Raw genomic sequence first — 54,583 nt, 5'->3', positions numbered from 1 at the left:
GGAAACCTGTTTCCAACGGGCGGGTTTCCAGAAAGGCGCCGGGAGCGACCTCGCCAGCCGGGCGCCGCACTTTGCCTCCAGCCGCGGGGTCGGCGGGAGGTGCCCGCTGTGACTCCGCCCCGAGCCGGGTCTCGCTCTCCAGCCCGCGCCCGCGGCGCCCAGACTGCCGGGCGGGCGGGCGGGCGAGCCCCAGCCCGCATGCTCCGTGGCCCCGGCCGGCGGGCGGCTCGTCCGCGCTGGCCGCGCGCCCGGGGGCTGCAGAGGCGGCCGTCCCGGCACCTGGCGGAGCCGCGCGGGCGCCCGAGGCCCCCCTCCCGGTCGCCACCTGGGCCGGCGCGGAGCGGGCTCCGGGCTCTCCATGCAGTCAGCCCAGGGGCTGCGGAGCCCGCCCAAAGGCGCCCGCGATGGCGGCGGAAGAGGAGGCTGCGGCGAGAGGTGAGGTTGCGGGCCCGCGCCGCCAGGTGGGGACGCGTGGGGGCCAGCGGGGCGCCGCCAGGTGGGCGCTCTCTGCTGGAAGCTCCCTCTCCGGCCAGCCATTGCCTCCTGCTGGCTACGGAGCCAAGGTCGTCCCTTGGGGCACAAGTGCGGGGCGGCGCCCCGCGTGCCCTCCCAGGGAGCGGGCGGCGGGGAGTGACGCCGCGCTCGGTGCCGGCTTTCGGTTCGCCCGCAGCCCGGTTTCTTCGCCCCGGGCCGGACCTTTCGGCGAAGGTGAGTTGGCGAGGGACCCTCCGCCCGGGGACGGCGAGCCGCCGCACCCGCCGGCCCCGGGGCGCCCACCTCGCCGTCTGCCGGGGCTGCTGCGCGGACTTGGTAGATTCATCTTTCTTTTGCATAAAAGTTGTTGTCGTTAGGCACTGAAGGAGCTCGGGTTCTGCGAGCCCGTCCCCTCGGAACTGGAAATACTTCCATTTCCCGCCTCACAACCTGCTCCTCCTCGGGGCGGGGAGGTGGGCAGGTGGGCGCGCGGGGGCCGGCTCTGCGCGTTTCCCACGGCCCGGCCCAAGCGGGACGCGGCTCCTGGCCTTTCCCTTCACCGCCTTAGGGAGCCGTCGGGGGAGTTAGTTCATACTTCTGTGGAGGTTTTGTGGATCGAGTTGGAAGCGCTGCTGTGTCTTTTTCCTCTCTCTAGTATTCACGGGCAGCATTGTCTGGGCTCTTCCCTGGGACTGCTCTCAATTGTGGGACGATTATAAAATATCTGTTGAAGACAAAGGGAAGCAGAAATAACTAAAGGAAGACTAGCAGAGAGAAGTTCAGGGAAGCAGTTGATTAAATCTCCACTTTCCTTTTGGAACATGGTGGTGAGTTTAGATTGCCTGAAATACAGCAGTGAGGTGTCTTTGAAAACCTAATAAAGTTGTGGGAATTTGGATCATGGGGAGATTGCCAGAATTCTTTCATTTGAATATTTGAAGTCTCTCTGGATGACACAAAGACGCGAGTAAGCACTGTTTTGAAAAGAGTGCAGTTTGTATAGTGTTGAGCTGGGGCATCCTCTCTGCTCTTGGCTGTGACTGAGCTCTGCCCTTTACAGTGTCACTCAGGTTATTTACCCTTGGCCTTAATTTCTTCATCTGCAAATGGGGATATCCCCATTTCGGGATATATTTATATAACTATATCCCCAATGGGGATAATTATATCCCCTGTTGTATAGGGTTGTTAAAATATTAATGCATTTAAATACATATAAAGTGCTTAGCCCAATACTTGGAAAATAGTGCTCCATAAATGTTAGCTTAATATAGTTAGCTTAATATATACAGGGTGTCTCAAAAAAATGTATACACATTGAATGATTATAAAGTCAGTGTTTATTAACATATAGTTAATTTTCAAAATTTAAAAGAATCTACAGAAATGAGTGTGCATACCTTTTTGGGGGACACCATATATTTACAGCTCCAGTTTGCTTTGTGAAATTAATTCATCTTATCTGGTCGGTTAAGAAAGTGTTGTCCCACACAAGTTAAAATTAGCTAAATTGAAATAATATTTGAGCTTTACTGAAAAAACTAAACCTGAAAATGTGCCTACTGATTCAAAAGGTAGCTTTCACCAGATATGTCTTATGGACTTAGACAAGATTTTGGACAAGTAGTTGGTTGCTATTTATCTGAATACCAAATATGAACTTGGGAATGATCAAAATTAATCCTTCTTAGGCAAAAGTAGCAGTTTCAGTGGGGGCTGGGAGGGCCAGTATTTTTATTGGGGTCCTATTATACACCAGGCATTTCATAAGAAATACCTTCCTTAGTCTCACAGCAGCCCTGTGATGTAGGTGGCATTATCATCCCCATTTCATGGGTGAGATGAGACAACTGAGGCTGGCCCACAGTTACAGAGCCAGAAAGTGTCAAAAGTGGAGTTCAAGCCTGTGGCCACTGCCCATGCCTCTTTCCTTTCTTTCCTGTCTCACTGGGTGGTGCTAATGAGCCACGTGCTCGCTTCCAGACACCCTTTAGCTAAAGAGGGTGAAAAAAATGTTGCAAGTTCCCCGGTCCCTGGAAGGAAAAACAAAACAAGACAGGTCTCTATATCAGAATCCAAGGCCATGTTTTCCTTACACACAATCCCTGCATTTTCCTTTTTCCTAGGCAGTTTGACATTAAGACCCTCATTAAAATAAAAATCTGAAATTGGCATTGGGGAAGAAACCCTTTTAAAATTGGCCACCAGAAATCAGCTGTTGCTGAACATAATTGCCTGCTCACTTTTTTCTGACAGGCTTATGGTAAACACCAAGATTAAGCAAGCTGCCAAGTGACTGGAGCCCTGGTAAATAATTCCAGAATCCGTGGAGTTCCGGAGAAGGCAGTCTTGGGGAAGCAGAACACTTTCCAGACTGAGATGGTCTTGGGTCAGGGCATCTGTGGGGCCGTTTTCTGTCCTTCCCTTCCCATCCCATCCCATGTTCTTACCTGTGATGTTATTGCACCCAGCTCTTGTGAGGTTTCATTCTGCCATTATAGTTGCTTAAGTTCATTTATGTGACTCAGAAATTAAGAGTCATGTTCCAGTCAGCTTTGCATAAGCTCCTGTTCCTGGGCTGACTCCTTAGGCAAAGTTTCAGCCAGGATTGTATTACTCAAGATAAACCAGGAAGGGCTAAAATGGCTTTTCACATGTTTCCAGGGGAGGGGAGGGGAGAGAGAGAATAGGAGAGAAGGGGGAGGAGAGGGGTGGAGTAAAGAGAGAGGAGGAGAGAGTGAGGGCAGGAGATGGAGAGAAAGGAGTGGAGAGCCAGAGGAGAATGGAGGGGGAAGAGAGAGGGAGGAGGGAAGGGGTAGGAAAATGAGAGTGTAAGAAAAGGAGCACTGGGGAAAAGAAGGGGGGAAGGGGAAGAGGGATGAGGGGGGAGGGAGGTGAGAGAAGGGAGGGACTGCCACCCCATCAAAGTTTGACTCCAGGAACAAAAATCAGATTGCATGTTTAAAATATATAGGGAAAGCTGAATTATTAGCACTTTAGCAAGTACAGTGATTTCACTTCTTTCCTTGTGGAAAGACTCACTGGTTCTAAAGTGCAAGATTTCTTACTGTGCTGTGAACAGCGGTTATAATGTCCTTTCGAAATCTCTCCCTTTACATAATCTTTGGGAAGTTATAAATCAGGTAATAACATTTCATTCTGGTAGCCCTCATTTCAGCTTTGCCGTTTAGTTGAAGACCTCCAGTTTTCCACCGTGAGAACTGACTTACTCGGGTGCCTGGGATCTGGGTCATTAGTCAACATCTGCACTGTCATCAGCATTGTCAGGGCTCAGTGAGCCAGGTGCCCTACAAGAGACAAGTGTACCTGAGACATCTCGGGGCAGTGATTTCCTGTCTTGGTTTTTGCAAGTCTGCTAACTGGCATGGCTCCCTTAAAAATCCCAGCCCTTCTGCACTCCTTGCCTTGCCCAGGGCCTCCCTCCTTCCCAGTGGCTGCACGCAGTGAGAACTTCGAAGAACCTACAATTTAAACTCCTGGTGCAGCTGGGACCACAGGTGAAAGGTGTTTTCTGTGGTAGCAACTAGTATTTCTGGATATTTACTGATGATTAGTGAAACAGTTATGCACCTGTTTCATGCCCCCCATGCCCTGTTTTCTTCTTTTATTTGGATGAAATTACATTTACTGGTCCCTAACACATTACTATTTATATTATATCACTTTAGGCTGTAATATTTTATTTATCCCATACCCAGTTCTTTTTCAGTTACAGTTTACATTCAATATTATTTTGTATTAGTTTCAGGTGTACAGCATAGAGGTTAGACAATTATATGCTTTACAAAGTGTCCCCCCTGATATTTCCAGTACCCACCTGGCACCAAACCACACCCCGGATTTTTAAACTTAAAATATTTTTTAACTTCTTAAAAGATTTAAGTCAGTCCAGTAATATAATATCAAAATTCTCATTTGAAAATAGTTGTATCAGTTGGCATGATAGGACATTTATCATTTATCTAAGTAAATTATTGGTATTTAGTTTCTCTAGTCTTTAATCTTATGGTTTAAATCTCTAGATAACATATTCACGGAGAGATAAAAACAAAGAATTTGCCTTATTGGATGTTTGTAATTGAGGGTCAAGATTATTGTCATAAAACAGTTATTTTAAATACATTCAACATGTTTTACTTAAAATATTAATTTTCTTAAGTAGGTAAGAAATGACTACCATACACATTCCAAACATATCTCAGGGAAAGTGAACCATTACCCACTTGCTTTCTCTTCCAAAACCTCTCCACTTATGTGCCCTATACTTGGTTTTGTAAGGGAATCTGCCTTTCCCCATATGGTTTAAACTTTCCCATCTCCAGGCTGTTGGCAACCTGCAGTGCCCCTGCCCTCCTTCCAGACAGGCCTGTAGAAGTCCATCTTAGTCTTGAAGGCTGTCACCCTTTTTCTCTGCTTGTGGAGGAGGGGAGGGGAGGGGAGGGGAGGAGGGGGGCAGATCTGGTGTAGGAACATCAATCAGCCTGAACTTTGGAACCAGGCCACTGGGAGTGTGATTGCCAGTTTGATTATTTACTAACTATTCGACCTTGGCCAAATTATTTGTCTTCTCTGAGCCCCAATTTCCTTGTCTATAAAATGGGAGTAAGAAAATACCTAACTTGGAGGGTTAAGTTGGAATTAAATGAGATGATTACAAACTATTTAGTGAAATTTGATCTTCAACAAATGATTTTCCCCCTTCTGTGAAACCTTCCCAGAACTTCTTTCCGCCTTGGAAATGATTCTCCCCTCCTGTTCTCACACGTGTGTGCTAGCGACTGCCTATTATGGTAACACCTGTGCGGCTTGCCACACGTTATTTAAGGTGGGCTTCTTAGCTCCACCCTTGTTCCTAGAAGATTGCATGTTTCTAGAAGAGCAGGGTTGGTTCATATCTTTACAGTCTCCAACTCCTTGCCCCTATTAAGTACCTAATAAAGGTATGTTGATTTTAAATGAATGATGGCTGGTTTGAGGTGTGGACAGGGCTGGTTCGTTCATGAAGTATCCATTAAATGCATACTTACTACTGTACTAGGCGAACAGAGATGGAGAAACAGATAAAGCAAGAAAACTGTTAAAGAGCTTATAAAATGTATTAGGCTGGGTGAAAAGCAGCCAAAATATTTGCATTACAAGGTAGAACCTATTAAAATCTATAGTTTAACTTCTGGGAGTTACCTGCTGGAGCCTTCCCAGCTGGAGTTGGGAGAAATTATTTCTAGTTCATGAGAGAGGGACTCAAAGAAGGCTTTCAGAGAAGGTGCCAACTTTAGCATTGATGGATAGATAACTCTTGGGGAGGCAGCGAAGAGGATTTCTTTCAGGGCAGAGGTTAGGCATGGAAATGGAAGATCATCAGTGGTGTCCTTGGAAGAACTGATGTGTTGTTTTGGTTCTGGCTAGGAAAAGTGGAAAAGGATTGACTGCTGAAGTTGCTTTGTTAGTGCTGGGAGGCTTCCCCTCCCACCTCTGTGATGCTACACAGTTGACAGAAGTCTGGATTTTGTCTGCTCTCTGAAAGGAAAGATACAGGCATCTTCTTTTTGGTCCTTGGTCAGCAACAGAGCTTTTGCATCACCTTGAAAGGCTAATTGTGGCATATTTCTGATCAGAAGGAAAAAAACTGGTCCTGGTTGCTGCCAGGTGATTGGCTATTAAATCTTATCCTTCACTCCAAGTTGATCTGGACCTATTCTTTCTCTCTTTCATCTTCTTCCCTGAAAATGTAGCTGTTTATATCTTTAAATCTATTCTGCACTCTTGCTTCGGACAAGCATCATAAGCCTATTTCATTTATTCCCATTACATTCTGTTAGGAAGTCTAATAGATGTTAGACTTCCAACATCTATTCAACAAAATGACCTGTGTTGTTCCTCTGTCCTTGTCACTGATGTACCCTCCATGTGGACACATGTTCCAGGTGTGCTCTCAGACCTGCCTGTGCACCTCTGTGGGACAAAGCTGGAAAATACTCCCAGCCTTGACTTCCAATACAAACACCTAGTGAAGGTGCATAAACCCAAAGGATTCAGTGCCCTAAATGTGAAAAGAGCACTCATGGAAACACTTATGTGTGATAACATCAGAAGATGCTCTTCTTATTTTGATCCGATACAGAGAATCTCTGGCTTAGAAGTTACTTAAAAGTGAAGGCTCTGTGTACATCAAAATACCTCTTCACTTTTTTTCTTGGGAGAGGAGAACATAAGGTTAGATTATAGTTGAGCCTAGATAGTACCAAAGCCATGCATGTTTTACAGAAATACAGATTTTAAAGGATAGATCAGTATACAATAGGATTGAAATTGAACACTTTATAAAATAGATATCAATAGATGTTCAAATGAATAAAAGATTATGAAGATTAATAATTATTTTCTCAGCCTGGCCGGCATGGCTCAGTGGTTGAATGTTGACCCATGAACCAGGAGGTCATGGTTTGATTCCTGGTCAGGGAATCAATGCCTGGTTGCGGGCTGGATCCCCAGTGGGGGGCATGCAGGAGGCAGCCCATCAATGACTCTCTCTCATCATTGATGTTTCTATCTCTCTTTCTTCCTCTCTCTGAAATCAGTAAGAACATATTAAAAAAATTATTTTGTCAGAGTCCTAGAGAAAAGTTTAATTGAAATATTGAACACAGTCTCCAGCTCTACTTTTATTTCTCTCCTCAGCTGCCTGGTTGGAGAATTGGATTTCCTTTCTGAGTTAGGTGGTACCCAGAGGTAGGCTATGCTTACATTACCATGGCTACAAACACTATTGCATTCTAGTTAGGCTCTCTCTTTGACAGTGACTCACCCAGGCAACAGTGACCTAGAAAAGAGAGACCAAACCCAGTTGTCCATGCATCCTGGTGCTGGTGGCTTCTTGAAGACAATCCTCCTTTTCTTTAGTTTTCAACTTGAGTTCAACTAGCACTTTTGGCTTACTGTTTTTTTCCGATAATAATGATAGCTACCCAGTCTGGGACACGTGGTCATAAGCAAAGCAGCTTGACCTTAGAGGGATGGTCAGATTCAAAGCCCAAATTGTAGAAGGCCTCTAGGGCAAGTTATTTATCAAGAGGTTGAAAAATAATTTTTTATTAGCTATTTGGGAAGAGCCTGAAAGCAGATTTAGATTCTGATCATTATTGTAATGATGGCATGTTATGCCTAGATAGTATAAAGTCATAATTGTCACTTTGGGTTTTATTACTTTTAAAACTCATATTATATCTCAGTTTGTAGAACTTTCACATTTGCCTTGCAGTGTCAGTGTGCCCCACTTCACTTTTTAAACAGTCTTTTCTTCTATCTAGAATAATTGCTATTCAGTGAAGAGATACAAACATGTTTTTTATGAACACTGATGAATTTTTTATCTCAAAATTAAACAGAAGGTCTCTCATTTTGTTGACACCTTAGATGTTAGGAACCATTGTACCTTTTATAGGTTCTGTGTTGAATTTGGCATATCCAGCTATGCCTGACGAATGTTAATCTTGATATTTGCCTACATCGCGTGTTCTGTTTACTCACTAGCGGCAATACTAGTATTGGGTCATGAGTAACGTCGGTGTAGACCATCCAAATCTAAATGTGATTTTGTGCTTTTTGGGGAAACCTGATGTTGAAATCACTACACCCTGCATTCTTTTTATGCATGAGGATCAGTCAGGGCCGGAACAAGTTAGAGACTTACCTGTTTCAACATGGAACTGGAATTCTGATGTAGTGCTGCTTCTTGCTCCGGCCCATCCTTGGATTAGGTTGTAATGCCCATGGGACACTGGCCTTCTGTGAATATTCCTCATCAGGGAAGCATTCTTCAGTTCTTCTATCTCTGGTTACATTCCGCATCACCACTGCTTTCCCATGACTCTGACTTCCTTATAGTCATCGTGGGTGTTTCCACTTCCCCTTTGCCCATTTCAGAGGCTTAGGATGGATCATTCTCACCATTTGGTTCTGCTACATAGTTAGTAATCCTTAACCTTTACTGAGTATTTACAATGAGCAGGTGTCTCAATGCTTTACATGGTGTAATTCACCGAATCCTCAGAAACTCTATCAAGTAGATGCTATTATTTTTTCACATTTCAGGTGAGGAAATTGAGACACAGAGCGTTTAAGTACATTGCCCAAGGTAAAGGTTGCAGAGTAAGTAGCAGAACCAGGATTTGAACTCAGGCAGACTACCCTCCAGAGCTTTTATGCTTTTAATTTTTCCTTAATGCTTGCTCTTAGGCATTTGGATGTGGTGCCTTTCTGTGAAGTGCTGTTGTTTACAGTTGAACTTCTGCAGGGAGGGAGTTTGGCATACTGGCCTACTTTAGGCTTTGAGAGACTGAGCTCCTTCGCCTAATGATTGTGTGATCTTTGGCATGTCTGTCAGTCAGAGTTCAACCGGGAGAGCAGAACCAGTAGGAGATCTGTATACTAAGAGATTTATTGTGAGGAATTGACTTATGCAAGTGTGGAGACAGGCCCGGCAATACTGGAATCCACAGGGCAGGCTGTCTGGAAACCCAGGCTGGCACTCTTGGGCATAGGCTGAAGAGTCTGTCCACTGGTGGAGTTTCTTCTTCAGGGAAGCCTCTGCTCTGTTTTTAAGGCCTGTCAATTAATTAGCTCAGGTCCACCCAGATTATCTAGGATATTATCTAGACTCTCCCTTATTAAGGTCAACTGATTGTGGACTTTAATCACATCTACAAAATACCGGCACAACACCAGTTAGATTAGTGTTTGACTGAGTGAGGACTGTAGCTGAGCCACAGCAAAAAGACCATCACAGCAAGTACTTCATTCTCTGACCTGTTTCCTCATATGCTAAGCCACCACCATAGGGTCGTTGTGAATATTGTATAAAATAAGGTATGTAAAGGGTATAGTGCTGGCATGTGAGGATTCAGTAAAAGATTGTTTTATTGGTGGCAGTGGTGGTGGGCCACAGCAGTAGTGGCCGTGGCCTCATTCACAGGAGTGACTTAACTGCCGTTGTTGCCACTCTCCTTCCTGGTCATTCTGGTTTACAGCAGTGGTTGGCTTCCTAACTGGTATTCTTGCCTGAAGTCTCTTCTCTTCCATCTTCATTTTTTCCTCAAGGCTATAATGGAAACTTAAAATGCCTCACTACTCTCCAACTTTGAAATAAATGTCTTAAATTTAGACATACTATGTTTATAGCTTTCCTCATTGTATCAGAGAAGTACTGCAATTCCCTCCCCAAAAAGTGCCCCCACACCCTCGCTTGCTAAATGCTAGTGAGAGGGCTCCTTTCTCCAGTGGCATTGATAAAAACCAGATACTTTTTAGGATTTTCACTAAATATTTTATAGGAATTTTTATCTTTAAGGGCAAAACTAGTTGTTGTTTTTTTCCCCAGATCCAAGCAGATATTTAAAAGGCAATACTTAATTATAGTTGAATCAAGTAATGAATAAATCAACGAAGAAAATCTTCCCGTTTCCCACCCCATCAGATGAGAAGCAGTGTGTGCACACATGAGTGAACTTGAGAACTGTTATTGTCTATAGGGATATCCTCCTTGGCATTGACTCACTCAGGCATGTGAGTGGGCCATATAACCTCAACACTTCAACATTATCTACTAGATTTTATTCACTGATATGAGTAAATTATACCATTTCCCAATAATTTGGCTCTTCCCCTCCATTTCACTGCGCCACCAGCAGTGCTCAAGCCGTTGGTTAATACCTGGAACTCCAGAATGCACAGGTGGCTCTCTTAGATTTTAAGTTCCATGAAGGAGCAGCCTCTGTGGTCACTGTCGTATCCCCAGCCCCTGTAGCACAGTGTCTGCTTCATAATGGCCTGAAGAACAAGTACCGATGGAGTGATGTGCGGGACATTATAGGACCACAGTTGGTAAGTTTCACTCACCAGGTGACTGTCTCAATAGGGGAATAGACTGGCTCTTTTCCTACCATCTCCTTTCTACCTAATTGTGCTGCGAACTGGAGAACTAGCTGGTTTTTGAGTTCATTCTGAAGTTTCGAAGTCATAAACTTCCTATCTTTCTATGTCCAGCTTCTCTCATTGACATCCGTACAGTTGGTTTGTGTTCCACCCCGAATGCCATGCCCTCGAGAGCAGACATGGAGCGCCTTGGTCTAGACTGTGCAGGAGGTCCCGGCACCTGCTCATTCTAAGGCCATCGTTAGCACATGTCTGGTGGGAGTGATATGAGCAAACCTCATCTTACCTCATTCATACTCTGAGATACATGTGGCTTTGCACTGGGCAAGCCTGGGAAATACCTGGTCCCTCCTTACTTAGTAGGAAGAATGTGTCATATAGGTAACCAGATCCCTTCTGGCTCATTTAAGGCCATGAGGCCCAGCAGCCATTATTGCAGGGAGCACAGCTTAATCCCTGACGCTCTCTGACAATCCTTGCTTTGTCCATAGTCTTACTACTTTCTGCAGCCCAAACCAGTTCAGTTTTCCCATGTGCTGAGTGGTTGAGTCCCTTCTAACCATTCTTGTCTCATCCCTTGGGTCAACCTTTTGCTTTCCTCATGTAACTCGGTGTCTTAGGCATCTACAGTGGCTCATCGACAGTGGACTCATTTTTGCTGGACTATAGTTACTTACCATCACTAAATTTTTGGTTTTCAAATACATTATTTTATTTGATTCCCAACACAAACAAATGGGGTTTGCAAGAAATTACTTTCATCTTAAAGAAACAGTCTTGGATGTGTTAAGTGACTTGTCCAAAAAAACACAACAATTTGCAGTGGGTAGACCAGACTAAAAGGATTTTTCTGGGCAGGAACTCTCAAAAGTTAAGAAGCAAAGGCCACTTTCATATTTTAAGAAAGTAACTTAAATGCTTATGTTGAACGAATTGTTTTTAACAGTTACTCGGAGGATAATTTAAATTTTATGTAAATTTTAGCATATAGCTCACTACTGGCAATGAAAGTAGGTAATGGGAGAAGACTTTTTAAGTTGTATGAAAAATGTATTTTTCCACCGCGCTGGCATGGCTCAGCGGTTGAGCGTCGACTTATGATCCAGGAGATTTCTGTTCAATTCCCGGTCAGAGCACATGCCCTGGTTGGGGGCTCGATCCCCAGTGGGAGGCGTGCAGGAGGCAGCTGTTCAATGATTCATCATTGATGTTTCTATCTCTCCCTCTCACTTCCTCTCTCTGAAATCAGTAAAGAAATATTTAAGGGAAAAAAAGAAAAATGTATTTTTCCATCCTTGCATTGCACTTCTGTGAATGTGTGTGCAGGTGTGTATGTTGTATATGTTTCAAACATAATTTCAAACTCTAAATTTGAACCCCTTTGCAATTATGAACCTAAATCAGGTAGCTACTTGGTCTCCCCTCCTTCTGACTGCTAAACAGCTGCTTATTTCTCATGGTTTATTTCTGCCCTTGAGGAGTTGATACTAAATGGTAGACCTTTAAAATATTGGAGGTCGATTACCATCGCCAGGGAGATGCACACCCAGTGGAGCAAGATTTGATGCTAATCTCATCTAAAATGAAACCACAGACTTCCTTTGCAGAAACAGTCACAGTATCCTTTTCCAATCTGAATTCGGAATTACTTCACTGAGTGTTAAATAACATATATTACATTCGTCATTGGGAAGTGACCCAATTTGGCAACGAAAGACAGTATCAAAATATGAAATTATAACCTCCAAAATGAGTTATATAAAAGCAGAGCTAAGTTTCAATTTCTAACACATGGTCTCATCTTCTAAATAAGTATTATGTGGAGGCTGAAAGTAAACTGGAAGGTTAAAAAATAAAATCTTTATACACCTGAAACTAGTAAAGTGTTATATACCAGTTTTACCTCAAAAATGAAATCTTTACTCTTTAAATTATGAGTCACCTTCTAACAAACAAATCCACTCCATGAAGGTTGGATTGTTTCCAAAGAACAGATCCTTTCATCCAGAACTAGTTAGTTCCACTAACCCATATTTTCCTTTTATTTACAGAAAGCTCTGTTTTGAACACACTTGTACTGACATAGCCAGACTTGAGGGAACATAGCTAATTATGGGGCAATACTTCACTGGTTAGTGAACATAAAGACCTTTAGAGCCTCAGATTTTGATTTTGTGAAAATATTATTCTGTCTGCCTGCAGATAGTCCATTTTACATTTTAAAGGTTAATAAGGAAATAGGATTGAAACATGTGGAGATCATGCCCCCTAAAATGAGAGGCAGAAAAGAAAATCTTCATTTTATTTCTGTTTTGAACTTCTGTCGGGGAAAGAGTGTCCTTGCATGAATGTGTGCTGGAGGGGTCGGAGGGGTCTGGTATTTTATATGCCAGAGTGTGCTGTGGTTCAATGCTAGTGAATTTTTCCTATTGAATTGCTATCAATAAGAAATTCCCATTTTTCTGTGGAGACAGATGGTGTTCTGCCATTCAAAATCTATTAGATAGAATGGAGTCTAGGAGTTGAGACCAGAATGAATCTCATGCGGTATTTGGTGATTCCAGATAGGTCCCATTTAGAAGTCTTTGGATATCATTAATAGAAAGTTAATTCCTAAGTAGCCACCAGTCATTGGTAAAATTATTCTTACTGCTTTATTGTGCGACCTATTATCCCTACAGAAGACTGTAAAAATTTTGTGTGCTGTTTAAAGAATAAAAACAAAACAGTTATCTGTGAACTTTCAGCCAGGCTAAGAAGTAGAGCATGAACTCATTATTTATCCCTGTGTATCCCTCATGGTTTTTTTTATCCCTCTGAGGGTTTTTTTAAAGTATGTTTTTATTGATTTCAGAAAGAGGAAGGGAGAGAGAGAAACATCAATGATGAGAGAGACATTGATCGGCTGCCTCCTGCACACCTGGCAACCTGGGCCCTCAACCTGGGCATGTGCACTGACCGGGAATCAAACAGCCACCTCCTGGTTCATAGGTCGACACTCAACCACTGAGCCACGCTGGCTGGGTGAGAATTCTGACTTTTGCGTTAACTGTTCCCTTGCTTTTCTGTATAGTGTGGAAATCTATGTAGATATTGCTAAAAAAACATTGATCAGTTTTACCAATTTAACTTAAAAACAATTTTATAACATGCTGTGCTTTTGGCTGTGACTTTACTGCCCACCATTATTTTGAGATTCATTCATGTTAATATCAGTACTTCATTCATTTTTATTGCTGTTAGTCTTCTATTCAGCGGATAACAATTTATCCATCTGTTGCTGGAAATTAATTTCCAGTTTTTTCAGGTTCTAATTTTTGTTGTTCAATGATAAGCAGTCCTGTTAATGCATTTCTTATAAATGTCTTCTAAGATGCAGTAAGAGTTTCTCCATGTACCTAGCAATGGAATTCTGAAAAATGTTGTTTGCATGTGTTCAGCTTTCTTAGGTAATGCAAAATGGTTTCCAAAGTGGTTGTAGCGACTTACATTCCCACCCACAAAGCATGAGCGTTCCATTCCTCCACACCCTCACATTTGGTATCATCAGTCTTGAATTGTAGCTATTGGATGGGTATGTAGTAGTATCACTATAGTTTACTTTGGATTTTCCTGAATTAGTAATGAGATTGGGTATATTTTCATTTGTGTGTTGAGAGTTGTAATTTCTTTTTTGAAGTGCACATTAAAAACTTCTTTTGAGGTTTCTATTGGGTTGCTGGCCTTTTTAGTGCAAAGGCATTGTTTGTATGGTCTAGATATTAGCCTTTTGTTGTTTACACATGTAACAAATATCTAACTACTAGTTTCATTCTCTTTACAGTGCCTTTTGATCAACATTAACTTAATTTTAAGGAGGTCGAATCGATCAATCTTTTCCTCTATTGCTTTAACTTTTTATGTTTTGGGAAATTCTCTCTACACCAATAACAGACATATTCTCACTCCTTTAGAGTCTTTTCTATTATATTTTTGCCCTTCACATTTAGGGCTTCCATTCAACTGGAATTGGTTTTTATATTTGGTATAAGGTAGGGGGGTCAGTTTTATTCTTTTCCATAGAGAAAACCAGTGGGACAAGAACCATTTATTAAAAAGCTGGTTTCTTCACATTGATCTGGAATTTCACCTCTGACATTTAGCAGATTTCCATATACATATGTCTAGGATCTATATTTACCTTTGGTCTGTCCATTCCCCATTGGATATTGCCAATACCATACTGTCTTATAATGTCTTGATATCTAATAAGGAAAGTCCTCCAATGTTTTCCTTGCCTTGTCATGACCCATTGTACTTCCATATGCATTTTATATTCAGCTTGTGGAGTTCCACCAGGAAAAAAAATGCTCACTTTGACAGGAATTGCACATCTATTTTAGGAGAATTGACATCTTTATGATATTGAGGCCTCCAATCCATAAACATGGATTTGGATCCATTGATTGGGATCTTTTAAAATATTTTACATAATATTTTTATAACTTTCTCCGTAAAGATCTTATAGATTATGTACCTTTTTATATATATCTTTTTATTAAAGATTTATTCTTTAGGTACTCTGTATTTTTTGAGGTTATTATAAATTGTATCTTTTTTAAATGTCATTTTGCTATTTCTTGTTACTGGTGAACAGAAAGCAGTTGATTTTACATACAGCCAACTTGTTCTACTCTCTGATTTTAATAATTTACCTCTTGGTTATTTGGGTTTTCTATATACTCAATAATGTCATTTCCCAATAATAGCAAAATAAATTATTTTCTTCCTTTCCAATTTTTATATTTTTTCTTCCCTTATTCCACTGGCGGGTGTTCTGAAATAGTACTGAAAGGGGGTAATGGTAAAAGGTGTTCTTATTTCTGATTGCAAAGAGAATGCTTTCAAAATTTCTTCAAGAATATCTCTGTGTTGATATAATCATATTTTCCGATTAATTTGTTATTGTGGTAAATTATATCCATTGATTTACTAATATTAAGCCAGACTTGCATTTCTGGGATAAAATTATCTTGGTCATGATGGGCTATTCTTTTTATACATGTATGAATTTTGTTTGCTGATATTTTGTTAAGATTTTCGTATCAATGTTCATGAGTGAGATAGGTCCATAGTTTTCATTTATTGAACTGCCATTGTCAGGTTTTAATATCAAAATTATATAAAAAAGAGTTGGGGGCCAAGGCATTCTATACTTTTTCTATACATTGGAATAGTTTGTGCAAGAAAGAATGTAGGAATATTCAGCTTTTTATTTTTATTTTTAAAATTGATTTTTAGTGAGAGGAGAGGAAGAAACCTCGATTTGCCCATTATTTGTGCATTCATTGGTTGTTTCTTGTATGTGCCCTGACTGGAGATCAAACTCACAACCTTAGCTTATTAAGAAGAGGCTCTAACCAACTGAGCCATTTATTTTTGCTTCTGTTTTGTTAGTTAAAATTCTCTGGGAATTTTTTCATTATTTTCAAATCTTTAGAATAATATTGTTCATGAAATTTTATTATCTTTTAAATGTCTAAAGCATCTAAAATTGTGACTCATGTTTATTCCTATCTTTATTCGTTTATGCCCTCTTGCTTTTTCTCGTGAAAAACCTTGCCATATGTTGAGCTTTTTTTGACCTATACTCACTTGTATTCTATTTATTATTATAGTATTCTAATGATTTCCTTTCTTCTAATTATTTGAATTTGTTTTACTCATCTGTTTCTTATTTCTTAAATTATTAGCTCATTAAGTTTCAACCTTTTTTTTTTGGTTAAACATTTCCTCTAAATAGTGCTTTCACTGTGTCTAAACATTTTCATATGTGATATTTTTATTATTTAGTTCCAAATATTTTATAATTTTGCATTGAATTCTTTCTTGTACCATGAGTTATTTGTGTATTTCTTTATTTCCTAAGGTACAGGGTTTTTTCTAGTTATCTTTTTATTACTGCTATCTAATAATTACACTATAGTCAGAAAATGTTTTAAAATATGTACATAAGTCTTTTGAAATTGTTGAGATTTACTTTGTTTTCGGTGCAATATATTGTTGATTTTTATAAATGCTTCATGGGACTCTAAAACAACGCTGGATTTTGAAGTTGCCAGGCATAATGGTCTCTATATGTTTATTATATCAAGCTTGTGCATTGTGTGGATTAGATCTTCTATCTCATTATTTCTGAATGCTCAAGCTCTCAGTTACTGATAGAGGTATGTTAAAACTCTCTTGCTATTGTAGATGGATTGCACTCTCCTTATAAATATTGCTTATATATTTTCAATCTATATTACAAGGTACAAATGAGTTTAAACTTTCTACATGCATTTTAGTATGAGAAGGAGGCTCACATTTGGGCTATAGATTATGTTTAGTTTAGTGATTCTGATTTTTATATTTCATAAAACATGTAAGAAACCACACTTAAGACAAAAAGGATTTTACTGTCATATTTATTAATTCAGAGTTTAACATGTTCTTGTTCCTTGACGTTGTTAAGTCATTTCTGGGATGCTTCAAAAGAAATGATCAGAAGATAAGAAGCTTTTGTACCACAGTACATATTTGTGATGGTGAAAAAATAAAAACATAAATCCTATCAATAGAAGACTCATTAAGAAGCTGTGCACATCTACATGATGGTATATTATGCAGCCATTAGAAGAATTTGTAAAGAATTTGTCATAATACTGTAAAATTATCACAGTGATTGGTAAATAAAAGCAAAATATATATGATGATTTCAACTAATGATAACTATTTGGAAATTCTGAAAGGAAATATCTCTAAATAGTAACCATTGGTTTGTGAAAATTGGTATCCCCCTTCCTTTCTACTTTTTTTGTGTGTTTTCCACAGTATTCACTTTTTTAACAATTAGATTGGAAAAAAACACTTTAAAATATGGACTAACAAATACATTTCTAACTAATATTTGAATGTACATAGTTATTCTTTCTAAGTTATTTGTTATTTAGTCGATATTTTTAAGATAGAAAAACAATTTCAGACGTGTGATACGGATATATATATATACATATGTATATATGTATATATATACATATGTATATATATATATACATATATATATATATATATAAAGTAAAAGTTAGTTTAAAATTAGATATCTTACTGTGCTTGATCTTTTTATCTCTCACAGGTGAAGTGTTGATAGAAGACAACCAGTTCATTGCTCCCATGGTTTCCAATCATATGAGCTCATGGATGAAACCAACAGCTATTGGATCCTTCAATCCACACATGACAGAGTTTCCAAGAAAACGAAAAGGAAGTGATTCAGATCCATCCCAGTAAGTGAATTTATTCCTTTTGGCCCATTAAATCTTTGACTCTAGGCAAAAAAGGAAAAAGATTACCTTTTAAATGATTATGTTTAATTACATGGTAATGCTTGGATAGGGGCAATTATTTATCCATCCAGCTGCCACCTCTGTCTAGACTGACCTGGTACTTTTCTGTCCAGCTCTGAAGGTTGATAGGCATCCAGGAGGGTCAACGAGTCTGAAAGACATAGCAACCTAAGGTTAATTTGCTTTATGTTTATGGTCGCAGCGAGAGATTTGTCTTCCTCATTGAAATACTAAACCATGAGAACGTCTCCCCGCATGTTTGGCTTAAAATAACAATGACCAGTTTGCTTCTCACCTTACTCATCATTGATATAATAACTAACCCTTGGTTACCTGTGGCCAGTTTAATCATATAAAACTCTTAACTTTCCATATTTATTAAGCCAAATAGATAATAAAATCAGCATTGAGAATACTTACTGTCTCCTTGTTGTTGCCTAATGCAACTTGCAGCCCCAACTATCCTTTAATGACCTCTCCAAGCTGGGTTTATATGGTGAAAATAATAGGATAGAATAAGTATAACAATCTAGAGCGATTCATTTTAGGCTGGGACTTTAAATAAAGGTGAAACCTGATGATAGTTCTCCATTCTGAGTAGGGACAAGATGAAGACATAATGAAACATCCTAGCTCTTTTTATCTTGGTTCTTCCCAATATACTTTATAATTTAGCTTCAGTTTGAAAGACAGCAGAATCAGTTATTCAAATGTAAGAACCAACGCACTTCCCAAGCCACATATCAATGACTTGAAGATTATCTACTGTTTTCGCTTGTCTATAGTCTTCTTCACGAGTGTGAATGACCATAAGTATCTGCAAATGACCAAGTGGCAGTCTATCTAGTACAGTTTGATGTTTTATGTTTTAAATCATTGGTAGTGCCTGCTTACCCTGAGCTAGAAGTGACTGTAGCCCTTTTTATTCATTTTTCTTTAGAAGCATGAGCACTTTCTTAGCATCTAAATAAGATTGTGGCTGTTGAAGTGAGAGCATGTCACGTAGGCAGCATGGTCGGGGCGCTACAGTGGTGTGGGGAATAAACGGGGTCAGTGGTAGGACAAATATTAGTTAGAACCATGCAACGTACTGACAGATAATGATGTTTTCTGGCAGAAAACAACACTCAAGATTATTTAGCCATTGCCCAGATTTTAGAAAGTGGAGAAACTAGGACTCAGAAATGTCAAGTGGCTTGCCCAGCATTCTACATGGTGGCCTGCCAGGTGGTTGGTGTGGCACCGCCTTCATTCTACTCTGTCTGGACAGGGTAGGGTGCTTCTGGCACTTGAAGACAGTCATGCTGACCGTTTCCCAGAAGATCTGGGTAGTGAAGGCCTCTTTCCTTCCAGATCAGGAATTATGACAGAAAAAATGGTGGAAGAGCTTTCTCAGAATCCCTTTTACTACCTCCTTTCAACAAGGATAGAAGCAGCAACATCCAGTGGCAGCGACAAGTCCTGTGCTATCATTTAACATAATTCCTGCCTGAAGAGGGCAGGGGGAAGAAACCCCTTGCCGAATTGCTCCTTGTCTCTCCCAGTTTGTCTTCTTTCTGCCCCAATCCTTCTTTCATCCATTTTCCATTGCAATGAAATGATGGATGTCAAAGTACTTTATGGATTTTACAAAGTACTAATTCTGTAGCATCTTTCCTAGAGACTCAGGCATGAAAACCAGTCAGTCGATATGAAGTTGATTTTATTGATGGAGCCTCAGAGCATTGGATAATTATAAACAAAGAAGAATGTATAAGAATGTTCACCCTTTCTTCACTGTTGGTTTTGAATGGAGAGCCAGTTCTTTTAAAGGTTATTGATGAAGATTCCATAGAATGTATTCATTAAACATTTATTGAGTACCTACTGTGTGACACCTAGTAGGCTAGGAGGGAAAGATACAGATAAGACACAAGAAACTTGTACAAATGGGAAAGATACAAATAGTTATTACATATCATAGAGATCCTGGGTATTATGGCAACAAAGAAAGTTGGGGATTTAAATAATACTGGGATCAGGAATGAAGGACAGCTTCCTGGAGATGTTGAGATAAGCTACATTTTAAATGAATAATGGAAATGAGCGATTCAGAGCAGGAGTAGAGAAGATGTTTTAGGTAGAAGGAATAGCTGCATCGAAGCACAAGGTAGAAAAGCACATTGCTGATAGAGAAACAAGTAGAGTAGTGGAGGGCGCACATGGAGAAGGGTGAGCTATGTGATGTGAGGGATAAGCGTGGACTAGGTCCTGAAGCTCTGCTGAACAGAAGAATCTGGAAATTATCTTGACTGCAGTAAGAAAGCTGGAAGGAGTTTAAGCATAAGAACTTTTCTTCCAATTACATTTCTTAAAATTGCTTGCCTTCATACTTTAAAAACTTTTTTATTGTAGTAAAATATATGACATAAAATTTGCCTTTTTAACCATTTAAGTGTACAATTCAGTGGCATTAGTCATACTTAATGTTGCATAACCGTCATCATCTCATTCTGAAACTCGGTGTAATAATTCTCCATACCCACTCCCCCCAGCCCCTGGTAACCTCTGGCCTACTTTCTAGTTCTCTGAATTTGCCTATTCGAGACATTTAATGTAAGTGGAATTATACAGTATTTGTCCTTTTGTGACTGGCTTATTTCACTTAGCCTAATGTTTTCACGTTTCATCTGTTGTAGCATGTATCAGAACTTCATTCTTTTTAATGGTTGAATGACATTCCACTGTTTGTTTTATATCATGTTTAGTCTCTCCATTCACCTGCTGGTGGACATTTGGGTTGTTTCCACCTTTTGGCCATTGTGAATAGTGCTGCTGTGGACAGTGGTGTGCAAGTGTCTGAGTCCCTGCTTTCGATTCTTTGGGGTGGTATACACCTAGGAGTAGAACTCTGGGTCAGATGGTAACTCTGTGCTTAGTTTTTGAGGAACCACCAAACTCTTTTCCACAGTGGCTATTACCATTTTACATTCCCACCAGCAGTGTGCAAGGGGATATATTCTGGGGGTACACAGGCCTAAACACAATAAAGGGAGAAGGGGAATCTGACCCAAAATGTGAGAAGACCTGGCCATAAAGTGGGAGTAGTAGCTCGGAAACCAAAGGAAGAAAGTTTCAGAAAGAAGGTAGCAAAAGTGGCAAATCTGGAGAATGTTTTATTCCAATTTTATTTGTCTGTGGTTGATCCAGGGAGCAGGCCCACATTTCATTCAAAATGCAATACAAGCAGTTTCCAGGGAAAGCTTGCACTGTTTCAATGATAATGTGATATTCATTATGCCATTATAAAATTTTTGGTTAAGCCATCAGGTATTTTAAAAAGAATAACTTTATTTCTATTACAATTACATTCTTAATATTGGCATGGGACAATTTTTAACTAGGGCACCAATTATTGTCAGTTAACATAGTTTTTGTTACCCTGGCAGGGATGATGTGCTTGTTAGCTCATCTAACAAGCTCATGTTAGGAGAACAGCTCATGGAGACAGTAAAAATCATTTCAGGTCATTAGGAGCTCAGGATAGCATTGATAACTAAAGACTTAATAGGAATTAAGTTGATTGGACTTAATCTCACATTTATTCCTCTCAAGGATTATAGAAAAGCTGTTTCATGTAGTTGGATAGGTTTTTTGTAGAATGGAAGATGGTGAAAAGTAAAAATGAAGTCCTTCAGGTGTGTCGAACTGTTGAGATGGTCCATGGTGGGTTGAAAAGGTCACATATGGAAACTGTTAGCCAAAGCCAAAGGTGATGTCGAGAAAATGGATTCATGAATATTAGGTTTTTCTCATGTTAGTTGTGAGAAGTAGTGATGATCAGCTACCTGTTACCTTTCTTTACTATCTGTTTGGATAACATTTTGGCTTATGTAGCTTTAAATTTTTCTTAGAGTAGCTGTTTATTAAAAACTGTTATTTTCTTTCAGCACTGGAGAAAAGCTGATTCATGTTGTAAACAAATCTGAATTACTGATGAGAAACGTCTGATTATTAGGAAACCACTTTCATAAACTTTTTGTCAATTGTTTCAATATCAACAAAATTTTTTTTTTATATCTGGTAACATGGCCGGATCTCAGCTTTGCTTTTTCTCCATTAATTGTGTTTTATTGATATAATTCTACCAAACACTGACACGATTAGAAGTGGCAGTAACAGTATACAGAATTAAGAGCCAGAGTCCTGATAATTTAACAAGCAGAAATTAGCCTTTTGGGTAAATAGGTCTTTCCTTAATAAAATCCCAATGGCTATTTCTCCTTCCTCTGAGTTTTCTAAATTCCACCATTATCATTCGTTGTTCTCACCTCCCTCTGAACCCTAGCTCTGAGAGGGAGCACCCCTTCTTCTGCTGTGCATTCCTAGAATCAGGCATCTCTGTCTGTTGCTACTATCTATTCTGATGGGTGATATTGGTAGAAAGAAGAGGTGACCATTCTAGCAAGAAGGTAACTATAACATTCTTTCAATCATAGAATTTTAATCTAAAAAATTGCTCACGAAATGCCAAAGTATGAGCAGATAACTAAGTTTTATGCAGACATACATGTAATCTGCATTCCATCCAGTTTACCCAAAAGTACATATTTTGTTCCAGGAGTGGCATTGCCCAGAGCGAATGGTTGGGGAACGGGGGGAAGGAGGCTCGCTCCCTCTGTCTCCATCAGTGCTTCTCCCCACTTCTATGTAGAAAAATTACATTTTCCTTTGTGTAATTTAAACTGACTATAAAGGCAGGTCTCCTACTTGCCTTCTTTCCCATCAGGTTGTCTCCCCTAATTTCTTCTTATATAGAAATTATGGAGTTGTCATGACCCGAGTGTTGGAGGGGAAACAGACAAATGTTTACAGTTAAATGTGAAAAGTTAAATAGCCTGATTCTGAGAACCTAAGATACACATCCCCCTACATGTTATCTGTGAAAAATGTCTTACCAGTGGCACTTTCCTGTTAAATTGGCAGCATTTTCCTCTCCTTATAATGCATTAAATAATAGTGCATCTTACAATTGATGGTGGCTTAGACTTGATGAAATATAGTAGTGGCATAAAAGGTCAGAGGTGGCTCTGAGAGGGAAGTGATTAATTGTGCAGTAGTCAAAGAAAGCTTCCCAGAAGAATAATACCTGAGCTGGGTTTTGAAGGAGTAGGATTTTTCCAAGAATATAGAAGGGGAGGACTTTCTAAGCCTAGTAAAGAGCAAGACAGAGGGGATATGAGATGACGTGGCATGTTTGAGGACTAGCAAGTTGTTTGGCGTTGCTGCTGTGTAACATTTGGAGCTGTAGGGAAAAGACATGGGGAGGCGAAACTGGAGGCGACGGGACGAGCCAGGGGATGGAGAAATTTGGGGTGTTATTAGAGAGTTTGGCCATTCCTCTTGGGCAGTGGAAATGCATTTTGGCAGTTTTATGCAATGGGATTAGATGTTTTGACTTATTATAGAGCAATAATTCTGGAAGTAGTGGGTAGGATACACTAGAAGGGGAAGACACTAGAAGAAGGAACATGAGTTTAAAAGGCTTTTTGGGTTAGTACAACGAGCTATCATGAGGGACAGGGTGGGTGGAGAAAAGGCATATTTAAGAAATATTTTAAAAACTGGAATCTACAGGAGTTTGTGGTTATTTGGTGCTTCATGATGAAGAAAAGTCTAGAATGAGTCTAGTGGCTTCACCAACCAAGATAAACCCTATAGAAAGAAGAGTAAATCAGGGCTAGTGGAGGAAGGAGAATTAAAATGGGGTAAATTGCAGAGAATGCATTCAGTTTAGGATTTCTTGAGTTTTAGGATATTTGGGAATCAGTAAGGTGCATAATTCTAGTTCCAAAAGTCAGGAACTGGGTAAAGTATAGGGATTTAATGGTAAGTAAGTAGCTTATGCGTAGTTGTGAGGCCTTTTGAGGGAATGAGATCTCTTAGGGTGAAGCTATAGGGTGAGGAAAGAGTGGTGCCAAATAGGAAATCTTGGGAGACACCAGTGTTTAAGGATAGAGGAAGAGCAGAGTAAAGAGACTAAGGGGACTGAGCCAAGCAGGAGAGGTCGCAGGAGCCAGGGAAGAAAGGAATGTCAGCAGTGTCAAATCCAAGGGATTGCACAAGGTAAGGATGACCCTTGCTAGACAGTTTCAGTGGAGCGGGGATTGTGGAAGGTTCACTTTTAATAGATGGAGAAGTGCCTGGGAGATGAGAGAGTGCGTGGAGACTGCGCACTTTCAGGAAGCTGTCCTAGCAGACGGTAGCAAGGAGGCAAGCCTGGAACTAGGGAAGGGAGGGAAGAGAGGAGCACATTTGTAGACCCATGAGAAGGAGCTATGAGAGAATGAGGTTAAGACGCTGGTAGTTTAAGCAAATACCACAGAGGCGTGAGCTTTGAATAGAAGGCCCCCATCTCTTCTCTAAGGCTGGAGGAAGCAAGAATACCGCCCACTGGCGCTCGGACAGACGCCTGAGTTCGTGAGGGTTTCAGGAAATAAGGGAGGGTAAGGAGGGACCAAGGGCGGTGGGTGCCGTGAAAGCACCCTGAGCTTTACAAGCGCTCTGCCTGTCCCCAGCAGCTCCTTCCCGGTCCCTGGTCCCTGGTCCCTGGCAGCACCTGCAGGCCGCGGGTGGGAAGGCAGCGCGGGCCTCCCTCCGCGCCGCTCCGGCAGTGCCTCGGTCACGGCGGGCTGCTGAGAGTGAAATGGTAAAGGAGCTTCTTTTTCCTTCTTAGAGAAGCTCACAGCCAAACCGAAAAGCGGAGGAGAGATAAAATGAATAACCTGATTGAAGAGCTGTCTGCAATGATCCCCCAGTGCAAGCCCATGGCCCGGAAGCTGGACAAACTGACCGTTTTAAGAATGGCCGTTCAGCACTTGAAGTCTTTAAAGGGTGAGTTTGACGATGGCCTGCCACCTGGCTGTGTGACATCCTCCCTGTCGTCGAGGTTTTTGATTGGCTTGGCTTGTTGTCATTGGTATTGAGATGCTATACAAAGGTGTCTTTCAGCTTTAGGGGCATTGATGTGATGCTGGTTCATATTCTGTATGCGGAGGGAATGCTGATTTGGATGTCAGGAAACTTGGTTCAACTGAAAGGTTTATCTTAAGCTTACTGTGTGTGAATTTGAGAAGTCTTTACGTTTCTACTTGTTTTCCCATGTATAATATGAAGATAGTAATGCCTGCCATGTAAAACTCTCAGTATTTTAGAAGTTCTGAAATGTAGGGTTAATTATTATAATTTTAAGTTATTGGCAGATTTTCATTCTTAGAAAATCTCCTCAAATTCAGCCAGTTTCCATTAAAACTTCATTCAGATTTATAAGTAGTAGTACCTTAAAACGCATCACACCTTACTCTTCTAAGGGATTCTCACATGTATTAGACATTGGATGAAGGTGGTCCATAGCTCTTGCTCCTTGGGTATGCATGGTCATTTCTGACCTGAGCAGTTCCCCAACTTGAGCTTGAATTTTAACTCAAAGTGTGTGTGTGTGTGTGTGTGTGTGTGTGTGTGTGTGTGTGTGTGTGTGTGCGCGCGTGTAGTCAAAATCACATCTGGTTTGGGAGTAACCCCAGTCCAACGTGGGAGGCAGTATGGTGGAAATAGAATTGAGTTTTAGATACGGGAATGTTAATGACATAAATTGATATTAAGAAGACCTGGCAGAGGAGTGAGCTGCCGGCCACAGAGGAGACTCTGAAAACTCAGAATTGTAAAGATCTAAAAGATTATAGTAAAATTATGAGCCCCCAAAAAGTATAAAAAAAGAATAAGCAAAGGATGACCAAGGGTCTTATTTAGATCTCTGTCCTCCTACATTGCATGCCAGGAAAGGAAGAATCTGTGTCAGGGAAAAGGAAGTTAGATGGTCAGAATAGAGGGACTCGGCCAAGTCGAGCTAAAGCGGCTTCGACGAGAGCAGTGTTAACCTGGACTGCCAGTGCAGATTGGAGCCCAGACTAAGAGGATCTTTTTTCGTAAGGAACAAAAACATGCTGGCAAATCCGTTCGCATTAAAAGAGGTAGGGGAGGGGGAAGCATATACAAATTAGGAAGTAAAATCACAGACAGCTATTAAAGGCCCGTTTAATAGTAACTTCTGCAAGTTGTAAAAATAGATACTTTAAATCATCTTCCTTAGATCTCCACATATGGTAGAAAAATGGCATGTGCTCTCCAACCTGCTGACTCCGTGTGGATCTGGAGAGGAGGCAGTGGGGGAAAGGAAGCGCATCCCTTGATCCCTTCAGCACCCAGCAGAGCAGCTCAAGTTTCCAATACTGCCTGGCAGGCTTCCTGTGGGGAGCGTGATTGGTGGTCTTATTTTCATAAGTCTATTGTGAAATGAGATAAATACCATTCTCTTTTACTTACTACTAGGTCTTGCGTCAGTTGCATGCAGTATTGCCCTTAAATCTTTTAGCAGTGAACATTGGCAGGCTCAACTGAGGTCACTTGGTTGCAAAGCTAAAATTACCCAATAATTTTCACATTTGCAATGTCCTGAGAGAGGAAGACCTAAGGGAGAAGCCATGAGTCAATCAGCTAATTCAACCAGCATGGACTGAACCATCTACAAGGCTCCTGTTCTATGCTGGGGATATAAAATTGAATGAGGCAAGATCTCTGCACTCAAGGGGTTCACAGCTGGTTGAGGGAGATGGACCCAGGAAGAGATCAGTAAAACCTCTGGGATACATGTTACAGTGGAGATATGAGTGAGAGGAGAGTAGGGAGGAGACACTGTCTACACCCAGAGAGAATTTCTTGGAACAGGGCATAGATTTTGCCATTGGCCTTTCTGAGCCAAAGTGAAGATGTCAAGTGCTCATCACACGTCCTGAGCAGACCCTGTAGTGAGTGCTGCCACCAGTGAGAGGACTTAAAGCAGTTGTCTGCATTCCAGTGCACTTGACAGAGTGTACCCCCAACTCACCCCGAGACGTCGGATCATCAGAGGGCTGCGTGTGGTGAAATGATTTTTGTGTTTTTTTGCCTTTACTACACTCTGCAGCAGTGCTTCTCAAACTATCTGGGTGAAGGGCAAGAGTTCCCCACCCCTATCCCTTGTAAAAATATAATACAGTTGGTTACTGGAAAAATTTTCATGGGTGGGATGCCACTTGGTTACATTTCTATAATAGTGTCTTAATGCTTATTAATTTCTGTACTCCTCTCATGACAGTTGACTGATGGCATTGGTCTGCAGACCACAGCTGGAGTAGCCCTGCTTGCAGCACGTGCTTTTGGAGAACCTGTGCGCGTTCTGTGTATATGCTCGTAATACCCGGGACAGTAGTGCGTGCCTGTGGGTCCTGGGTTCAAATCCTGGCTCCCTGACTTAATAGCTATGTGACTTAACATTCTGATACTCAACTTCCATATCTGTAAAATAGGCATAATGCATTGGCCTAATAGGGTTGTTGTTAAGGGTAAAGAACAATGCATATAAAAGGTGAGCACAGTGTTTGCTAATGATGGAGGTGGTGGTAAGAGGAGAAATAGTTGTCATTCTGATCATTATTATCAATGTAATGATTATTATTATAATGATCATTATTGTCATTGATTTTTTTTTTTAACCTGATGAGCACTGTAACAAAAGTGGCTTGTTTCCTTGTTTTTGCCATCAGAAGTCAGTCGGATTTGTTACCCATCCGCCCGTGGCGGGCGTACAGCATGTCAGAGCGTGCAGTTACTGGCTCGCCTCCCCTGGCTCCAGCTCTGCGCTTACTGCCCTCTTTTCTCCTTAGTGTGTCCTCACTCACTCCCCTAGTCGGGGCCCATCCTGCCTGGTTTACACTCTCAGCGTTTCCCTGGCATGCTTCTCCCAACCTTGCTTCGGACCAGACCTGGAAATGTCACTGCCTTGCTCAGGTTGACACTGCTGTACCCTGGCATAGCACGCAGTCTGAGTCTTTTAGCCCTTTCTCAGTGCTTGCTGCTGTGTAGCAGTAACAACAAGAAATCATTTAGGGAATTCTTTGAGGCCTATCTAGAAGGTAGATTCCAAAAGAGATTTTCTTTTGCTTATGCCAGACTCTTAGAGGTGCTACCAGTCTGAAAAAACTTTACCAAATTATACCATGAGGTGTGATTTTTTATTTTCTGGCTTCGTTTTTACCCCCACCACTTAGGTAATTGGTGGGTTTGGGCTGTAAACCTGTCCAAGAGTCAATTTGTGGTTAAAATTTCTCTTGCAAAAGCAACTTTCCTTGCAGTCCTCAGGAGGAGGGGTTGAAGTTAAGGAGGCTGGGAAGTATAAAGGAGGGAAAATTGATTTACCTCTGAATCACTCTTGCCCAGAGTTATCTGAGAATAGTGCACCTTAGCTTGGTGGACTGTCTCATGCACCCCCTTCTGGCCATGTGTCAAAGTTGGTGGATGCCCTCAAGGCATCCTGTTGGGGTTTTTTTGTTTGTTTGTTTTTTTAAAATATGTTTTTATTTATTTTATTTTTAAATATGTCTTTATTGATTTCAGAGAGAGAGGAAGGGAGAGAGAGAGAGAAAAAGAAAGAGAGAGACAGAGAGAGAGAGAGAAATATCAATGATGAGAGAGTCGTCATTGATTAGCTGCCTCCTGCACTCCCTCACTGGGGATCAATCCCGCAACCCAGGCATGTGCCCTGACCTGGAACTGAACCATGATCTCCTGGATCATAGGTTGACGCTCAACTGCTGAGTCATAGGTTGACGCTCAACTGCTAAGTCATGCCAGCTGGACAGAATATGTTTTTATTGATTTCAGAGAGAAGAAGGGAGGGAGAGAGAGAAACATTGATTGGCTGCCTCCTGCATGCCCCCTACTAGGGATTGAGCCCACAACCCTGGCATGTACCCTGACTGGAAAATGAACCAGCAACCTCCTGGTGCCTGGGACCGTGCTCAACCAACTGAGCCACAGTGGCTGGGCAAGCCATCCTGGTTTTGACCTGATAATAACTTATCTGCTCTTCAGTTGCTTTAGAGACTTTCATTTTATTGCAGTAAGCTCTGTGCTAAGGGTGTAAAATGAATTGTTTTATTTATATTGTCTATATTTCTGTGTATTATCAGAAATCTCCATGTGATCTGTAAGGGGTTGCATGCAAAATCCTATGAATCCATGCAATTTATGTAGAATTCCAAAATCTCATTCAAGGAATTCATATGATCAGTTTTCATAAGCTATTATAAAAAATAACTAGATTTTTAAATATTGTTATGTATTATAATGTTATAGATGCTATATTGTATTGATTGTTTTTAATATACAGCTCTTACTATCTGCACAGTTGAATCTATAAAGGAATAAGTAGTTCTAAGAATTTACAATCTAAAAGCAGGAATTTTTTACCCCAAATAGCCACAGCAATCTTGAGAAAGAACAAAGTTGGAGGGATCACAATACCAGATATCAAGTTATACTACAAAGCCACCGTAATCAAAACAGCCTGGTATTGGCACAAGAACAGACATGTAGATCAGTGGAACAGAACAGAGAACCCAGAAATCGACGCAAGCCATTATGGTCAGTTAATATTTGACAGAGGAGGCAAGAACATACAATGGAGTAAAGACAGTCTCTTCAATAAATGGTGTTGGGAAAATTGGGCAGGTACATGCAAAAAAATGAAACTAGACCACCAATTTACACCATGCACAGAAGTAAATTCAAAATGGATAAAAGACTTAAATGTAAGACGTGAAACCATAAAAATCCTAGAGGAAAACATAGGCGGCAAAATCTCAGACATCTCTCGTAGCAACATGTTTGCCGATACATTTCCTAGGGCAAGAGAAACAAAAGAGAAAATAAACAAATGGGACTGCATCAAAATACAAAGCTTCTGCACAGCAAAAGAAACCATCAACAAAACGAAAAGGGAGCCCACTGTATGGGAGAACATATTTGCCAACAACACATCTGATAAAAGGTTAATATCCAAAATATATAAGGAACTCATACAACTTAACAAAAGGAAGACAAACAATCCAATTAAAAAATGGGCAAAGGACCTGAATAGACACTTCTCCAAAGAGGACATACAGATGGCTAAGGGATATGAAAAAATGCTCAAGGTCACTAATCATCAGAGAGATGCAAGTTAAAACCACAATGAGGTATCACCTCACACCTGTCAGAATGGCTCCATCAACAAAGCAGCAAACGACACGTGCTGGCGAGGCTGTGGAGAAAGGGGAGCCCTAGTGCACTGCTGGTGGGAATGCAGACTGGGGCAGCCACTGTGGTAAGCAGTGTGGAGTTTCCTCAAAAAATTAAAAATGGATCTGCCTTTTGACCCAGTGATCCCACTCCTAGGAATATATCCTAAGGAACCCAAAACACTAATCACAAAGAACTTAGTCCCCCCCCCCCCCCATGTTCATAGCAGCACAATTTACAATAGCCAGGATCTGGAAACAGCCCAAGTGCCCATCAGTAGATGAGTGGATAAAAAAGCTGTGGCAATAAATAAATAAATAAGCAAGCTGTGGCACATTCACACCATGAAATACTATGCAGCTGTAAAGAAGAAGAATCTTTTATCCTTTGGTACAGCATGGAGGGAACTAAAAAGTTTTATGCTAAGTGAAATAAGCCAGTCAGAGAAAGACAAGTACCACATGATCACACTTATATGTGGAATATAATAAACAAAATAAACTGATGAACAAAATGGATCCAGAGACATAGAAGCATGGAACAGACTGAGGGATCTCAGAGGGAAGGTGGGGAGGAGGGAGTGGGTGGCGAGAGATTAATCAAGGAATCTATATGTTTGTAAGCATAACCCATGGACACAGACACTGGTCTGGGGAAGGCCTGGGGGTGGGATGGATGCAGGGTAGAGGGGATCAGTGGGGGTAAAAGGGGACATCTGTAATATTTTCAACAATAAAGATAAAGAAACTTAAGAAAGAAAGAAAATAAACATATGTTGACAGTAAAAAAATAAAAATAAAAGCAGGAATTTTTAGTCTAGTAATAACAAAGAAAGAAAAGGAATACAGAAGAGGTCTTAGAATGTGCTAAAAGGGAAAATACCATCACCATCCTCACCAGTGACAGCATTGCTAATGTTTATTGAGCACCTACTACATTTCCAACCCTACTCTTATTTTCAGTAACTTTTTGACTTGTTTATTTTTAGGTATGACAAATTCTTTTGCAGGAGATATTTATCGACCTTCGTTTATTCAGGATAATGAGCTCAGACAGTTAATCCTTAAGGTGAGTAAAGAAATATATTTGTATAAGTTGTATTTGCCCTTTCATTTTTAGTTAAATGGGAGGCAGATTTTCTTCAGTTTGCTTTCTGTTATAAACAAACATACAGGACTCTATAGTACACTGAATTTCCTTTAAAATAAAGTTTAACTTACGCAAGTAACCATATCTTATTAGTTTGGGCTAAGGAAAGTAGAGAGGGAAGCTAGGCACACTCTAAAATATGAGTAAGGCTTGTCTTTAATGCTAAGCTCCTTCGTCTAACACACTCAGCTCCCATATGGTAGGATCTATTCCTCACTATTACCTCCTTCAGAGCCATCTGTCTTATATCGTGTTCTTTCAGGATCCTGTTCTCTGCCCATTAGCCACTCACTGCTTACTTAATGAGTTTTTAGGCAATGCTTTGGCATGGGTTTTCAGGTTTACCCGTCTAGAGGTTTATTTGACATGGAAAATATGACCATGCCATTGGCTCATCCTGCCCCCAGGAGGTAAGAAGTATCTTGATCTTATGCTATGACTACTGGGCTTTAAGCCATAGTATGATTACACAGAAGATTTTTCATATATTTTTTTTATCCGTTTTTCTTTTAACTTTTCTCCTTTTAGAAGCCCTTTTATTTGAACAGCTGAATTTAAGTATAATATTCCTAACAGGAATATAAAGGATTTTTTTCAGATAACAAAAATATTTTTAAAGACAGTGAAATGTACTATATGCTTTGGAAGCTTTCTTGCCAAAAAATATTTGGCAAGAAAGCTTTCAAAATTTTTATTTTTTTAACTGTAACTTAATATAACCCTGGTTCTGCCCCTGTAGAACATGTTTGCCTAATTCACCCCATGCTTGTTTCCAGTTGGTGAACATCAGTTTAAGAAATGTCATGTGGGAGCGCCAGACTCATCCTATGTGTCTATAAGTATCTATTTCCATACAGATTGCTTCACAGGATTTACAGAGGGTGTAGCTGATATATTAGAATTCTTAAAACTTAAGTTTTGATTTATAAGCTTATCATTATTAAAGTATAAAAAGGTATAGAGTAAAATATTTTCACCCCTTCCTGATCCCCAGTCTGCACATCTTTCCATCTCCACACATGCACAGCAGTCGCTTTATTGATATTTTGATATCTTTACAGAGTTTTTGTGTGCAGTAGTGTGGAATTTGGTATAGGTAATGTTTATATTACAGAATATTTCAACTCACTATTCCCTGGCTGAACTTTCCATGTGAAAAACATTAATTCAGACAGGGGCCCGATTTGATGTTCTTTACAAATTTGTTTATATACATCTGAAAATTTCTTAAAATTAATTTTACTACATCTATGACAACTCTGTTTTATTTATACAATAATTTCCTCAGATACTAAATGCGTGTGTGTGAAAAAGACAGATGATATTTTAAAAATTTACTTTTATATTTTTATATCCTAGACTGCAGAAGGCTTCCTGTTTGTGGTTGGATGTGAAAGAGGAAAAATTCTCTTTGTTTCTAAGTCAGTCTCCAAAATACTTAATTATGATCAGGTATGCAAAACAGGATATTATTCACACACTGTTTAGTTTTTTTGAACAAGCAGATTCAAAGCTCTCTCTCTGAGCCTTTTCCATTGGGCTGTGGGAGTAGGTTTGCTAAGTTAGAACTCCAGGAAAGATGGAAAAATGGGTGGAGTACGGATTGCCATTTCTAACAAGAGTGTTCATATCCTGACCTTCAGCAACTTATTTCATTTCCCTGAATCTCAGCTTCCTCTTATGTAAAAAGTGGAAATGATGATTATATATTTCTCTCAGGATGTAAAGATTAAATAAACTGTCATATTTGAGAGCATCTAAAAAATATTAGTCGCCCTTCTCTGTTTCCTCCAAGAGCGAGATTATTTATTACTAAGTTATATGCATCGCACAACCGCTTTTGATCTAAGTTTTGGCGACAAACTCTGAAATTCATCTTTTATGTACTAGCTGTGTAACTGCTTTACGTCATCACTGAAAACCATTTAATTTAAACTAGTTACCCAAAAACTACAGCACTGAAAATAATCCAACAGCATGAATAAACTAGCAGCTGTGGTCTCCTTTTAGAAATCTCATAGCCCAAAGATTTCATCTTAAATAACTCCCATTAATTTCAGCCTGTCTTTCCCCCTAACTTGGAAATTTTAAGAGCGAAGGCGCCCATAGATAATGAGCTACATAACAAAGAAAGATACTGTGAGCCTGCGTTCAGAAGGAAGGACCAAATGATCATGCAGTTGCTTATAGCTGTGGCATAAAAGCAGGGCAATTCCTGACCATTCTGTCTTCTGGTTGGAAATAGAGAACATCACACACACTAAGATGATCAACAATTCAAGGTAGCACTGAAGTTCCAAATAGGGACATGGAGTCCAGTCCCAGTGAGCACTGACTTTGCATTTCAGAGACCATTCATGAGACTCATTGACTGCTCAGGAGGACTTTGGGATCCCCATAGCACAGGGTCTAGTCCACTTTTCAGATTCAGAAACCTGTTGCTCTAAAGCAGAGTTCTCGGTGTAGATTTATATTACCCAGTCACACAATAGACTGATGTATAAATCAAATTGCCAGCTTTAAAAAAAAAAAAAAATCTTTTATTGATTTCAGAGAGAGGAAGGGAGAGAGAGAGAGAGAAACGTCAGTGATGAGAGAGTCATTGATCGGCTGCCTCCAGCGGGCCCCCCACTGGGGATCGAGTTAGAAACCCAGGCATGTGCCCTGACCAGGAATCGAACCCAGATCTCCTGGATCCTAGGTCGATGCTCAACCACTGAGCCACGCCTGGCCGGGCAGATTGCTAGCTTTTTTAAAGATGAGGTATCTAACTGCCAAGCAATTCAGGCTGCTTGTACTATCTGGCCCATTTGTTCTACCTTCTATAGGAATATCTACTTGGGAAGGAAAGGAGATCAGAAGAGGGGTGGTCACGGTGGCTCAGGGAGGACTTCTCATACAAAGTAGAATGTCTGCTGTGCTTTAAGATGTGCAGAGAAGGTGAGGAAGAGATTTTAGATTGAGGGAGGGAATCTAGGGAATCTGGAAATCAAAGGTAATTGGCTGGATTGGCCAGGGAATTGAGTTTGCAGAGACAGAATAATGAATTCCAGGTGATGAGACCATGGGGCAAAAGCACAGACCTAGGAATGCTCTGCATACTGGGAGTAGTGGAATGAAGTGGGAGGCGTCCCAGGTTGGATTTTGTTTTTCGATAGTATGGTAATTTTTTTTAACAGTATGGTAAATCTCTAAGTTGCACCATAAAATCACAGCTATTCTGTGACTTCCATAAGATACTATAATATACTCACTTTACTTTTACCAAGGATAAAGTTTAAAGTAAATCATAATATGATTTAGAAGTACCATATATGAATTGGGGGGTGTTACTAAGAGTAATAAGAGTAAACAGAATATTAGTGGTTAGGTGTTTGTATGTACCCAGTCGTGGTTCTGTGTGCGTGTGTATTTTTTTTCTATCTACAAGCATGACCCTACTTTTAACACTAAGTTAATGTCACACAGTGCAGTAGATGTATATTTGAGATGAACTAAAAGTAGCTTTAACAAAAGAAAGTATTATGTCTGTTTGAGGAAATGTAGAAAAATTATGCTACTGATTTGAAATGAACGTCTACTTTGTAAATAGGCTAGTTTGACTGGACAGAGCTTATTTGACTTCTTGCATCCAAAGGATGTTGCCAAAGTAAAGGAACAACTGTCTTCTTCTGATATTTCGCCAAGAGAGAAGCTAATAGATGCCAAAAGTAAGTGCTCATCTCAGCTTGCTTACCATTTCATGTAAATATAATTATTACTTAAAAGTACAGATATACAGTATTTTTGAAGTTAGCTAATTATGGTTTTATCAAAAGGAGAATTATGTAGTAAACTTCATAACCAACCTCAGAGTTTAAAAAACCAGTATAAGTATATAGAGAATGCCTGTATTCATACACACATAGAAATAAATACTGTATTCATAGGAAGATGCTTTGAAGAAAGTGTGATTGCTTCACTTTCGCTATTTTTCATATGCTAATAAAATCTTAAGAAAGTTTCTTTTGAGATAAAAAATTGCTGGGTTTTTAAAAAATATATGTTTTTATTGATTTCAGAGAGGAAGGGAGAGGGCGAGAGAGAGATAGAAACATCAATGATGAGAGAGTCATTGGTTGGCTGCCTCCCGCATGCCCCCTGCTGGGGATCGAGCCTGACACCCAGCATGTGCCCTCACCGGGAATTGAACCGTGACCTCCTGGTTCATAGGTTGATGTTCAACCACCGAGCCACACTGGCCAGGCTGAACTTTAATTATTCAGCTATATGCTGAGAGATAATTATTCTCTCATGGGTTAGGTCTATTCAGTATGAAACACCTTGTATAATTTTGCTTGGTAGTTGTCAGTATTCTTTATTTTCTCGGAAAATATTTACCTTCTCTGAAAATACTTAGTACCAAGTAATGATTTATAATATAAAAATAATGATGCTTTATGCCATTGAGTACTATTATAATTGAGGGTTTTTTTCTTTTTTCTTTAATTTTTATTTCATTTAAATTACCCTTATGCTCCACCCCTTGGGGGAAAAAATAAAAATAAGTTGAAAGTTTGTAAGTTATCAAAAATATGATTGCTTGACAAGTACATTTTTTTTGGTATGTTTCACTTCTTGGCTTACAATGATATTATTTTAAATAACCATTTCTCTTTTTTAATTTATTTTTAAAAATGTAATAGATGATCAGAAAAACGTTAGGAGATAAATTTCAAAATTATTTGAAAATACTCTTTTCTACCTATTCTCTTGCCTCTTCCTCCTATGCAAGCTGGTTTGCAAGTTCACAGTAATTTCCGTACTGCGAGGACTCGTGTGTGCTCCGGCTCCAGACGATCCTTTTTCTGTCGGATAAAGAGTTGTAAAATCTCTGTCAAAGAAGAGCCCGAGTGCTTGCCCAACCCAAAAAAGAAAGGTACCATTGTGACGTGTCAAGTGATTTAAGGCATGGAAATAAAATTAATGTCCTAAATATTTTATGTAAAAATGAGGTATATGGTTAAGGCAAATATTCAACGCCAAAAGCACCTAAGGAAATATCTTTCAAATTTATCAAGTAATTTTCTTTATTGCCCAAGATTTTAATGGTGCTGTTGAAATTTCAGTTTGGGGCTATCAAGTGGGAAGAGATGGAAGTAAAACTTTGGTTATGAAATTCTGTTACTACTTAGCAATAGTGCACCTAAACTTAGGACAGTGCAGAGCAGAGGTAAGTACCATTATTGCCATCACTTCAGGGTTCCTGCCCCGTCTTCCGCAGGTTAATCTTATACTAATCTTACATTGGACCTGGCCGTATAATATGGAAATACTCTCCAAGGGCAGGAATATTCCTTCTGTGTGGATGGTCCAAGGAGTCATACTCCATGTAGACCCCATGTGGCACGTTTTACCCTTAGATTTATTTTTAAAATTTTAAAAAAATATATCTTTTTTTAAAATACATCTCTGATTTCAGAGAGAGGAAAGGAGAGGGAGAGAGAGAGAGAAACATCAGTGATGAGAGAGTCATTGATCAGCTGCCTCCTGCACGCCCCTGACTGGGGATCGAGCCCGCAGCCCGGGCATGTGCCCTGACCGGGAATCGGACCCCCATCGCCTGGATCCCAGGTCGACGCTCAGCTGCTGAGCCACGCCCGGCCGGGCTCCCCTTAGATTTAAAGATTGCCGGGGTGGCTTGTCCCTGCTCCTGGAAGAGCGCAGTTCCCGCATGGCCGTATTCAGCGCTAGTGTTCTGGCCGTCTGTGCCTTGGTGCATGGCTAGTGCCCCGTGCAACCATTTTACTCCTGTAAAACCTGGTTCCATCCTCTACTCCCCGTCTTACCTTCTTGCTCTTTGCTCCCTAAACCTCGCAGCCTCACAGGGTTGATCTCAGCCTCTCTGTTCTTTTTGAGAACCTTTGCTTTAGACTCTTCTCTCCAGTAGCAGAGTATCTGGGAGCACAAGAGAAGAAAAGAGCAGGGAAGGGGAGCGGAGGACAGGACGCGCTGGGCGGCAGTGCCCAGGACTGCGCCCAAGTTCTCTTGGTGGAGAACTTCTCATTTTCTCACAGCTTCTGCAGTAATCTCATTCCTAAAACATTCCCTATATATTGGCTATAGGTAAGGAAAAGTGGTAGCAGTAAGCTTGAGATTATTACCTGACAGTAGCCTCTAATTAAATAGAGTTTGGTCAGTCAGCAGTTATTTAGTCCCTACTATGTGCCGGGCACCATACCAAGTGCAAAGGATACACTGGAAACAGGCAGACAGGTCATTGCTCTAGTGGGCCTCATAGGGGTGGGAGGCAGCCATTGGACAAGTAAATTAATAAATATTTTAGGTAGTAGAAAGTACAGTGCAGTCAAAATGGGATGGTGAGGACAGGGACTGGGAAGAAATAGTTTCTTTAGAATATTCAGAGAATATCTCTCATCTGACATTTGATCTGAGATAGTGAGAAAGAGTCAGCTGCACAAAAATGGGAAGAAATTCCACCATAATGAAAGTCGATTCTGAGTTGAGAAGTACCCAGTATGGAAGAGAAGGTTGAACCTGCCAAGCCTTTGGCTCCAGTACCTACCCAGATGGCCCTAGAGGTTTATTAGACTCGGATCTCCAAAACAGACCACCACCAGCAGCACCAGGCCATCCTGCTGGAAGGAATGGAGAATGCAAGCCTGTGGGAAGATCTAGGACCATTAAAGCACAGGGAACATCTTTCCAGGAAACCTTCCCTGATACCCTCCCTTTCTGGTTGGCTTGAGTCCCAGGTACCCACATTTGGTAATTTGTTGATAAACCTGAGCATCTGTCATATTTGCTGCCCTTTCCACACTTTAGTAGACCCCCTAACCTGATAGTAAGGAAGAATGTTTTGTGTTGTGTTAGGTCTGGTTGGAGCCAAGTGACCATTGCCCTCACTGAAGTAGATTATATTCACTGTATTGAAATTATATTTTTATATTTGCCTCTCACACTAGAATGAGGTATTTGTTTCTCTTTCCATGGTTCCTGGCACATAGTAGACATTCAGACATTTACTGATGGCATAACTGACCATCCTCCTTTTCTTTGTTCCCGATTGATGGACCACATAATTTATCTCAGAACCAAAAGAACAATTAAGAATCCAGTGAATTAATCTACATTATAATGTTTTTGTTTCACCCAAGAAGTTTTTAACAAATGCTATGGACTGAATTGTGTCTCCTAAAATTAATGTTGAACCTCTAACTCCCAATGATGGTATTTGGAGATGGGACCTTTGGGAGATAATTAGGTTTAGGTGAAGTCATGAGAGTGGGGCCCTCGTGATGTGATTAGTGCCCTTATAAGAAAGTGTGCCAGAGAGTTTACACTCTGAGCATAAAGCTGGTTGGTAGCTGTCTACAAACCAGGATAAGAGCCCTCACCAGAACTCAATTATGCTGCCATCTTGATCTCAGAATTCCAGCCTCTAAAATTGTGAGGAAATAAATATCTGTTGTTTAAGCCACCCCGTCTGTGATAGTTTGTTATGGGAGCCATGGCTAAGACAGCAAACAACTTGGATAATTTTCTGTATCATAATTCTCAAAAGTAAATCTGAAAAGGCTCTGTAGTGGGAACCAAAGGAATCTGGGACTTACTGAAAATAAATGTGTGTCTATTAAATGGACATTTTCCAGTTTGGCTTGAAATATGGAGCTACAAGTCACAAATCAGTGGTAGGACTCTACCTTGCGTGGCTCTTTCTTCTTTGTGTCACCTTAGATTTTTCATTTCATTTTTTGTGAAATTCTAGGACAGCACATGAATATATGCATCTCGGAGGATTTTTCTTAGATATGGGAGCCCAAGTCAGTCACTGATGATAATCTTGGAAGTTTAATACTTTCCATGTGTGGTCTTTTAACCCTTTGCAAAGATATAAAAAGGAAAGTCACAGGTCCTATAGGCAACTGCATGGTTCTGTTATAGTATTCTGAAGCAGTCTTGTAAATATTGAATCTTAAGCAGAAACACATGTGTATAGTCATAGGTTAAAAAAATCTAAACATCATTCCTGAAGAATGTAATAATCAAACTTTGGTTCTTCCATGTGGTTTCTAAAAGGATTTCTTTATTATTAGAACTTTGAGATTTATAGGAGAGGCAGAGAAAAATTTTTTCCTTTGAAATAAATATTGACCATCTTACTGGAAAAATAGAGATATTTTAAGAATATCTGGCAAATGGTCAATTAAAGCTGATTCATAGCTGAATTCTATGATGAGCTAAAGGAACTGACATACTAAGTCCCTCCAATGTTGCAGGTTCTCATCTAAGCTCTGCCTCACAACTGCCATGCTAGTGGTCAGGTTTTAGGACAGAATAGAAAAGAAACGGCCTGGGCTCTGAGTTCACTAGGGTTTAGATGTCAGGTTTGCTGCTTAACAACTGTGCAACCTTAGGCAAGCTCCTCTTAATATATGGAAAATGGGATTATGGACTGAATTGTTTCCCCATAATCCGTATGTTGAAGCCTTCGCTCCCAATGTGACTGTACTTGGAGATAAGCCTTTAAAGAGGTAATTAAGGTTAAATAAGGTCATAAGAATGGTGTTTCATAAGAAGAGGGAGAGACACCTGGCACGCACACACGCAGAGAAGAGGCCATGTGAGGACATAATGAGAAATCTTCTGTCTGCAAATCAAGGAGAGGCCTCAGGAGAAACCAAACTGCCAACACCCTGATCCTGGACTTCTAGCCTCCAGAACTGTGAGAAAATTAAATTTCTCTTGGTTAAGTGACCCATCCTGTTTCATTTTGTTATGGTAGTCCCAGCAGACTGATAAAATAGGTATAATATATAGCTCATGGGAGTATGGTTAGGATTACATGTGGCAAATGCAGCGCTTGTCTCCTAGTAAGCACTCGGAAATGAAAGCCATTATTTGTGACTCGAAAAAAAGAAGGAACATAAAGAGAGAGAAAAAAAAAAAGAGTAATTATTTAACATCTATATGCCAAGTCCTAATTTAATCAGCAGAACAGTATGGTGCAACCCCTCCCCCCCATCTTACAGATGAGGAACCTGAAGCCTAAAAAGGTTATATAATTTGTCTAAAGTCATAGAAAGTGGCAGACTCAGAAATCTAGCATTAACATCTGTATTCTTTCCACTCTGCCATGTCACCTACTAGAGTAGCTTCTTAGATTGACAAAGCTTATTAATGAAAGAGATCCATTCTAGATGATTTCTGCAGTGGAGACACAGCAGGGGTTGGCTTCCCACACACAGGTTCACTCCCACATCAAGCTGGGCCACACAGACGTCTGCAATGAGAGTCAAGTGGCTTCTCAAAAAAGGACCTTTTCATCTGCTCGAGCACTTGAACCACGTATTCACTTGACACTCCAGAGCTGTGGGCCAAAGGCATGAGGCCTCTTTGGCCTAAGGAATGGTAAGGGCATATGTTAGTAATCAGTTCGGCCCTTCCTTGCAGTGCCTGGTGTTTGAGAACTGCCTGCAGACAGACATGTAGACAGATGCCTGGACCAGGATAAGGTAACTGCACAGTGGAATCCTGGTATGCCACATGGATGACTTCCCGCTCATGAAATCATTTTGCATTGTGCTTTAACCAGGGAGAATGTCAAGTGAAATACACATTTTGCATATAGTTGCTACTAAGTCATTCTTTCCAATAGTGATTAGCCAGTGTAATTGACTGTTTTAAGACTATTCAGTTAATAATGAAAGTTGATAAAGGTATTTTTCTTCCCTTTTACTATGACATGTTACATTAATTTTTTTGTTATTTTTAGGACTATTTTTAGAGCAGTTTTAGGTTTGCAACAAAATTGAGAGGGAGGTAGAGAGATTTCCCATATATTCTTGGCCCCCACACATGCATAGCTTTCCCCCTTACCAACATCTTGCACCAGAATGGTATATTTTTTACCAAGGATGAAACCTACATTGACATATCATAATCACCCAAAGTCCATAGTTTACCTTAGGGTTCACTCTCGCTATTGTACATTTTATGGGCTTAGACAAATATATAATGACATATCTCCATCATTATAATATCATACAAAGTACCTTCATTTATCTTCATAAAAATTCTCTGTGCTCCGCTCATTTATCTCTCTCCACCACCATCCCTGGCAAACACTAGTCTTTTGTCTCCATAGTTTTGTCTTAGTTACATTTAAATATTAAAAAAGGAGAGCATAAAGCAGCCTTTTTAATGCTAACTGAAACTGAGTTTAAGATTTATGGAAAAGCAATTTCCAAAATTAGCCAGGAGTCACAACAACATGGGTTTGAACTGCGTGTACATGCAGATTTTTTTCAGTAAATACAGTAAATGTATTTTCTCATGATTTTCTTTAGTTTTCTTACAGGTGTGCAGTATATAACACATATAATGTACAGAATATGTGTTAATTGACTTGTCATTGGTAAGGCTTCTGGTCAACAATAGGCTATTAGTAAAGTTTTGGGGGAGTCAGAAGTATACATAGATTTTCGACTGCTGGGGGATCAGTGTCTCTAACCCCCCACCCCCACCACATTGTTCAAGGGTCAGCTATACTATGCTCTCTGATTTTGTGTACATTTGAGGTTTTCTATAATAAAAGTTTTTAAAAATAAGCAAGATTGACACTAAAAACATAATTTTTACCCTGATTCTAAAAGTAATGTCATAGATTCAGACTTTCAAAAAGCTTCTAAGATAGGGATAAGATTTCTCATGTATCTCAACTTGTGAAATCAAAGCCTGATGAAGGATGGGTGACTGCTTCCAAACCTCTTAGATATTTCTTAAGTTTATCTCGGTGAGATTATCAGTAATACAGTAACGCACCCAGACTCCTTTGGCCTCTTGTGCAGGTGTGGCAGACCTGTCAGTGCCACATGACACATCCTCTCAGCACCTACCCCTTCAAGGGCATACCGTGTGGTTCCCACTGCCTGACAGCTGTGATTCTCTGCTGGACCTCTTTCTCTGGCCTTTGGAGACAGCCTGCTTACCTGGGTTGGTTATAGTGACATTAAACAGGATGAGGAATACGTGATAAACTTGGTTTGGGGTTGGAAGAGAGAAGGACTTGTGATTTAAGGTGTGTGTGGACCATGGAGGGGGTCATATGTGCTGGGTGTTGAGCGCACAGCCCTATGCACAGCTTACGGGAGTCAAACTCCGTTGCCTGCTTTATCTCCATTTCCCCGTCGCAGACTGCGCTTCAGCCACATCTGACTGCTACTGTCTCGACTCTCAATTTGCAGTGGCTGTTCCCTCTCCCTGGAATACCTTTCTGTACCCCTCCCCCTCCACTATCCAGGCAGCTCCTGTGTGGACACCTGTGACAGGGCGCTCACTGTCATCCAGTAGCAGGGCATCAGTGGCTCGGAAAGGGAGCTCTGCAGCCAGCCTGTCTGCGCGTAAACCTTGGCTCCACACTTCCCTACCGTGACCTTGGTGTTAACTCTCAGTTTCCTACCACAACGAGGATAATATTACAGTACCTCACAGGACTATTAAGATTAAGTAAATTATACATTGAAAACACTTAAAACAGAGGATAGCACATAAAGTGTTCTGTAATCTTTGCTATTACTATTAGTTGCTATTTTGTAAGACAGCCCATATCTTCTATTTAAAAAATTTTTTTTTAAGAATTGTAATAGTCTTATAACAAAGTGCCAAATGAAAACAGTGACTGTTCTGGTCTTTTCTGAGTTATCACAACCTGTTGAAGTAATTTTTACCAGCCCCTTCTTATTTTTAACCTTTAATTCACTTTTTTTGTGAATTGCCATAATCTGTATACTCCTGTCTTTTATGCCTGTGTTGCATTTCATTGTTTTCTTAAGCAGTTCCTGATATCTGAGCACATGGATTATTTTCCATTTTGTATTTTTCTGGTTGGACCTGTTTGACAAGCTTTTTTCTATGAGTTAATTGCTTAGGATTTTTTTTCTGAAAATGAAATTTGAGTCAAATTTTATTTTTATTATACCTTTTATTATAAATTTCTCCAAATGTTCTCTAAATTTTTTCTAGAATCTGTTGTAACCTTTATAAGTGCTAACATAAGAAATTTAAGAATGTATGCGTAATTATCCTTTAAACTTAGGAATAGGAATTACATCAAAATTTTAATAAGCTGAAAACAATATCTTTGTGGCTAAGAGCAAGAGAGCATGAAGTTTAACTTTCTAACAGATATAAATTACTGTACTTTTAAAAATTGACTTAGAAATAAAGACTTATAAACCTATTTAAACCTAAATTAAAGCAGTCTGCTTACTTTTTGATATAGTACATATAGTTTAGTTCCTGAGAAAAATAACCCATTAAGAATAAAGTTGTTAAACACAAGTGATGATTTCTTTTCAATGGAATACTACTCCCCTTTCATATTGTAGCATCTTTAAAGAATATTTCATAGCACAATTATAATTAATATAAATGTCAATGTAAGAAATTTAAGAATTTATTCATGATTTAAATGCTAGTTTATCTGCTTTTCCAGTTTTATTGAGATGTAATTGACAAATGCTCTTTTTAAAAAACTTTGGAATTAGATCCTAGAAAATTCTGTACTGTCCACTGCACTGGTTACCTGAGAAGCTGGCCTACAGATACTGTTGGGATAGAAGAAAGGGACAGTAAGAAAGACAATAATTTCACCTGCCTCGTTGCCATTGGGAGATTACATCCACATATTGTCCCACAGAACAGTGGAGAGGTTAAAGTGAAACCAACTGAATTTATAACCCGTTTTGCAATGAATGGAAAAATTGTCTACGTGGACCAAAGGTAACATTTATGTGCCTTAAGGATTACAGTTCAATGGGATATTTAAGGCTATTAAAATGTGGCTTAGTACTGTTGGACTTTTTCTCTTAAGGCTTCAGAACAGGAGATAAAATTTAAGTGAAATAACAATATGGATATATCAGTAAATTTGTTCAAGCCAAAATGTAAGTGTGGAATATTTCTTAGCCAGTGGTGTAGAAACGGCATGGTCTTTGGCCACAGTTTTGTTGGTGAATGGTAGGAAAAGCACACTCTAGACTGGGTGGTGTCCTCTGCAGTAGCCTTGGGCCTGGGTGTCCATTCTGTTCTGCAGCTCTAGTCTGGGTCTAGGGAGCCAAAGGGAGCCCAGTGATGCGACTGGGGTACTCAGCCCCCAGTCCACTTCTCCTCTATCCTGACCACGTATGGACCTGCAGTATTCTAGAGGGGAGTTTGTTCACCAATTCTCAAGTTTCTTTTTTTTTTTTTATTTATTTTAAAACCAGAGCAACAGCAATTTTAGGATATCTGCCTCAGGAACTTTTGGGAACTTCTTGTTATGAATACTTTCATCAAGATGACCATAGTAATTTGAGTAAGAAGCACAAAGCAGGTATGCATTGAGTGGGGTAAGGTTTTGGTACTTTCTAATTGCAGCTTCAGCTTTTAATCTCTCATTCCTGTGAAATCTAAAACTTGAATTAACCCTCAAAAGTTTGATTTATATAGTGGTAGACCGTTATGCTGATTACTATCTTTTCTTGTTAAGTTCTACAGAGTAAAGAGAAAATATTTACAGATTCATACAAATTCAGAGCAAAAGATGGCTCTTTTGTAACTTTAAAAAGCCAGTGGTTTAGTTTCACAAATCCTTGGACCAAAGAACTGGAATATATTGTGTCTGTCAACACTTTAGTTTTGTAAGTAATTTTTTATGTTGGTAAGACCTTTTATTAATTTCAAATGAATATCTTTGCTTCCCTCTTCTCATCTTACCCATTAACACTGTATGACCTTCTGGCTTTATGTTACAACTTGAGATATACTTTGAGTAATTCTTTCACTGTCCATTGGCATTAGTTCTCAGAATTAAGCTGAAAGATCACCCTTTTTAGATATATTTGCTTAGTATAAAATATGACAGTAAAGGTATTTATTCAAGCCTTTCCTTCCTAGCCTCCATGGCTTTGTCTTACCCCATCACTAAGTGATGGGGATGCGGCTTTAAACCGTACAGCGTTGTAAGAGATTGTTCTGTCGCCCACATCATATTGCATGCCCATCTCCTAGGCCTGGGCACCACAGGGATTGTGCAGGGGCACTGGGTGGCGGGATGCACAGAAGTCCAGCCCGAGGGCTGCTTGCCAGTCTGGTCTATGGCTGTCAGCCTGAAGGAAGAGCCAGCTTTTCCTCGTTTGCTCAATATGCTAGCATGGCCCTGTTCTAAATATTGTCCTTTTTCTGTAAGGGTTTTGTGTGTGTGTGTGTGTGTGTGAGTGAGTGAAATTGCTACAATGTTTCATCAAACCTATTTCCTTATCTACAGTATTAAGCTTTTAAAAAAAGCTCCGAGAGCTTAGTACCTCCAGCAGCATCCGGTGACCGTCCCAGTAACCCTTGCCTTCTGATCGTTAGTGTGTGAACTGAGAGTTTGTAGCTACGACAGCGCCTACTTTACAGGGTCACAGGGCATTTGGTACTTGGCACATTAGTACCTTGATCTCTGGTGGTGATATTAACAATATGCGTCTATAAAACAAATGGGTCAAGAAATAACGCATTAAATACAAAGAGCTTAATATAGTTACTTTAACAGTTTCCTTCACCTTAAAAAAAAAGTCACTTCTGGTGTTTCTAAATTCTAGGGGACACAGTGAGACTGGAGAAGCGTCGTTATTTCCTTGCAGCTCTCGATCATTTGAAGGTGAGCTTAGTTTTAGACGATAGAAACTAATTACTAAGACTCTCATTACTGGTGCCATCTTTTTCTGTCTTGGAGAGGTAAAAATTTCAAGGTGAAGTTGAAAAGACTTCTGTGGGTTGAGTTATCCTCGGAATGCCGCAGTGCGTGGGTCCCGCCTCTTACAGTCTGACGTGTTGCGTTCGTTGTGCGCTCAGCAGGCTGGCCACAGGCTGTGAGGTCTTTAAGAGTAGGAACGGTGTTTTCTCCGTCGTCTATTCCTTGTACTTCACGGCACCCAATAGGGTATCTGTTGGACACATTAATAAAAAGCACTAATGGGGAGTTTTTGCTTGTCTGTGTTGGTTTTTCACCACAGGAGTTACATAATGTATCACGTGCATAAATAAAAATATTAGGAAATACTAACTATTGCTGTGGCTTTAGAATCAATATTAAAGTGGGAAGGAACTGTCTGTACTCAAGAGTTACAGGTCATGATTGTGCCCTCAGTGACTTTCTACACCTTTGCTTCATATACAATCTTGAATAAACACCTTAAACCATCATGAATTATGTTGGTAATGCAAGCATGAATGTCTCTAACATTTTAGGATGTGGCTAGTCTGTTTCTTTTAAAGATAGAAATATTTGAAAGAAAGATATCAACCAAAGTTATCTACTTTTTAAAAGTCCTCCGTTGAATTTTTCCTTTTGCTGTCGTTTAGAATCCTGTAGGCAGCCTTGTGTCAGTGTGCCTGGACTGTGCACTGGGACAGTGCTCGGTGCTGGTAGTATCGGGACAGATATTGCAAATGAAGCCCTGGACTTGCAAAGGTAATATTTTACTTTTTGCAAATATTACAAGAAAAATTATACTTACAAAACCAATATTCAGAAATCAGTACATCTTCTATATGCAAACAGTAACCAGTTCAACAGTATAAAAGAAGCGAAGATCACTTTTACGGTAGCAACAAAAAAGATAAAAGGTATTCAGATGTAAGTTTTACAAGAAGTATCTAGATCTAAATGAAAAAAACTTTAAAATGCATTTGACTTGAATAACTTTCCAGATATAAGTTGTTTTTTAATGGGAAGACTCAGTATTATAAGGATGTCAGTGTTCCTTGACCTAATGTATGAATTAAATGTGAATCCAGTCAAAATGTTTTTTAGAATCCAACAAATGATAGTAACCATATTAGGATATCCAGGAAAATTATAAAAAACACAAAAGTAATAGATCGAAACTAAAACTATCAGATATATTATAAAGCTACAGTCACTAAAACATTTCAGTACAATGCACAAATAGATTAATGAAAAAATAGATTTTAGGAAAAGACTCAAATGCATGTGGAAATTTATTATATGGTAAAAGTGGTATTTTAAATCAGTAAGGGGAAATAGATTAAACTGTTAAGAGCATTATATAATAACTCAAACCATTTGGGGGAAAAATAAAGCTAGACCTCCACCTTTATTCTTTATCCTAAAATAAATTCCAAATAAGTCAGAGTTCAAAAGTAAACCTATAAACATATTTCAAGCACAGGTATAAATTTTTATAATCTTAATTTGGAAAGTCACACAAGCACACAACATCCAGAATTCATTAAGAAAAAAGTTATTAAACTCTACATATAATTAACTATATAAGTTTATATATTAACCTTAATCAGTATTAAACTTTATATGTAGTTTATAAAGTTAGTAGCCAATTTTTTTAAATAGTTTAATAAAAATCTTGGACAGTGGACATGAATAGAAAAAAATACAAATGGCCAAGAAACTAAAAATTGCTCAAGCCCATTCACAGTTAAAAACATATACAAACTAAATGAAATACCCGTTTTCATTTAGAAGGTTGTCAAAGACTTGAAAGTTTGGTAATCAGTATTGGTAAGAGTGTGAGAAAACAGTCACTCAAACTGTTTGTGGGAATAAAAATTATTTCAACTGCTATGGAAGGCAACGTGACTATACCTATCCAGTTTTTACAATAGTGCTTTAAATATATAAATATTCATCATTGCCATAACTTGTTACAGCACATCCATACAATGGAGTACTCCACAACAGTTAAAACTTAGCTAGCTCTATGCTAATATGGAAAAATGTTTAAAATATGTGGTTAACAGAAAAAAAGAACAGGAACAGAACAAAAGAATAGTATGTATAATAACCCACTTGTATAAGGAAAAAGAAAGATGTGTGACATGTGAGAGAGAGTGTGTGTGTGTGTGTGTGTGTGTGTGTGTGTGTATACAGGCCCATAATTGCCCATCTAAAACTCTTGGGACAAGATAGGTTTTGAACTCAGAATTTCTTTAGAGTTTAGAAGAAGAGTATTTTGGAATTCAGTTTTTAAAGAGGTATGTGTAATACCCCCAGAGAACATCATAGGCAGCACCCCATAATCAATTAAATCATTATTTCTGCAATGACGTATTTACAGGTTAAATGGTAAAGTGTCTGGGAGGACAGGGGAGGCAGGGGTTTGGGGTATATATTAAACAGGATTGGGGAAGGATAATGACTGAAGCTGTTTGGTGGGTGTATCCGATCTCATCATACTTTTATATCTGTTTGAAGTTTTCCACAGTAAAGCTTAAAAATATATTTTTGTAATGAGGTTTTGTAAATACTTGTAGTGAGTAAGACAGAGTGGAATTAAAAAAAAATTAGCCTCACACCAGTCAGGTCAGATTTTGCTGAGTTCAGATCAATTCAGATTTTGTTGCTAAATGAATTCTGAGTAACTTTACAGTTTTCAAGGTGTTTTGGATTTTGAAATTGTAGAGATGGAACTTATAACTAGATGATATATAACAATACGAGTAATTTGTTCAGACAGTTCAGAATCTGTTACCTCCCGTATTAGGACTAGGTTTTGAGGGATAGAAGATGTAGAAAAGAGAAGAAAGTTTTGCTTATTTTTCTTTTTGTACAGTTTGAATTTTTAATTTTTTTAATTAAAAATAATTTAAATTGAAAAAAATCACTAGTAACATGTGTGCCATGTCTTGATGGGTACCTGGGTTGCTTCCACCTTGGGGCTGTTGTGAATGATGATGCTGTGAATGTGGGTGCACAGAGAGAAGCCTTGTCCCTGCTTTCAGTTCTTGGGTGTACACCTAGAAGCGGAATTGCTAGATCATACGGTAATTCTATTTAAGTTTTTGAGGAACTGCTATTATGTTTTCCACAGCAGTTTCACCATTGTACATTCTCCAGCAGTGCACAAGGGTCTCCAATTTCTCACCAATGCTTATTTTCTGTTTTTTGATAATAGTCATCCTAATGGGTGTGAAGTGGTATCTCATTATAGTTTTGGTTTGTGGTAATGATCAGTGTTGTTATGAATCTTTTTATGTGCTTATTGGCCATTTGTGTTATCTTTTTTTTTTGAGAAATGTCAATTTAGGTCCTTTGCCCATTTTCCAGTCAGGTTATTTATTTATTTGTTATTGTTGTGTTGTTCTTCATTCTGGGTATTAGCCCCTTATCAGGTGTGATTTGTAAGTATTTTTTTCCCAGTCTCCGGGTTCCCTTTTCACTCTGTTGATAGTGTCCTTTGATGCACATAAGTTTTCAATTTTGATAAATTTTGACTATATCTCTTCTTTTGTTATGTGCACTTTTGGTAGCACATCCAAGAAATCTTTGCCAAATCCAGTGTCATGAGGAAGCCTTTTCTCTATATTTTCTGCTAGGAGTTTTATAGTTTAAGGTCTTTGATCCACTTTGAGTTAATTTTTGTATGTGGTGTAAGATAATAGCCCAACTTCCTTCTTCTGCATGTGGATATCCAGTTTTCCCAGCACTGTTTGTTCAAAAGACTGTTCTTTCCCCCGTTGAATGGTCTTGGCACCCTTGTTGAAAATCACTTGACCATATATGCTGGAGGGGCATTTTAAGGGGGGTGGAAATTAAGCCAGACATTGGCAGTTGGGCACCATTAGCATGGCCAGGAGGCAGTGGGGAAGCACTTCAGCAGTGTGTGTGTGGGGGTGGGTGGGGGGGTGGGTGGGAGAAAGCTCAGCGATTTCAGAGAATAAGACTTGACTGAGAGAGGAGCTGGGTTGCTGAGAGCAGTGGGGAGTTTAAGGTGAAGTCAGGTAGGGGAGGGACTTAAATAGCAGATTCCTGCCCGGGGACTAGCATGAAGAAAGTCATGTTTCAGAAGATGAATCTGGAATAAGGGAAGGGGTCATCTTCATCTTTAAGCCAAAGCCAGGTGAGCAGGTGGTGATCTTAAGCCATGAAGCACAGAATGAGGAGCCAGCCAAGGTCTTTACATTGAGTGTCCTGTGAAAAATCCCCAAGACAGTCCACTCATCTTTTCTTCTGTTTTCCGACCTAATTCATTCCATTTCTGTATTAATTTCTCCCTCTATAATTTCTTGTCAGCTGCCAATTTGGGAATACATAAAGACATAAAGTTATGTTTATGCCATTATGTGTTTCACATAATTGAACATTTAATATGTTATATGGTACTGTCAGTTTTACATATTTGTCTCATGAAGGGATTAGTGATCAGTGTGTATGATTATGTTTATGTCATTATGTGTCTCATTGATTTTTTTCCCCACAGATGACCATATTACGGTAAAAATGTGACACATTTTCTACTTAAAGATCACAGAAAGTTACGAAATCTTTCTTTACTTTCAGTTCTGCTGTTTGGTATCTTGATAAGGAACTGATTCTTGATGTGAATGCCTTTTTTAAATTAAGTGTTATATTATTCTATTACTTCCCCACACGCTGTAGTATAAGTAACATGATTTACTTACCGGCTTTTACCTCAGATTTTATTTTTCTGTTTACTGAGGAGTGTTTTTCAGCTCTCCATAGTCAAAAACAAGTCTGGCACCGAACAAGTTGGTCTGTTGTGAAAACGGTCGTGATGTTCAGTCTCATGTTTCTTCACTGTATTTTTATCGGATTATGATATATTCAGAGGAGAAAATTTCCTTCTAAAAATATATAAGTAGAGAAGGTGTTTTATGTGTCACTTTTTAAAGGTTACAGTCTTCGGCATCCCTAGGCGATTCAAGTCCAACAGATTTAATGAAAGATATTCACACTGTAAACTGCAGGAATGTAAGTACAAACGTAAGTGGTAATAATGATGAAATAAATGAACATAAAATTTGCTCTTTGTTGATTATTTCTCCTGAGAATAGAAGCCATCCTATCAAAAACAATAAATGAACCCTTTTCTAGCTAATCTGTGGTTTAATAGGCAATAGGAATAGTGGTTAAGAGTCAAGTTGATTAACCAAAGAACTTACATGCATATCCGCCGAACGCATGGACTCGGACAGTAGCTCGGGGAAGGCCTGGGGAGGGTGAGGAGGGCCAGTGGGGGGAAGGGGACATCTGTCATACTTTTAACAATAAAGTTAAATTTTAAAAAAAAAAGAAGAGTGAAGTGCTGGAGCCAGATTCCTGGCCTGTGAAACAGCTACCTCACAACATTTGAAAATGAAAGGAGACGGGGCATGGGGAGCGCTGGAGCCCAGAGCGCTCAGTAAGTTCGAGCTGCGTATTCGCGGTGGCGGGTGGTGCCGCCAGTAGGCCCGGAGCCGATAACTGCGAAGAAGTATTTCATTCTAGTAGGAACCTTGCTGTGTATTATTCTGTCTTTTCAGATGTCAAATAAGGAGTTGATTCTGCTAAGTCCTGAGATAGAGGAACTAGAAGCAACAAGGCAGAACCGCAGCACTGTGGCTCCCCACAGCCATGAACCACTCCTGGGTAAGTCGTCTTTGGCAGCTGCCCGCCGTTTTCTTTTTCCAGAAAACCCTTCATCACTATGTTATCAGGCGTAAGAGATTTCTAGAGCACAAACAAGTTTAAAACTAAGATTTTTTCCATTCAAAATCCTAAATGCAATAATCATACTCTCACTTTTTTTTTTAATCCTCAAAGAGAAAGAGAGAAACATCGATGTGAGAGAGAGACATCGATTGGTTGCCTCCCCAACCTGGGCCAGGGATGGAGCCTGCAACCGAGGTACGTGTCCCTGGCCGGAATCGAACCCAGACCCTTCAGGCCGCAGGCCAACTCTCTAACCTCTGAGCCAAACCGGCTAGGGCCACACTCTTGATTTTAAAATAAATGCTACTTACCCAGCGGGGGTGGCTCAGTGGTTGAGCGCGGACCCAGGCACCAAGAGGTCATGGTTCGATTCCTCATAGACTAGCTCACTTATGTATATCAGGTGGGTAAGTGCCATTGATCTGACAGCAGACTTTTATAAAAATAGGTGACCCATTTAAAAATTTATCTGGCTTCTGCAATTTAAGACCTATAGTTTGCCCTAAAAAATGTTTTGTGTGGTATTCTAGCTGTGCTTTGCCTTTTTGATCATAATTTTTAACCTTCAAATGTACTTACACGGGCCTGCATTTTGTTTCTCTAGGTGGTGGTGCCCAGCTGGATTTTGATGCCCTGTGTGACAATGACGACACAGCCATAGCTGCCTTCATGAATTACTTAGAAGCAGAGGGGGGCCTGGGAGACCCCGAGGACTTTAGCGACATCCACTGGACACTTTAGCATTTCATTTTTCACTCCAAACAGGAGAAATGCTTTTCAGGATTTCCTTTACAAAAACTGTATATTCTTCTGTACTGTATTGATACTGTTTATCTTATGAAGGGTCTACCAATTTTTATAGATTTGCACCTCCTTTCATGGGGTCTGCGGAAATGTGATGTTTTCCTTTAAATGGAACTGCTCAGAGTTTTCCACAGACCCCTTTACTCAGCGAACTGGCTTTAAACCCACTAGCTGCTATTTTTTTTGCTAAAATGTTTCTAACCAAGAGTATCACATACATCTTGTTTGGGTTTTGTTTTTATTTTTTTGATGCAGTTTTTTTTTTTTTTTTTAGTTAGGGAAATTTAATATTGTTGGCTGTTTTCTTTGGTCTAAGAGTCATTTAATTGACTTATAATAGTAGATTTGTGTAATTTGGAACATTTCCATTTTTTGTATATTAATTGAGGATAGGGCTTATGTATTTTTTAAGAAAACGGTGAATACTTAAACATTTAATGACAGTGCAATTTAGAGTCCTGATCACAATGAATACTGTGTGTGGTCTTTGTAGACTTGGGCAAGCCTGAAGCCAGGACATTTATGCCCAGTTGAGCACTTGGAGAGGGATGTTAAATGAGATGATTTTTATTTAAAACTCAGAAAAAGAAAAGTTGAGAGACTTTCACCTTTGATTACAGAAAAGGAAAGATTTTGGGCCCTAGATATTGGTGATTAATTTTTGCATATTTAATCTTAATGTAACACTCAAGATTTTCATTACAGATAGGACAGGTTTTTTATGTTGAAATGGTATGTAGTAACTGATTATCTTAGAGGAAGAAACAGGCCCAGGCAGATTAAATGTTTTGTGTAAAGACATAATTAAATTCATATATTTTTTAAGTGTTTAATGTGTTTAAACCAGTTTCTTTTTACACATTTGGGAGGGCAGTGGGCTCACTGGTTAAATGATTAATGAACTGACCCAAGAACTAGTCATCGCCTTTTAGATTATTAGGCAATTACAGTTACTACTGCACATAATCAAAGGCAGTTACGTACATGGCAACTCCATTAAAAACATGAGGCAATGAGAAAGAATTTAAAAACTAATTTTTTAGCTATAATTAAAAATTTGGAGAGCATTTTTTAAACCAGTAATTAATCCAGAGGTGGCTCAAATTGAGTGCAAGAATTAAGAATATTTAAAGTACCGTAGCTACATCTACCATTTTGAAGATCATATTTCCATTAACACCTTATACTTAAGAGCTCTTTCTAGTTTACCAAGTATGTTCCCATATATTCTCCCTTGTGCCCCACAAATGAAAATAAGATAGGCTGGGAACCTGGTGGGGAAACCCTGAAGCTCAGATGTGGGGTTCAGATCCAGTTCTCTTTCTCTAGATGAGAGAGATTTCTATACCTTTCCAGCTGATTGTCCTTAGTCTCTCACCATAACAAAGCATCATTTCGATCTTGCATATTTTTTTAGGCTGTAAGTAATAGAGTGAACTTACATCAGATGCGTTAATGGCAAACATACTAACAGGCAGTAACCAAAAGCAGATGTTCCCTTCAAGCATGATGTTTGCAGTGGCCCTGTGGGCAAGGATGTGTTGGTACATTGTCCTCTCGAACTGATACAATGCTCCAGCGATGTCAGGGGTTGGCACCATGCCTGGTTCTGACAGTTTAGGACTTGAGACAGCCAGGTTTAGAATAAGCCCAAGAAACCCTACAAGATTGGGGGAGATTGGTTTGCAGCAGCCCAAGCATGATCGTGAAGTCGGAGGAAGCATCAACGATCGCATCTGTTCTCTGTTGGGCAGAGGGGCCTGCCTTACAGACATAACATAGGGTCTGAACTGTTGCAGGTCAGCCTTGGCCTTAGGGTTGACCTAAGCCAGTGGTTACAGGATGGGTTGTGGCTGGATGGCCTCAAAAGCAGATGGGACAAACCTTCCTGATTCAAGGATCTGAGAGGCAGAGTGTCCAGGGATAAGCTACTGCAAGAGGAGTTATTCCATAGACCAGTTGGCAGATAGCCAATTGGATGCTTTGATCCTTTAATAACTCACTCTAATATTTTTCTGTAGATCTTGCCCTGGACCCAGAATCCAACCCATATGTATGATACTGTAGCTCTCTCAAGCTTAGTGTTTTCTTCAAAACACATTCTATTTGCATTTGATTGGTATTAGGAGTGGCAGATATTTTTATGGTTTACTCGGTATTACTTTTTCTCCTACCAATTTCTTGCATCTTGGTTAAAAATCTCTATACA

General features: G+C 39.7%; 1 protein-coding gene across 3 annotated transcripts; it reads left to right on the top strand.

The window, feature by feature from the left end:
• The first annotated feature begins 256 nt into the window (after nt 1–256).
• Nucleotides 257–53,205, top strand: BMAL2 (basic helix-loop-helix ARNT like 2). Of its 3 annotated transcripts, none has more exons than XM_081128128.1 (15): nt 257–435; nt 17,579–17,729; nt 24,505–24,662; nt 30,913–30,992; nt 32,433–32,525; nt 34,666–34,783; nt 35,848–35,991; nt 43,622–43,856; nt 44,342–44,448; nt 44,605–44,755; nt 45,701–45,759; nt 46,464–46,572; nt 50,772–50,850; nt 51,402–51,507; nt 52,175–53,205. In XM_081128128.1, exons 1-15 carry the CDS (start codon nt 405–407, stop codon nt 52,309–52,311), a joined length of 1,758 nt encoding a protein of 585 aa, XP_080984254.1. In that variant the 5' UTR covers nt 257–404; the 3' UTR covers nt 52,312–53,205. The 3 variants fall into 3 exon arrangements, with proteins under 3 accessions (XP_080984254.1, XP_080984253.1, XP_080984255.1); XM_081128127.1 differs by having other exon boundaries at nt 50,772–50,862; nt 52,175–53,199; XM_081128129.1 differs by lacking the exon at nt 257–435 and adding an exon at nt 598–708.
• The last annotated feature ends 1,378 nt before the right edge of the window (nt 53,206–54,583 follow it).

Source organism: Miniopterus schreibersii (genome assembly GCF_964146895.1).
Source record: "Miniopterus schreibersii genome assembly, chromosome: 2".
NCBI lineage: Eukaryota > Metazoa > Chordata > Mammalia > Chiroptera > Miniopteridae > Miniopterus > Miniopterus schreibersii.
The sequence above is the reverse complement of the archived record's forward strand: the minus strand, read 5'-3'. Positions and strand labels throughout refer to the sequence as shown.

Coding starts and splice junctions, on each gene's coding strand:
- BMAL2 (XM_081128127.1), top strand. CDS start 405: ATGGCGGCGGAAGAGGAGGCTGCGGCGAGAG. Junction 34,784..35,847: donor GAAGCTAATAGATGCCAAAA/GTAAGTGCTCAT, acceptor CTCCTATGCAAG/CTGGTTTGCAAGTTCACAGT. Junction 45,760..46,463: donor CAGCTCTCGATCATTTGAAG/GTGAGCTTAGTT, acceptor GCTGTCGTTTAG/AATCCTGTAGGCAGCCTTGT.